Consider the following 72,089-nt stretch of genomic DNA (forward strand, 5'->3'; position numbering starts at 1 on the left):
GAGCCGATGTCCAGAACGTCTCTCGACGTCTCCATGCAGCTCGGTGTCTCCCGCGAAATTCTCCGTAGCCGCCGCTTCTTCGTCATTCAACGCCACGGGTGGCCATCCGCGCAGAATGCAGTAATGAGCCCTGGAGCCACGGAGGCTGACGGAAAGTCAGACCGGACCCGGCACAGGTGCTGCGGCAGGGTCACATTCCCCGAACCAACAAAAGGTGCTCTGCTGCTCCCCCATGCCACAAATCTGAAGGGTGCGCGCGGATTATTGCCACCGTACACTGTCACACTGTCGTTAGACAACAAGGCGCCGCACGGTCCTCGTGTTTGCGCGGGGGGGGGGGCGAGAACAGTAGAAATAATCCTTCCAGGTACTCCACTCCGGAATTCCCATTCGTTACACCGAAGGTTTTCTTTTCCTTTTTTTTAACGCGTGGGTTTAAGAAACGAGCGTAAACATCTTGAAAGGACCGGGGTACAGTCCGTGTTTGTGGGGACGTCACACAACAATGAAATAATCTGATAATCTATAGTTTAGTACCGTAATTATTCCTTAGTCTTGATCCTGTTAATGAAATAGGGCGATTGTCATACGCCACTTCTCTGTTTAGACATTTGTTTGAAAACATGGTACGATCATGTTTGAATTCGCGTAAAGTCATTGTTGCCAAAAAAAAGGGTATAATTTTGAGAATGGTGGCACGTTCAGAGTTTTATACAGAGAGTTGGTTGATGGGGGAGGATGGGATGAAATAATTTTTAAACTTCCTTTTCTTAAAGAGCAAACACGTTAGCATTAGTTTTGTTGCAAGTACTCCACAAAAGAGGACAATATGGTAGATGAACGTCTACAGTAGTATACTTAGGCTTATGTAGTTAATTATAGGTGTAGTTATCATGCAGTGCCTCTCGTGGTCAGTATGCGTCACCGCAGATGTGCATGTGGACGAACGTTCATGCTCAATTAGCGGGATTGTCTCCGTCAGCAGTACCTTGTTGTTTCGTTTTCCTTTTTAAATACACGAATAGGCGACATATCGAGACTGCCTTCTTCCCTGACAGTTGCTAATTCTGAAGTACGGATTGAAAGATTTAAAGTGCACCCTTTGGTGCAGCTTGAGTGAACATACCACAAAATCACCGCTGCTTGTGTACAGAGCATGACACAAGCCAGATTGAAAAAAGTTTTTACTAAATCTTTGACACATTCTAGGTAGTCGCCTAGGTAATCACCTAGGTGACTACCTAGGTGATTCTAGGTAGTCACCTCATTTTCACTACCATCGGTGGAAATGGCACCTCTAATAACAACCCAATCATGGGGTCATTGTAAACGGGCAGACAATTTTTGCATGCCCTTTGTCTACTGCCTATGAATTTTGAGCTCTTAGTTACCATATAATCACTCATGTATGACTACACGTGGTTACATTGCCAGAAAAAAAAGAAAAAAAAACTTGTGTAGACCCTTAACGTTCCCGTTTAGGAGTTGAACGAGATAGCAATATCCTGTCCCTAATCTTCTCCTCGGCCACTGAAACAAGCCACTTTCAACTTTTTCGATAATATTGCACTAATCCACTATACATACTTCTGAGTAACATAATCAGTATGAACTATCGCGTCCAACTTTAAAAGGCAAAGCTTAATGGTCTTCTCATAATCAATCCTACTTTAGTCATAATCAGTCACTGGCTGAGATTAAGCCAGGGAATTTTACACTCTAAGTTCGTCCTCTTCTTCTTGCCCTAATAGTGAATCTTTTGCCAAGAAATTGTCTGTCTAACACTGTGTGAACGGTCAGTTACCAAAAGATGAACTATAGGCATCATAGACACACGAAACGATTGTTCCAGGAGCAGTGAAATATCGTTTGTGATAATAAAGGCATGCAAATTGACCGTGGATAAAAAGCTAAGGCCGAGCATAAATGCTTATGCTTTTAAAAAGAAAACAAAACTATGTAAAAGCTCAGATGTGGCAAAAGTTATGGCGCTGCTCATGCGTAGTTAAAACAAAACCTCAAATTGTGCACTGTGCATTGAAAACACACAAATTCGCACAGCAAAGACGATAACTTGTAAGGGCACACAAGGAATTGTGAACCAAAATAGGATTGGCACGTAGGCACGGGGAGTACACACAAAGCTCAAGTAAGAGTGCTGAGGGATAAGAAAACTTTTAGTAGGGAAAATCTTACAATTCCTCAGCGTTAAGTGAAGACACATTTACAACAAAAGGCAGCGATACTATAAGTACGGGATTGTGGAGAGCCCCGGGGACTGCCAAGTAAATGATGCGAATGGAGGTGCCATCTTTTACGCTGGGGCGCAAATGTCTTTACGCCCGCTTCTCTGGGAGGGAAAACAACAACAGCTATAGACAAAACAGGATCACTTTAGGCGATGTGGTAAAAGCTTTGGCTGCCCAATAGATTGCAGGAGCGGCAGACGCGACGAACGCACTAGAACCCCGAACCATCGGTTTAAAATTCTTTCCTTCGCTCTTTATTCAGCCTTTTTATTTTTTGTTATTTTTGATTACCAAACTGTGCATATGAGCGCTTTTTATTCTTATTTCGTCAGGAAGCGGTTATCGGTGTAACGCTTTCACAGCTGTACTTGCCTCGTCTGTTTTTCTTTTGACTCGGTGGGCCTCCTCGGTGTAGACGGCTTATGCAGTCCATGGTTTGTTCGCACTTTCTTTCTTTCTTTCTTTCTTTCTTTCTTTCTTTCTTTCTTTCTTTCTTTCCTTATTTCTTTTATTCTTTCTTTCTTTGTTTCTTTCTTTCTTTGCTTGTTTCTTTCTTTCTCTCTTTGTTTTTTCTTTTTCCTTTATTTCTTTCATTCTTTCTTTCTTTCTTTCTTTGCTTGTTTCTTTCTTTCTCTTCCCTCCAGCTATTGGATGAAGCGTTTATTTTCCTCTCGCTTTTGCGCACGAATGCTCAAGTATAGAATGAAGGCTGCCGGGATTGTGTAGAAATTGTGTTCTCTCGCTAAAATGCTTTGTTGTTCTTTCTCCTTCCCACCTCTTTGTTTCGCTTCTATCGCACGCTGGTACCTATAAAATAATAGCGGGTATGGCAAAATATATTAAAGGGGAGAGAGAGAGAGAATTTATTAAAAGGCAGAGAGGTCGGCCTGAGCTAGTTCGCTCTAGCCTGCTACTCTACACAGGGGATAAGGGAAAAGGGGAGGAAAGAGGGATGTAGGGTGATGATGGGGACAAGAAGAGGTGGTGCGTATGTACAGTAGCCAATTAGCATAGTACCCTACAGTCTAGTTTCTAGTACAGTGATTTTTATAAAGTCTAGAACAGCCTTTGTTGCAGTTTATGACACTGTTTGGTCGTTCATTGCTGACAATAGCCCCGCCACGGTGATCTAGTGGCTAAGGTACTCGGCTGCTGACCCGCAGATCGCGGGATCAAATCCCGGCTGTGGCGGCTGCATTTCCGATGGAGGCGGAAATGTTGTAGGCCCGTGTACTCAGATTTGGGTGCACGTTAAAGAACCCCAGGTGGTCAAAATTTCCGAAGCCCTCCACTACGGCGTCTCTAATAATCAAACAGTGGTTTTGCGACGTTAAACCCCACAAATCAATCAATCAAATCATTGCTGACAATATGTGGCTTTCACTTAATGGTGTTCGTCCGATGCTTGCCAACGTCGCAGTTAGCATTTTTCTTTGCGCCACGTATAATGCACAGTCACAAAATATGTGAGCTATCGTTTCGTGCACTTGGCAGCGTTCACAATTCGGGCTGTCGGCACGGCTGATTAGGTGGGTGTAGTGGCGAGTGAACGCGACGCCCAGGCGAATTCGGTGCAGTATATTAGCATGTCTTCGGCTGATTTTATCTGGAAGACGAAAAGTCATACCAGGGTCTGTTTCCCGCAGGCGCTTGTTCCGGTGATCTGGTAGTGACCAGTAAGTGGCAGCTCATTCGCGCATGAGTGATCTCAACAATGTGTTGACGTCACTTCGCGAGTACGGTACTTTGACGTACATAGGAGCGTTGTATAATGCCGCTCTTGCTTCGCAATCGGCTGTTTCGTTGCCAACGAGGCCGCAGTGTCCAGGAATCCATTGGACTGTAATCAATTGACCACTCCTGTGTGTTAGGTCAAATTCTTGGACGATTCCTAACGCTAACTCGTAAAATTGGCCTCTTCTTGAGCAAGAGTGGATAGCTTGAAGCGCTGATTTTGAATCAGACAGAATCGTCCATTTACGCGGTGCTTGGTCGTTCACAAATTTTATGGCTTCTTGTGTAGCAACAAGTTCTGAAGCTGTCGAAGATGACCTATGATCTAATTTGTACTGTCGCGAAATACCGAGTTCAGGGATCACGAAGGCTGCAGCTGAGGTGGATGAAGTTACGGATCCATCGGTGTAAATGTGCACAGAGTCGCTGTATCGGTCATCTAAATGTGCCAAGGTGAGTTGCCTGAGGGCAATATAAGAAACACGCGACTTATACGAAATTCCACGCATGTGAAGGCACACCAGCAGTTTAGTCAATGTCCATGGAGGCACTGCAGTGATTACGGCAGGTGCAAAGCCTGAAGGGATCATGTGCCTTGCGTGTCGAGGCATCGCGAATAGGTACAGCCTGGTCGGTCCAGTTGTATCGAAGACAACGGGTGCTGTGCATGTCGGGTCCGCAGTAGAAGGTGCACTCGAAGAGGCTCACAGGACGAGTAAACCTGTATAGGGTAGGTGCGGGATTCCTCTATAGTGCCAGAGGTTGACGTGCACCATGGCAGGCCAAGGCATATTCTCAGTGCTGATGCCTGAAGGCTCTCTAAAGTACGAAGGCACGTTGCCCGCATGTTGGAAAGCACAGGTGAGCTGTACCTTATATAGCCCACAAACAATGCCTTGTATAACTGCAGAAGATTTTTCTCTGAAGGGCCCCATCTCAGTCCTGCTATAACACGAAGAACATACACAAAACTGATTAGTTTGTTTCGCAGCACAGTCACATGCTTTGACCTGGACAGGTTGCGTTCAATGACGATCCCTAAATAGCGGTGGTGCTTGACCGTGGGAATCACTGCTCCGTGAGCGCAGATTGAGTACCGCGACATTGATTTCTTCGTAAATGCCAATGCAGCACATTTTGCTATTGAAAGTTCCAGGCCCTGACGACGTAAGTACTTAGATGTTATTGATAAGCCTTGTTGTATCCTTGCTCGCAGTTGTGGCCGCGTTGCTCCAGATTCTCATATGCATATTTCGTCCGCATACGCACTGATTCTGACAACGTTGGGAAGCTCAGCTTCAAGGCCAATGAGTGCTATGTTAAAAAGCATAAGGCTCAGGGCGGCGCCTTGCGGAACTCCACGGCTTACGAGGTGCCTGGCCGTGTCACCGTCGGATGTCGACATAAAAATGGTACGTCCTCTGAGATAGCTCACTATCCATGCGTGTAGTCGACCACCTACGCCGATGTCCTCATGTGCGTCAAGAATGGCCTCATGGTATACACTATCGTACGCGCCCTTTATATCTAAGAAAATGGCCCCTACCAATCTCCGACGTTGTCTTTCCTTGTCAACAGAAGACACTAGATCTACAACACCGTCTATAGATGATCGACCTCTACGGAAGCCATTTATAAAATCTGGTAAGCCGACATTATTCTCCAGCAGCCATTCCAATCTTGCCAGCACCATGCGTTCCATCACCTTACCGATGCAACTGGCTAGGGCAATGGGCCTATAAGAAGACAACTCGTGTGAACACTTGCCTGGTTTCAGTAAGGCCACTATGCGGCTTCACTTCCAACTTTCTGGGACTGTCACTGTTTCCCACGTAGAGTTGTAGAACGACAAGAAAGCCTGCCTTGCTTCCTGGCTGAGGGGATATAGAGCCGAACAAGTAATTTCGTCAGGACTGGTGCGGACGACCATCGGGACGCAGAAATCGCAGCGTCGAGTTCGTGCATTGTGAATGGTAAGTCGAGGCGATCGTCGCTGGATGGCGGTGAGGCTAAGCATGAAGGTGATATCGATGAGGAGGACATACCTACGAGTAAGCGGCAGTAACCTTCTTCAACCTCTACTTCAGGTCGACCTTGCTTTGGAGCCAAAGATCGGAAAGGGAACAACTGTTGAGTGGACGTCTGAAGGCTTCGGACAGTTTGCCCCTTTTCTCCCCTTTTCGCAGAAAAAGGGAGAAGTAACACACTACGCAACCCGGTGCATAGACCTGGGGTTCGTCGTGTGTCCACCTTTCTTATTTGCCCTGTTCATGAGGTTGTTCGGTGCTGCTCCATAATTGCTGCTTCTCAGGGTCATTTCGCTGTATATGTTTATTTACGTGTTTATCCCAGTAGCCACAGCCCCCACGCGTATTGAAGTGGGTTTAAACAATACAGTATTTATATACTAAGTGCATATTCTAACATTTCAATGATACAGTAACCAGATAATTCACTATGCAGTTACGTAGTGGTGCATAGGAATGCACAACGTATAACGTACTTACGCAACTGCGCCAGTAAGCTCCAGCTGACCCAGCGTCTAGTGGCTAAGGTACTCGGCTGCTGACCCGCCGGTCGCGGGTTCAATTCCCGTCTGCGGCGGCTGCATTTCCGATGGAGGCGGAAATGTTGTAGGCCCGTGTGCTCAGATTTCGGTGCACGTTAAAGAACCCAAGGTGGTCAAAATTTCCGGAGCCCTCCACTACGGCGTCTCTCATAATCATATGGTGGTTTTGGGACGTTAAACCCCACAAATCAATCAATCAATCAACCAGCTGACCCAGCAGTAAACTTGGAAATAAATCATGTGAAGTAATTTCTGCTACATTAGCTACGTATTTCTACTAAGCATTTTCTCTTTTTTTCCAGTTCAAAAGTTATCATTCAACATTTTTGTGAAAATGCCACGTTATATGGCACTATTCAATGCGTTCCCTTTAACAGCTATGGCATTTCAGTTCGTCCTTGCTTGAGGCTTGAGCAAAATCAATTTGTGCAAAAAAATGCAGGCTACCACATAGAGTTTCATATAAATATACTAAAGGGAACCCTGGCGCTAGTTTTCATGGGAGCTGCTACGCATAGCGCCTCAGCGAGAATAAAATAATGGGTTGTACAAGAGTTTTGCCAATCTCTGTACTTTCACTTACAGTCTTCTTTGCGTGGCTTAGAGATGTTTTGTCACAAGATGACAATCAGCAAAGTTTTAGCAGTTTTGCTTCACCACGTTAACTTTTTAGGCTCACCAATTCAAATCAGGTCATAATCGTTCAAAACTGTTTGTTCTTTTATTCAAAACAAAACCAAATTACTAGTGCATCGGAAGCATGTAAGCATGAAGTCTTAACAGATCCGTTCACATCTCATCATTCCCATGGTCGCTGAACAATCGCAGCGCCAGAGGCCCCTATACATAAGTTTAGGAAACTCTATAGGCTACTTTACGCATTCAGATAAATAGACTGGTAAGTGAGAGCCCTATCATTTTTTTCAGCCGATGAACTGACCATCTTCGCGCACCCATGGTGGTTTTGCACGGCCTCCAAGATCGGAAGTGTATGAAACGTTTTTCACCACGGGTGGTTTTGCATTGCCTCCGTGATCGGCACCTCTTTGACCAAGCGACGATGTTTTGTCACGACGCCATCTTGTGACACCTTGTGATGGGAATTCAAAGGGACGTCGTGGTTACATCACAAATTTTGAAGACTTTTGACGTCGTGGTGACTTCAGTAGGTCCCGTTATCACTTGACGATTATTTTTTTCCGTAACTCCTGGTGGCGCATAAATCCCAGAACACTGATGCCGCTGACTAGGGATGCCATCAATTTTCAAGTTTGTCGAGGCATCCAATGCTTCCGCCCTAATGAAACAAAGAAAATTACAAGGTTGCGTTCCGTACATCATTGAAAAATTGAGACTTGAAGGCATAGCAAATGATAGATAACGGCAGAAGGGGAACGGTAGGAAGGTCAACCAGTCGAGAATAATCGGTTTGCTACCCTACATGTGAAGACGAGATTGGGGATATCGAAAGAAGTAGGAGAAAAAATACGAAAGACAGAAAGAAAGCACATCACACAGCACATGCACAAGCACCTGGCCAGTAAGGGTCCGTCAACCTGGTGTGCAAAGGAGACATCACTATCACAGCCGCATGTCCAGCCAGGCTCGTGTTTTAAAAACCTCAGCAGTTATTTGATCGCGTGCAGGTGCAATGTCATTTGTCGACGACAGGCTAGAAGAGATTCAACAGACATTTGTCTATTCCTAATGCTCGCCATCAAGGAAGCATGTGACTGTCTCTGCAGAATATAGACAGCACAGTCACACAGGATGTGGCGTAGCGTCTCCTCGCTACTACAGGCATCTCAGGGAGAATTGCCAGCCAATTAAAGTCGGGGGGACTACGATTTCGTAAATGCTTCTCCTAATCAAAAACGACAAAACAGTGTGGCCTGTCTTCGGTGCAGTCCACTTGGCATATATTCATCCATCAACAAGCGCAGGTGCTGTTGATGATTGATGAGGTGGGTCTGTCTGCTTCAAGGTAAGTTTTCTAAAAAAGTCACAGCATATCCACGGAGTGAATGATGATAAGTGGGGTGAAGCACTAGAAGGTTTCATCGCTAAACTGTGAACCATCGGCGAATATCGCCCACTACATCATCAAGGACGTGACAAGCACTGTACATAATGGGAAGTTTGCAAGGGGGCTACATACACCAACAGAGGAAGGACAACCACGCCCTAAGGAACTTCACCCCTAAAATTCATGATTCTTTAAAGCGCACCTGGACGCAAGTACGGGATCATCTTGTATTTCATGTAGGCTATTTTTCAACAGTATTGGCTTTATGGTCGCTGAAGGAGTAGATCGGCGATGGTGTGTAGTGGTATGTTTGCAAGGTGGCTACATACACCAACGGAAGAATGACAGACTCAAGGAGCTTCGCCCCTAAAATCTATGGTTCTTTAACGCGCACCTGGATACAAGTACATAACCATCTTGAATTTTATAATGGCTACTTCTCATCAGTATTCGCTTTATGGTCACTGAAGTGGTGGATCGTTGATGGGGTGTAGTGGGATGTTTGCAAGGTGGTGACATACACCAACGGAGGAAGGACAGACCCACATCCCAAGAAGCCTCGCCCCTAAAAGGCATAACGGGCTAAGATAACCAAGTGATGGTGGTCTGAGAGTTGATTTCACGAAGGAAATACAAGCAGTTCAGTTGTAGGGGTGAAAAATGAATCTGATAAGGTTAATATAAACAACTTAAAATCAACCAATAAAATTACCAGAGCTCGCACTCCATACAACCGAGATAATAAACGCAGATTTAGCGCAATTCATCTTTTGCAAAGGAGTTGTCTTAATAATGCGGGTGTAGAAGAAATGTTTTGTCATTGGTATCCGAGCATTTGGTTAGCGTTGTTCGTTTCATGGTTAATATTAAAGAACCAATTGCACCCAGACATTCAGCATGGCAGTTGGTATTCTATGACAGTGGTTTTGTACCACTAAAACGCAGTAAATTGCTTCAAAAACGGAGGAAAATTTATGCAGACGCTTCGTAGTGGGATGCGTCATATTAACACTTGTATATTTGCTTGCAAGAAGCGTAAAACTACACCGGGCATCACATAATTTGGATGGCAGCGCGAGTGAATGGTTCAGAGGAATTACAGATGGTTCCTTATAGTTTCTCATCATCTTTTCAACTGATAAAAGGAATGATTACCGGTTGTTTGCATTTGTTGAACTAACTCCACCTGAGCGTCCGGTGTTGCCTGATTCATCAGTATATCTGGTTTTCCGCTGCACGTACCAGTTATTCTGTGTTCAGATTGTGCTCGCGTCTCTGTAACGCACTCTTTCTCACCGATGGAAACTATATTTGGTTTATACGGGTGAAATCAAACCGACTGCACAAAAAACACGTAGTCTGTGTTCATGTACTGATCATTTACGTGATCACAGTAGTGGTGCCAACCCACTGGAGTTGGTGTTGTCGACGTTTTTTTTTGTTTTTTTTTTGCTATTCGTACCGTTATTAGCCAAGGCATATGTTCGCTATAGGAGCGTAACTTCTATAGAAGTCGATGTATCAAGCGTAGTTGGTTGCTCGTTGCTACCTTCACCATCAAATATTGCAGGGACCACATCAGGAAGCAAAAAAAATGTATATATACAACGCCGCAACCGACAGTGATAGCGACGTTGTGTATTATTTCTACATGAAGAGAAAATGATAAGCTTTCTAACTTGCTGACTTTTTATATGCTTCTGATAACTACGCAAATTTATTTGAGCGTTGAGACTCGCTAAATTCGTGTGCGAGAGAATGAGAAGACCAGCAAGAAAGGCCGGGGAAGCGAGGATGTCTTATTGGCCAAATAGTGTACTTGCACCATACTCCAAATACTTAGCAGATGAAGAAATTGTGATACAACTGTTCACCAGAACAATAGCAAATAGTTTGAAAACTCACGCTTCCCAATCCTGAAAAGCCCCTCCAGTGAAATAGAAAAACTGAGAATATCCTATAGCCAACCCTAGATCACCGCGCTTCTTTGCTTTCCGTCCTCACCTATCGCACTTCAATTGTAAAATGGCCGTTGAAGTCAGTGGCCATTACTTTTCGAACACTTTTCGTCTCAAGTTGCACGGCCGGCATGATTTGAACATGCATGAGCCGTGCACCACGTGTTCGCGAATGGTGCGAAAAAAGCTAATACTCTGCGTCAATCGAAAACACCGCACTGCTGTCATTTCATTTGTAGAATGAAACCGGAATGATTATTGCACGCTTCTGTTCTTTCATTCTGTCCTTCTGTGCCCGCGTCATCGCATCCACCCTATGTCGGGATTGACGCTTGAGAGCCAGATGAACTTATTTACGTGCCGTGAAATCCGGCAAATGTGAAGTCGTTTGCTCAGTACGCTTTGACCAGGAATTCCAATTACAGCCAACAACCCACTTTTGCCGGAAGCAAATAGCTCTCCGAAGGAACACGTCACATGACCGGTGATGATGATGTAATGGTGTTTTGTGGCGCAAGGGCCAAAGCTGGCCAAAGAGCGCCATTTTTTGGTGCCGTGAGCAGGAAGATGACCGGTCATTTTCAGCGCTAGTTCAAGAAACAGCCGGTGTTTTGTTGTGCGAGTTTACATCGTCGCAATTAATGCTATCAACCCCACATCCCACCTTTCTACGTAACTAATTTTGTATGTTAGTAGTTTTAGGAAGCGCCACTTCATTCCCAGTTAATGGAAATACTTTGGAACACTTCTGTTTGAAATATTTTTCTCGACACCCGATGTTCCAGAGATTTTTCTGCGCTTCTAGATTCCACCTTCCCTGGTACTGCTACCTTGACTGGGAGTCATTTTTGTTATTTTGTCTAGTTCGAACTCTGAACTGCTATATTTAGCAGCGGAAGGTCACTACATCAGTCAGTTTTGCGATACGCTGACCAATTCACATTGAATCCCACAGCGCTAAAAAATGCTTCAACGCTTACCATTTGCGGCTGGTCAACGATATGTGAAGGCAATATCAAGGTAAATTCCGCTAAACGTACTTTACAACAAGTGTAGCTGCTCGGAACAATATTTTATGAGAGCAGACAGTCACCTTCATGCTGCCGCCATACGCAATGAAGTGTGCGAGAATCGATTGGCTGCAATATTTTAGCGATTTATCGAACGCGCAGCCACGCAGTTCCCTTTACAGGAGATGTTAACGAGAGGTCAGTGGTGACGGTTTGGTACAACAAGAAAAGGAAAGTCATCTGCGCTTTGCCGGTTTTTTGGTGACACTTGCGTTAATTTTTTCTGTAATGACGAATTCGCCATATCTTTTAATTGGGGATGTGGTCAGCTCTGATATATAAGCGGTGATTTTTAGACAGATATGTAGTAATACGAAGAAGCTCCTACAAAAAAAAAATATCCCACCATTTCCACGAAGTGACTGCTGATGAGAGAAATGCTTATCGGTAAAACCGTGAAACTCTTATTGGAGCACGGCGGTAGCGTTGCCACAAGACTGGCCGCTGCGAGTGGAGACGATGGTGGTTATATTGTTGTAAAACCACAAGTGGTTGCTTTGCTAACAGCTGTGGCCGAACGAGCGATCGAGGAAGTCGCATAGAAGCGCGCGTCGGCACCGCAAGGCGCAGGTAGTGACCGCTTTTGGCGCTTGACCATTGCTTCACCCCACCGCTCTGATTCGAGCTTCTCTTGCCGCTGCTTGCATGCCGCCTCTGCTTCACAGGTTCTCACGTCGGGATCCGCTTGTGGAGGAGAGAGAGAGAGGGAAACATCTCTATTCACAAATGCATGGAGAAGGAGAGTGTGGGAGGAACCCCTAGTCCGGGGTCCCTAGGACGACTCCAGCGACGAGTCGGGCCCGCTGTATCAGAGCTCGGAGGATTTCGGGAGGGCCATCGCGGAAGGCACCATCCCACTGCTCCTCGTTATGTAGAGGGGGGGGGGGATAAACAACAAAGTGGAAGGCAGGGAGATTAACCAGGCACATGCCCGGTTTACTACCCTACGCTGAGGGAATAGGAAGGGGGCATAAAGATCAGAGAGAGAGAGGAAAGAGAAGAGAAAGAGAGAGAGAGAAAAAAAGGAGGATTATCAGTCAATCGGCTGGCGCGTATGCAGCGGTGGCACTACACAAAAGTTAAAGGTGGTCACATAGGCCTGTAGTCCTCAAAAAGCACAAGACAGCTTTGACTGCTTTTTGAGCTGACGAAAGGCGATGACGGTGTTCCAGTAGCATCTGCACAGAGAGTGGCCGATCGTCCAATTGTCGCAATGCGTCCGAAAGCTTCTGTCTTTCAGAGGCAAATCGAGGGCAATGGCATATCAGATGGTCGATGTCTTCTTTGGTGCAGCAGACGTCACATTCCGCATTGTCGGTCAATTCGATGAGGGTTCTATATGCGTTTGTGAAGGCAACCCCCAACCAAAGGCAAGAAAGAAGTGAAGCTTCACGTCGATGAAGTCCGGATGGATGTCGAAGTTCCAGTCGAAGGTTTATTTGGTATAGTCTCGTATGTCTTATGCTTGGAGTGTTCCGCTCCTGCAGACTCAGACTACGTGCTAGGTGACGAAGTTGCTTTGCAGCGTCTGTCCTTGACAAAGGAATTGGAAGGGTGTGTTCTTTTTGGTGCGATGTGCGAGTTCTTTTTGGTGCGATTCCGCGTTGTCTGCGGAATCATTGCCACTGATCCCACAATGGCCAGGAAGCCACTGAAACTTGATCTCGTGGCCTGTTTCTGTGACGTGGTGAACAAGCTTGACAACTTCGTAAGGTAATTGTTCATGGCAACGTCGTCGAAGGACTGACTGCATGCTCTGTAGGGCTGGTTTTTAGTCGGAAAACACAGCCCATTTACTCGGTCTTTGGGATTTGATGTACTCTAGAGCGCCACGCAAAGCCGCAAGTTCTGCCACTGTGGACGTAGTGACATGTGACAGTTTGATTCGCAGAGTGATTCCTCTAGCTGGAATCACCACCGCACCACCAGAACCAGACGCTGTGGTTGAACCATCGGTGTATATGTGCACGTGGTTGTTGTACATTTCGTGCAGATGGCTCAAGCTCATTTTTTTTAGGGCTGATGAAGGCAAATTTGATTTTTTCTGTATTCCTGGAATTGAAACACGTATTTGTGGAAGTGTCAGGCACCACGGAGGATATACCAGTTTCTCAGCAGGCGTAATACCTGACGTAAACGACGCACGATGAGCACAGACAATTGAACTAAATTTCGTGCGGGGTCTCTCAATAGCGAGGATTGCCAAGTGGTGGGAAGGATTCCTAGCATTTTGCCTGAGGTACGTACGCATCGTTTCAATGGTGATGTGCGTCATGATCGAGTAGTCCTGTGCAATGGCAATTCTTTCAGCTGTCGATGCGCAGTGGGGTAAACCAAGGCATATCCTTAGCGCTTGGGCTTGAATATTTTGGATTGTGCGCAGGTTCGTTTTGCACGTGTTAGATATAACAGGTAGGCTATACCGCAGGAATTCAGTAAATAATACCTTGTACAGCTGTAACATAGACTCGACAGACATTCCCTAACTTTTCCATGCAAGAAACCTGATTAAGTGACAAATGGCAGTCAGCCGCTTTTTCACGTAGTTTACGTGGGGTGTCCGAGACAGCTTTCAGTCGATTACGACTCCCAAGAACCTGTGATTCTGGCTGCATGACACCAACTGCCCGTTAATTGATATGCCGTAAGCGGACATTGGTTTTCTGGTGAAAGCTATGACTGCACACTTCTCACTTGCGATTTCAAGCCCTTGTTTGCGTAAGTGGTATGATGTCACTGATGATGCCTTCTGAAGTCGAGCGCGAAGTTGAAGTCGAGTCACACCTGATGTCCGCACACACATGTCATCAGCATAAATGGAAAGTCGTACACTGCTTGGTTGCTTGCCAACTAGTTCAATGAGTGTTAGGTTGAACAGCGTCGGGCTTAGCACTCCGCCTTGCGGGACTCCTCGGCTGCAGTAATACTCGGGTGTCGGGCCATTTTCTGTCTGCACGTGAAATGATCTATTCTGTAGGTAGCTCTGAACCCACGTATATATCCTGCCACCAAGTCCCACTCCTTCTAGTGCGCTGAGAATGGCTTCGTGGGTGACATTGTCGTATGCCCCTTTAACGTCAAGAAACAGAGCAGCAGATAACCGTTTGCAGGCCTTCTGGTATTCTACATATGTCACCAAGTCAACTACATTGTCAATTGACGAGCGGCCTCGTCGGAACCCGGACACGGCATCTGGATATATTTCGTAGAAATCTAAGTACCATTCCAGACGCGTGAAAATCATCCTTTCCATAACTTTTGCGACACAGCTCGCGAGGGCAATCGGGCGGTAAGAGGAAATGTTCAAGGGTGACTTGCCGGCTTTGAGAAGTGGAATCAGGCGACTTGACTTCCATTCCTGTGGAACCATGCCAGTTTGCCAGGAGTCGTTGTACAGCTGCAAGAGTGCCTGCCGAGCTTGATCTCCTGGTGAGACAGAGCGCGGTAAGTGATGCCGTCAGGTCCTGGCGCTGAATAACGTCTACACAAAGCAAGCGCAGCCTTTAGTTCGTCCATTGAAAACAAAATCTCCATTCGAGGATCACGTGAGGATACAGAAAAGTCGGGCGTCTTTGTCCCAGTTGAATTTGAGCCGCAGGCAATCCTTCGACAGAAAGAATCTGCGACATCAATCTCTTCGCAGCGTAAGGGAAGTGCCAGAGATTTCAATGGGTAGCGCTGAGTAATGGTTGTACGAAGACCCCGGACAGTTCTCCAGATTAGTGACAGAGGCTTTCTGGGATCCAAAGACTCGCAAAAAGATACCCATCGTTGCTTGTCTAACTTGTCGATGTGACGCTGTATTTTCTTTTGTGTGCGTCTGGCCACTCTCAGATCATCAAGTGACCTTGTGCGTCTATAACGTTGTTCTGCACGACGACGAATCGCTCGGAGTTTCTCGAGATCAATGTCCATATTAGTGCAAGATGAGCTCACCGGAAGCGAACGCGTCGTTGACTGTGGGGCACTCTTTATTGCGTCCTCTAGGTTAAAAGGTGAGGCGCCAACATAGTCTTCCTTGATTAACATGTATTTTCGCCAATTGGTGCACTGGACGGCTCTGGAGGACTTGAGACTTGGAAAGCCGTCAATCTTCAGGTATGTTGGGATGTGGTCACTACCCCTTGTTTCCAAATCCGAAAACTAGTGCACTCTGCGTGTAAACGAGCGTGAGACGAAAGTGAGGTCCAGGCAACTGCTATAGGCCGATCCGCGCAGATATGTAGGGCTGCCGTCATTCACGAGGATAAGTTCACATTCAGAAGCGAAAGACACTAACTGTCTACCTCTAGTGTTGACCCTGGAGCTTCCCCATAAGTAGTGGTGGGCATTGAAGTCACCAGTTATCACCCATCGCTGGAAAGTTGAATTCAAAATTCCGCGCAAGCGCTCACAGTCTAGACGACTTGATGGATGTAAGTAGGCTCCGATGATGGTGAATGTGGTCTTCTTGTTTTTACTGTTAGGCAAAAACTGGTTTTCTTCGTCAGGGGGTACAGGGTGATGAACATAAGTTAAGTCGCGCCGTATGAACACAACGACCTTGCTGCGCTCTCCGTGGGTAGAAGACATAAAGCACTCATATCCAGACAGTCTCATCTGAGCTGACAGGTTCGGTTCACAAATCACAATTATGGAGAACTGGTTCGTGAATACATATTGCCGGAACTCGGACATACGCGCCCTAAGTCCTCTGGCATTCCACTGAAAGACAGATGCATTCTTGACCTCCTCTCGAAAGGATAACATGTTGCGGGCCATCGTTTTACCTTAGAGCTGGAAGCACCGGACTCAAAGTGTACAGCACTTGGAGTGCGCTCTGCGCTGATGGGGTGTTCATGTTGCTTAGGAGCATGCGCATTGCGCTCATAATTGTCTGCAACATGTTGATGACCTGGCGATCCTCAGTTGTCTTTTCATCAGTGGTTCGTGATGACATCGAGGTTGGCGGGCATCGATGCACCTCTGAAACAGGATGTGTTCGTGGAAGTGATGGCCACTCTTCACGAGGTGGAAGTCTTGACCTTGATTCTGTTTTCGGTGTATCCGTCTTCACAGAGCTTGACGATTGGGGGCCAGTCCTTCTTGCTCGCGATGACGGGTCTCTATCGGCAGATGTCACGTTGCGTGATGATCTTCTGTGGTGACGCCGACGTCGCCTGACAGTAGCAGCGGCTTCCCTGTGCGTTGAATTGTCGCGCATCATGCGTTTCAGCACCGCGCGTTCATTTCTAACTCATGGGCAATCTTTAGACGACGCTTTATGAGCGCTGTGGCAATTGGAGCATTTGAACGCAGTTGCGTGGCAGGTGTCTTCTGAATGAGGTTCGGCACACCGCGGGCACACGACATTGCTGGTACATACTCCTTTGACATGTCCCATCTTGAAGCATCTGAAGCATTGTAGGGGCTTCGGTATCTATGGACGGACCTGATGGCGAACGTGGCCAACTTTGACGTGTGGGGGAAGACTGTCTCCCTCAAAAACAATCTTCAGGCATCGTGACTGGCCAAGCCTTGTGATGTGCTTGATGAGGATGTCGTCTGTAGTTGGCTTTATCAAGATTGAGAAATCGTCAGTGGGAATGGAAATGTCCACGTCATAAATGACACCAACACTGCCCTTACAGTCAGCGGGGATCACTGATTTAACTGTGACTCTGTCGATTTCCGAGATGTTCTGTAGGCTTTGCAGCGCACTACGGTGTAGAACATCAACTGCCAGAACTTTCTTCCATGAGTTGATCCTGACGTCTTAATTGCATTTGGAGTGAGTCCTTCGAGGTATGCAGAGAGGACTTGCCTGTTAAGTCGCCGTAGGTTGGCTGAAGGGTCCACAGCCATGAAGAGTATAGTGTGTGGCCAACGCTGCGCGGTAGCCTGCACGGTGGATATACTCGTCGTCGACGATGTTCGTAGCAGTCTTTTTTTTTCATTCCGGCTCATGACGACTGTGTAGTCGTCATCTGATGACTCGAAACCGTCGGAATAGAGCTCCGTTGCCTCGCTGTCTGTGCCACTTGAGGTGGTCCCACGTTTCCTAGCCGCTGCCAGACGTAGCGGTTGTCCACCTCGAAAATCCTGAGAGGCTTCTTCATCCATTCTCGCAAGGAGGGAGCGGCAGCTCCGAGAATTTGCGGTAAAACAAATAGAAAATTTGAGACAAGGGTACAAGCGTTCTATGAAATAGGCACTTCGTCCCTCGTTATGTAGAGGATGAAGGAAAGCAGGTAAAGGAGGAAAGATGTTCGCAGTGCAATCGATGGAGACATGGAAGGTCGTGGGCGTGTTTCCACAGCAGGGGCAACGGTCTGCATAGCACTGCGGGTAGGATTTATGAAGTGATATTAGATTGGGAAATGTATTAGTCTGTAGCTGGCATAACGCTACTGCCTCCTCTCACGAAAAAGATGGCGGTGGGGCGCTCTGAGTGCGACGGACGTTCGTGTAGTGACGTCCGTCTGAACAAAAGTGACGACTGGAACAAACTAACCAACGCCGAAGTTTTACAGTCACCCATAACATTGTTAGCCTCAATAACATTGTTTAAAATAGCATGCCAATTAAGCTCTGTCCCCATAAACGTTTGAATTTTTGTATATTTTGAGTTGCCTTGTGCGTACTTTTGTTTATTTGTGCTTTTATCTTCCTGTTTTGAAAATTTTTTCGTCTGCATATTGAGCATTCATGTAATTCATGTAACCCACTCTATGAAAATCTCTAGTAGGAATTGCAGTATTCATAAATAAATAAATAAATAAATAAATAAATAAATAAGAATGTCGTTGTAAGTTAGAAGAAAATCCCCCACTCGGAAATCGTCACCTTACCTTGCCGGGCCGCCTGGAGGGAAATTTCACGGGCAACAGCGTGTGCGTGTTCATTGCCTGGCAGAGAGAAATGATCAGCAGTGCAGAGTAAGTGGACGCGAAAAATACTGTTTCACTCAGTTAGCAGAATTCGCGCTCACCCGGATTCTGGCTGCTTGACTTCCGACGCTCCTCCACGCCTCACGGTTAACGTTTGTCGGGCTTCCATGACGTCCAGCATCAATAAACCGTGTCACACCACAAATAATGTTAAGAAGAAGTCTGCGTTGAAGAAATTTGAATATTAGGCAAAGAAGACAAAAGCATTGGTATACAAGGTGGGAGAAGAAATATTGAAAAACAAGACGGAAAGGTAACACCTATAAGCAAGCCAAGCCAGTGCACCGAGGACATCTCATCCTCGTCGATGCACGTCCTCCTGGATTTTTCTGGATCCTTGCTGAGAGTATTCGCGAGTCGATGGCAAGCCATGTCTCTTATACACCTACGGAAAGCTGTCAGGAGTCTTCTTCAACATCTTTAAGTATTTCATATTTGTTTACTGATCCGGTGAGAAAACAACTTGTCGCGGACCGGAAACTGTTGAACCTCGCAGAAGATAAGAAGGGTAAGACGAATACTGGGGACAACAAAGACGTGCGCTCTAGTAATAAGAAAACAAACAAGAAAAAAATTCTTGCTTTCAATCGCATCGAAAGCAGTCATTCTTGTTTTGTCTCGCTTCTGCGACATGAACTAGGACTGTTTGAACGTTCTACGTCTAACTCACTCCCCCAATTCATTACGGTGGCCGCTCATAATTCGCCAAACCATTCCCCGCTTTCGCAGTTGTAATTTATTTCTCCTCTTTTATTTAGATTGAAGGAAAGTGTACGAAGCGTATTGATACAAGCGCTAAGTAAACCAGTTGCTGCATTGAAAACGATAAGTCCGCTAATCCATACTTCAGCTCCATCACAGGCGTCCTGTTTACGGATTCCCCATCACAAACTTCGCTATTCCTTCTCTTTTTTTTTTTATCGGTAACTTAGTGGGGCAACAGCCTGCATATCCGGCAGCTTTTTCAAGCCCCTCTATTCGCAAGCACTCCCTGCCGATGAACTGATATCGCTGTTTCTTTCTTCCTAAGTAAATACTGAATGCCATAGAACTTTCCGAGAGAAAACATCCTAAAGAGGTAAGGTTATACGCAATGGCAGCGATAGACACAACAAGAATAGTTGATAGAAACCACACTAATGTTTTAGGGTACGTTACGAACGCCACGCCCTAAACACCATCACACATATTTCAACGATGAAACGGCACTTTCCACAGAAAAGGATAGAGTAGCGTTCTCTCTATAGTTGTGCATGGTGCACGCTGATATTGATGCCTCCGTAGAGGTTTGCCCGGATGCATTGCGTTACTGGCCGAAACGACACTGTGTGCCCCCCCCCCCCCCGAGAACACTCTTCATCTTTCAAGCACTTCTGCAGTGAAATATTGAGCCAGCACGTCGTGGCATATACATCCTAGAACCGCGATTGTCTGCCTAGTTTCTGTGGCTACTTTGTACGATAGCTCCCGTTTCTCTTTTAGAGATTTGCTGAGGAGCTCACACGCATATGTTGCACACAAATATTTAACAGAGCATACGCACATACATTGATTTGATAGACGTTCAGATGTAACAGCAATCACTCTGGAGTCCCCCGCATACAGATCACTGAGAGCTTGGCCAACCACTTGTAATGCCTGTCACGAGAAGGTAACGTCCCCTATGGAGTATAGTAATAAAATGCAGAGTAAACCGAGGCGAGAGAGAAAAAAATATTTCTTGATATTAAGGTTGCCTGTGGTTATAAAGAGCATCGTCTCTCTTCCATGGTCCCACTGGTGGTAGCGGCTCACCGGTTCTAGGCTAGGGTCACCAGTTTGGCTTTCCATTTCCAGTTCCGTGAGCCGCCCCTCTCATGACCAACTCAGCGGTGCGTTGTCTTGTAGGAGTGAGATGGCATCCACAGGACGTAGTTTTCACTGATATGCAATGTGTTCTAATGTCGGTGTTGCTTTACACCACGAACACCTTGTATATATAATAATAATAATGAGATCTAACAGACAATAATGCAAAGTAATGTATAGATGAAGTTATTACAACCAATGTATTGTACATGAGTAGAAAGAAAAGTAGGTGAAAACTAAACCTGCCATGTGCAGGAATCGAACCTACGACCTTCGAATAACGCATTCTATGCTCTAACCACTGAGTCATCACGGCGGTCATCCCCCCAAACACTTTTTTGGGGTTTCATTGGTCCTCCCTGCCTACTCGTTGTTCATCCCCCAGAAGGAATGACAGGCGGGCTAGTTGGTACAAATTCATAATGAAATAATTGGAAGCGCAAACCAACGGGACACAAGAGAGGAGACAAACAAGCGCAGACTGAAACTCAGTTTATTCAGAGAAGAAAATATATACCAGAAAGATGAGAAAGAGAAAAACAGGGGAGAAGGTTTCACCATGATCAAGTGTCGTCCAGAAACGAGATTTCACAATCTAACATTGATATAGACGGTGAACCATCGATATTCTTTTAATTAAAAAGGCTTCCGCAAACTCTCTAGTTTTCCTGTCATGATGGCTATATAAGACAAATGTGCGCGAAAATTTAGGTACGCAGACACACTTTTTGCAATGGGCAGACAAATGTAAACCCGGGGCCGATCTCAGTGCATTGTAGTGTTCTCGCAGGCGAACATTCAAGCAGCGTCCGGTCTGCCCAATGTATAACTAGCCGCAAGACAGTGGAATACAATAAACGACATTAGATCGAAAATTGGTGACAGAATTGATATGCTTGACACCACAACATTTCTTTACAAGACCTGCTTTCATTCTGCTTTGTAAGTCAATTCTAGAACACAATTTCTGCAGTTTTACACTTGCGGAAAACACAAAGTTTTGGGTTTATATGCGAATTTAAACGCGGGAGTGTCAGTCAGTGCCATCTGTAGCGAAGCGGCGCCATCTGTAACCAAGCGGCGACACACTTTTATGAGCCTGGCGTCACGTAGCACGTGAACTTATTCCGAACGGGCCGCTGAACAATAGTCTCTCGTACCGACTTGGCCTGTTTGCACCATTGCCGTGCTAAGATGCTGTTTTGGGGCTTCCGTGCGTAATTCTGCCAAAAGCTTAGGCAATAAACAACTTGCATCTATAGAAGTAAAGTGAGTGGTCATACAGATAAGAGCTCGTTTTGTGGGCGCTGTGCTGCCTTTTGCGCAATACATCGGTAAGGATATCAGCCCCTAAAAGCATGCCTCACTGAGCAAAGTCTGACAGGGTTTGCAAACAAAGCTTGTCTATGAAAGGACCACTTCAAAGCCACTTTTATTTGGTGACGCTGCGACATGCGCTCATTACGAGAATGAAACATTGTTTTAGTTTACTAACGTTGATTCCTTGAAATTTACCAATGAAACTGTACCACTTAAAAAATAAAATATTCTTGTGGCAGTATAATTTATTTACGCACATTTAAGGGATAGCGGCAAAAAGTAAAAAAAAAGCTTTCCTTCCCTACGCATTCAGAAAAAAAAATCAACTCAAGTTAGACCACCTACCTTGATTTTCATATTGAAAAGCTCTTAACGTACACCCACGATCTATGAATGACAGGTTGTTCGCAATGCGCATCTATAATATAGCATCAGATCTCTTCGAAACTCCCAACGCGAAGCAAGTGATTTGGCTCGCACCTACCAAAGCAGGTCACCCTGCGCTAGACGCCCTCGACATCAATTCGCCAATGCAGGTCACTAGTAAGCTGTCGCTACCACCGGAATGGCAGAATAAAGTAGTTATTCGCCCTTTGCTACGTAACCTACGACCCATCCACCACTAAAACAGGTGAACTGCCAGAGACAAAGCATGTTAATATTATTCTGATTGTGAAGGCGCCTTCTTGCCGCTGAACCCCTGCCCAACCACGCCACGACGGCAGTGGTAAACAGGGGACAGACAGGTCATGGACTGCATTTTAGCTACCACAATAGACATTACAGCCGTGGAAGAGGCCGGTATAGCCCTAGCCATGCTTGGAGAAGGAGAGGAAATAAAGGAATAGAGGAAAGACAGGAAGATCAACCAGACGCGCGTCTGATTTGCTACCCTACACTGGTAAATTAATCAAGGGGTTAAAAGAAAGAGAGAAAAAAAATTGCCCGCAGCTTCCCTCGGGGGAACACTGAGGAGGATGCGGACCATATAATTGGTTAACGGGGTGTTAAAGTGCGACTTACTTGGGTCGATGGCTAAATTGGTTAACGTGGTTGTGAAATGGGGTGTTAAATTGCGACTTACTTGGGTCGATGGCTAAATTGGTTAACGTGGTTGTAGGAGGGGGTGTTAAATGAGTGAACACGTACACACGTATGCGAAAGGGCGGCGCTGGTCTAAGGGACGTCGATCATTGTGTTTGTGGATTCGTTGTAATTCATTTCACCGCGACCTTGGACGTGGACGCGCCGTACAAACCAACCGACGAGCGGCAACTGAGCGAGCGAGCGCCGACCTTGAGTATATATACAGCACGACGGCGCATGCACTGTCAGCTGTTGAATGTTCTCGAAGCGCGACGCCACATGCGCGTCCACTGGAGAATCAGGAGAATTGTAGATGTCGAACGCGGTGTGTAGAGGAGGAAGGGTGCACAGATGGTGGAGGAGTGAAGCGCGCGCGGTGTGTAGAGGAGGAAGGGATGCGCAGATGGTGGAAGAGTGGGCGACGGCGCGACGGCGCATGCGCGCGCGTCAGCTGTCGAATGTTCGAGAAGCGGTGCGGACTGCGCGGACGGCGCACTACAAGGCGCGAGTATAAGATGCTCCGCATCTAAAAGCACCCCTGTGAACATGTGCGCCATTATATTACACGCCTAAAAGCGATCACTGAAGCCAGTACATTTTCAAAACATTAATTTAAAATCCACCTTTGTTTTTATGTATTTGCAGGCAGCGAGGTGTCGCAATTTGGCCCATTGAAGTAAGCAGCTCAATGCATCGAATACTAGAACAGGCTGTAGCCACTGCTCAAGAGGGTCCATGAACACAACTGCATGAACACAACTACCAGCCCACGCAAGAATTCAACAGAATGAGCTTGCTCACGCCTCCACCTGTGAAACTTTCCACCGGGCCTCTACTGCTTCACGGAGAGCGCAACGTGTCGCTGATGATGATGACCCCAAGACTCTAGTTTCCTTTACCGCTATCCTGCAATTTATGAAGCTGAATATATGCAATATTTCCCCCCCCCCTCTTCAAGGTCTATAGTTACACGAGACAATATAGGCTGCGAGGCGACGATTACGATACTTATACTTTCAAGATTATTTCCTTGCCAGAAATAGATTCCTCGGTTTGCCATCCGCAATGTAAATTTTGTCCCCAGACGGCCGACGTATTTAATTTGCTCTTTAGGTGCGAAAACAATCCCAAAATGCTGTCAAAAGCTAATACTACGATATTCAAGTGGCAGGTCACCCTGTGCATCAAAAGCGTTAATCGACGGAGCCCGGGTGGAGGCAAGATTCAATAATCTTTCGGACTTCTAGGAAGTCCACCCCATAGGGGCTGAACATTTTATACTTGTACCGTTATTTTTATGTACTTTCGCTGCTTATTCCTTTCTTTCGTGCTTTCCTTCGTTCTTTCTTTCTCACATCCTTACTAATCCTGCTTGTAAACTTTAAATGCTGGGGAGATGAAAGTAGCGAACAGCTAAAAACTTTCGTTCAAAATGAAAGTAATCATCCTCAACGGTAAGCCTGGAAGAAAGAGGAGGCACTTGAAAAAAGCCAAGGGGTTATGGGAGCCTTATGCAGAAAAAATAAATAAAAAGGACACCACACCGCTGAATAAAAACAGTAGTGTATATTACGCTAGACGAAAGCGGTGACAAAAAGAAACGCTGCTGACAAGCGCATATATGAACTTAGAACGGCAGAAAGCTGATGACTTCTGCTATTAGACGCATCCTCTAATTGCTTACCTAGTCCCCAAAGCGGAGGAAAGTATACGTCGTGACTGCTCAGCGTCCCTCGTTTGTTCCGGGAACCCGCGCAACAGCCACTGCCTGGCTGCGTCTTCGACTTGCTGCGCAGCGAGGTCCAATTTAGGAACGACGGCTTGAAAGCATACGAAAGGGAGTTCACTACTCAAAGAGAAAACATCGGTGTGACATATCCCTCCCTTCCTATCTCTGCTTCCCCGCTTGTTTTGCTGTAATGTCTGTCTATATGCTGATGCACGATAACATGCTTTGACATCTCCGTTGAGAGTGTTTTTCTTAATCCTGAACGAAAAATACAGTAACCCACGCTCCGCAAGCACACACAAGCCGTTTAAGAAAGCGCATCAAGTGGTTAAACAAAAACTCCAACGTGTCATTTCTGCTTTTAAGAAACGCAACGCATCGGACACTTTCTGGGGAGCTTTATGGAACTGCTGCGACTCCACGAGCTGTCAAACTTGCGTTCACGAAGAGTTCTGCAACTTGTTTACAATGTTTCATGTATATTAATAAATATAATTTCGAAAGCGGTAAGTTGATGTTGCAATATGGCCACTTTTGCTTCTCTAAATGGTCGTTAGCTGTAAACAAGTGCAAATTGTTAATTTCACCATGATAAAGTGGACAGCCATTGACGAGCCCGAATACCCTCAAAAGAGACGCTAAAACTGTAATTGTGCATGACAGTGGTAAAATGACAGGCTTACGTGATCCAAGCCTACCAAGGTAGCTGGCAAAAATGCGCAAAAAGGACGAGGACGCATAAACACAGTACACACACACCGTATAGTTCCTGCGTTTATGTTTCGTCCTCTTTTTTGCGCTGCTTTTGAAATCTAAATTTGTACCAACTCGCCCAAATCAAAGTGCCACCAAGGCATTCACACACATATTCAGGCTTCAAATGTTAAGATGAATAAAGGTAGTAAAATAGTCTCCTTCGTCTTTGTCCACATTAGCGCCAAGGAGAAATTAATTACATCGGCCCAAGTTGCGAAAGTCGTTCGAAAGCCACGCAGATTCTTCAGTTCGCTTGCTCGTCTGTGCTACACCCCCTCAACGGCTGCTGTTGCTTTACGTGGATACGCAGGCCTCTCGCGCGAAGGTTCCCGCACACTTTTCGCGCATCACACGCGAAAGCACACTAATTAGACGGAGAAGAAATTCTCTGATAACATCTGTTGCCGAGAGGAGGTCAATGCTGAGCAGAGGTATAGGTCTTACAAGGCCGGAGGTAAGTTAACAACAACTGCGAATGCAGCTATGTGGTTTATTGATTAGCTGGAGACAGTGACAACCTAGAGGGGTTTATCTTTTCCGCAAAGCAAGTTTGTTCTCTGTCTTACTTAGTGTTCTTACCAGCCATGGTGGTGTGGTGGTTATAATGCTCAGCTGCTCAACCCAGAGGTCACGGCGGTCGCATTTAGGAGCAAGCGAAACGCAAGAGACCTGTGTTGTGTGGTGTGAATGCACGTTAGCGAACCCCAGGTGGCCCCAATTTCAGGATTACTACACCACTGCGTGCCTCATAATCACGCAGTCATTCTGGAATGTAGAGCCTCATTTGTTATTATCATACATCGATAAAATATTATTATGAAGTAGCGAAGCGATAACTGTTTTCCGATAAGGTGAGTTGAAAAGAGCGTGTATTTCGGTTGCTGCATAGCTATACGGAAGTGCCCAAACGGTGGTGGTAGGGCTGAAAAGGTTTATTACAAACGTGAAAGTCGTGAGGCTCACAGTGGGGCTCTACGTGCAGGGTGATGTCCCTATTCAGGGACCCCATTGAAGCGATGTTTGCAGTAAGCTAAGACAATTTAAAATATGCCTGTGGTCAAATTATACTTGTTGATGTAACATTAATTATGCAAACACAAGCCGAGACATTGCAGTACCCAGACTCAGGCCTAAGGATCTATAGAATGCTGTGACCTCTCTGTACTCCAACCACTCTAGAATACGTGAATACCGGGGACTCTTGTAGGACGGGAAGTCCCTTTAACGTTGGCAATTTCCTACTAATTATCACACGTGCATTGAGCAAACGCGAGGCTAAACTCGCTAACGAGCCTCTAAGCTTACTAATATGACCGTCACCCTGACTTTCTATTTATGAAGCACGTGGCTTCTAGACTGAATGTAGCGTCTCAAATTTACGCCACCCAAATTGAAGGTTCAATGAGGAACGCACAAGCGGCACAAAACACAAGCCCTCGCACTCGTTCTACGTCTGCGTGCTGCTTGGCAACCACTTCCTCAAAGTCGTCGAACCCGGCAACCTTGAGCAACACTGAAAATGAAAAGGGGCGTTCGAAAGGAAGCACGGGTTGTTGCCCACCACCGAGTTGGTTTGCTGACGTTACTCGTATGTCTAGAGTGGACAAAGCGGCAGCGTTAGACTGCTCGATCGTCACAACAAAAGTTCGTAAGGTCGTTATTTCATTTATATATTCCAGCAATATCCGGGAAGACTTTCCTACTCGTTAGCATGGATTATGTATAGCTGAATGCATTTTGTATACTAGTGTTTTCTTCTTTTTTTCTTGCGAAAGTTTCCGGATTTTATTGCGATAGCAATTATATGGACATTCTCGGCTGAATTTTGTCGCCGACGTCGATGTCATGCACCGTATATGTATACATATTTATATATAGAAAAACGCAAGAAGAAAATACAGCAAAAGATTCCGGTGTGCGGAATTGAACGCGGGACCTCCACGTCGTGAATGCGAGGCGTTAACCACTGAGCCGCCGAGGTGTACCTCCTTGAACGTTGAAACGGCAACCTATTTATACCTACCACTTACCGCTGTTGGCGGGAATCTTGGGGAGGGGGGCTATTCTGTTTTCAGCAGTATCAGCAAGATGGCGCAATGAGCGCGTGGCAGCTCTCATCTCTCACGGGTACTTTGGCCCGCGGAGAGGAGTTGAGTGGACAATCTCTCACGCGCCCTTATCTCACGGTGGGGAGTTAATACGCCTTGGATGAAGTTAGGCTCGGAACAACTCTGCTGTAGTGACGGGGCGCTGCAATCGACAAATGTCACTGCAATCGTTGCACAGCCTTCGTTTGCAAAAGGGGAGCGCTTTTCAGACACAGTGAAGTAACAACTGAGACGCTTATTCGCGTTCATCTGTACTTTTGAGTACGTTTCGTGCGTCATTTGGGCATGAGAAACGCGGAGCACTTTTCGATCTGCTTGCTATTTTGCGCATGACCTTCCAATTTGTTGCTAACACGTTCATTGCTTCACCTTTGCAGCAAAGCTGTGACTATTTTTCCCTTATCCCTCTCCAGAGTTAAGAGAGCAAATGTGAAAGCGTCATTGATACCCACGTCTGGTAATCTAAGCACCACGCAGTACCGCTGGCACCAATATCGCTGGTGCTACCACAGAGCAGTACACACACACACACACTATGGTAACGTTGATAATAACACCGGCAGCACCAGCACCAAAGAACGCACAAAGAATATGAAAAGTTAACTGAAGTAGGCTTCTTCTTACTCGAACATGTAATGCAGGCAAAGCACGCTTTACAGTAGAGAAAGGTACCCAATGCAAATGTGGAATAGTGAGGCAGCAACAAAGTTGTGAAGAAGAAAACCATTGCACCGCAGTTTAAAAAATATCGGATTCTGCATAGTACATACTTGCACCCCGCTACTCACATAAAATGGCGTAATAACTGTGATAGCTGGACCGTCGAGCTTCAACTGTGTATATGTGCGCAGTCTTTTCAAGCACACTCGAGTCTCGAGCTGCTTCTCGTTCTTCGTAAGACATTCCAACTTTTTGCTATCGCATTCATTTGGCCACCCTTGCGGTGAAACTGACTTTTTTTAACGGCTAACTTAATTCATCCTCTATCAGTTCCCCTCATTGTCAGAAAAACATGACGTGTGAAGTTCACTATATAGTCTGTGATTATTTTCACCTGCTTTTTATTCTTGTTTGCTTCCGCGTAGTGTACGTTCATCATAAATCGCGGCTGACCCGATTATGCACTATGATTATCTGGAATGAACGCCTACCTGTACCAACGTGAGACCCGGCACATCCGCAATTCATTTTGTGGCAAACTGTCGTGCGCATCATGCCATGGGCCAGCGCTTTCGACAAAGGTGCGCTCAGATGACGCGGCGCGTGTGAAGATTAAATAGTGTGGCAGCTAAAGCACTGCGTATTCGCCCATCCTGGTGTTTGTTTTGGTTGGCGACACTGATATAAGATTGCGGATCTATCGCATACCCGTGCTCCATATGAACGTGCTCACGGCTTTACGTGCTCTGAAACTCAAACGAAAAATGTAGCACTCGGATCGCCTCTGTATAGATTCACGGAAAGGTAAGCTTACTATTTTTCTATTATGAACTTTATACTACACCCGGTAAATGTTTTAGACGCTGTACAACAGCTGTATACTGGAAAGCGTATGTTACTGTCATTACTGTAATCGTCGTACCATTTGCGTGCCCTTTTCTTGTGGGGCGTGTCCAGTTCTTGTGGAAGTTTAACAGAAGAGGCGTTGTTTCGTGTAACGGGCAGCGTGTATGTTATCAGTGCTTCAATACATTTTTCTTTTTTACACTTGGTGACAAGTGTTCAGTTTTTACCACAGCAAACGTACGCGAGGGCTTCCTTTGGTGAAAACGCGATAGTCTAGAACCAGCAAAGATGTAAGCCGTTTTCAGAGTGGGAGGGGAAAGTGCATAAATGAATAAAGAAATAAACAAATATATATATATATATATATATATATATATATATTTATATAGTTATAAACTTCGAGAATAGTGAAGTATAGGAAACAAAACAATAAATATATATATTTTATTGTTTTGTTTCCTATACTGCACTATTCTCGAAGTTTATAGCTTTTATTACGGTAGCCGGAAGAAACTCTGATCATCTATTTCATATATATATATATATATATATTTACATTCCATTGGTTTTAATAACTTCCCCTGTACATTCCTTGGCATTACTGTCTGTTATATCTCATTAATATTGTGTTAAACCACGGAAATACGAGCCCTTAGGTATACACTTCTCTCCCTTATATATATATATATATATATATATATATATATATATATATATATATATATATATATATATATATATATATATATATATATATATATATGATGTATAAGGAGTGGTAGTGGTAAAATTTGCCATACTTGTTTTCTACAGCCAACAACATATTTAGGAGGACTTCACATCACATTTGTTTAACCGACACAAGGAACCACAGTGAACCACTGCACTTCTCTACTGACGTCACTGTTTCGAGTCTTTCGTCGTGTCATAATACGTGCGATCGCAGCGGAGTGCACGTGTTGTTTCGTACACAGTTCTCTTGTGAGCTTTCGAGAGTCTAGGATACCTCTTTAAAATTCACTTCATTATTTCCGTTTGCTAGACGGTTCAAAAAAAGTGGCTCCCTAGCCCCACAGTTTATGCAAAGGCATTCTAGACTTCGCATACCAAACTGAACGACAGATTTTCGGGAACTCAATGTTTACCGTGCAAATGGAACGTAGTGCTAGCTAGTATGGAGATTTCCGGCATAGCAACACGCATCGCTAGTGTTAGCTGCAATAGGCGCACGGCAAGTCATAAGAACGTGCCTGGAAAGTTCATGCGGGTTAAGTTTTTGTTAGTCCCATGCTCTAGTTCTATGCGCCTTTCAATGTAAAAGCAATCATACCAGTCGAATTCCGTGTCGGCCAGTGTCGACAACTCAGAATTCGTGAAACGCGTAAACTATACACTGAAAATACACACCCACATAGACGCGTACACGCGTGTGCCCTCCTTCTATAAGTAACCTGCGTAGTACGCATATGTACTTGCACCTCACCACATACTGTACATATTGGCACAAGCAACCGCTTTTCAATTGCAGTCTGAGAGGGCGTGCATAAGGGGCACGGTGTTTACTTCCGAACTTAGCATCGTTGGTATGTAGTGCTACCTTTCTTACACAGTATTAAAGGCATATTTCTCTGCGCGTATTCCACTTTCTTATCCATATTCTTCAATGTACGCCCACAGGAGCTCTTCTTCTGTACTATTATGTTCCGAAAAATAAGATGGTAAAACTTGGAGTGCCTGTGAAGGTTCTGATCCCCGTCGTTTGCCTCTAGTTGTTTTTTTTAATCGGCATTTCGTGCTGTCTCAGGATGTAACCACTGCCTTTCAATCGAGACCCACAGTGAACGCAAGACAATATAAAAATGAAACGTTAGGCAAGTTTATACTGGTTGGTGAAGTTTAATAGCGCCACTGGCATGTATTATTATTATATTACGTTCTGATTATTATTATTATTATTATTATTATTATTATTATTATTATTATTATTATTATTATTATTATTATTATTATTATTATTATTTGATTCGCATACACAGATACACAAGGACACAAAGGAAAGAGGGAGAGTGCAAGCTGGCAACTGCCACCTGGAGGAGAACAACGCTTGCTCACTCCTCCGGGGGGAGGGAAGAAAACAGGAAACAAAGATTAGAGGTAGGACAGAGAATGTGCGTGATTTGGCACAGGAAATAAATAAAAGGAAAAAGAGTTGAGACAATCAAGAAAATGGACCATGCTGAAATCATATATTTTTCAATTTACTAGAATGTACGCGGCATACATTTGTATTGTTTTCAGTACTTGAATCAAGCTTATAGGTGTGACCGGAAACATTTTGTCTTTTTTTTAAAGTCAGCATAAGGGGAAAATTTGAAAGGGGAGTATTGTTTAAATCATAAGCCCCGCGAGGCTTTTTCCCACACGCGGCGAAAAACTGTTAGCACTATCTTGGTTTAGGTCGCAATTCTTCCATGCCACTGACACGAATCGGTCCTTCCAGTGATAGTGCAAGTATCAGGTACAGCTGCTGTTTGGCGTACAGGTCATTTGTGTTATACTTCGCACTTTCTTTTTCGTCTACTAGGATTTGCTGAAGTACGAAGCCGGTCTTCAACCGGTATGTTCGCTCTAAAAAAGTCATTTAACTTCACATCATTCTAGCGTTATATTACTCGTTCTGCAGATACTCTGGCGTCGGTGTCAGCGGCATTGGTTTTCAGCAAAAAATCGTCTTGTCGATGACCGAAAATTTGAGAAAATGCAAAGAACTGTTGAAAATTTGCGCACATCCGCGTGGTGAGCAGGTGTCCTACTACAGAACCTTAATATTTGTTGAAGCCACTTTGCAAAAAAAGAACGCTATATTGTCACAATGCAGAAACAGCAGCAGTTAAATACAGGAAACTCACTTTAATTGTACCAGAACACTGGCAAACTGATCGGAAAGAAACCTCTCTTTTTTTCTCCCGCTACGCGTGTTCTTCGTTGTTCTCTTGGTGCTGCATATTCAATGCGGCAATATTACTGTCACGTAGTGAAAAGAGCCTTCTTGACGCATGTATTAATGCGTGAGCGTAGAAGCTCCCCAGCTGTCAAAACGTCTTAACTACGCAACGAGTGGGTGTTCTAAAGGCCCATATATTACATAACACCCATACATATTTAATCACCATCATTTGCCAAAATATCGTAGGTCCTAAAAGAAAGTTAACGTCTCTCTATAAAGAAAGTCGTATACGTTGCGCCTAAACGCCTCTTCCTCCCCCCTCCCCCACAAAAAAGTAGTATGCACTGTATCTTTTTTGTTCTTAGAGTACCATCTTGCACAATTTTAAGCTTGCATCTTTGAGCGTTGAGTTCTCACCACACAGCTTTTGAGTAGATTATTTTGTTGTGCTCAGGATAATCAACACAGATGGATTTTTGTTAGCTAGAGGATTCTGCGTGCCTGTTTGAAATAACAATAAAAATAGACACAGTAAATAAGCGGAGTGCTGTTTGCTTATTGTTTCACAATGAATCCGTAGGCTCAGAATGCTTCTCTCACACCGGGACAAAAAGAATTGAAACATGTTACACAAGGTGCACGAATTATGACACATTCCTACGGAATATGGCATGTGTCATTCTTACGGAATGCTGTTGCAAGTGTGACTGACAAATTTGTGCTAATAATAAAACTTAGGCATTGCAGTGACTTTTAATCATGGCTATTCAAAGTCAGAGCTGTGTTGTTTGTAGACGGACCCTGCCTGCTGCGCTGTCATTATATTCAATAAATCGAATTCTGGCTGGAAAGACAGTTCACGCTGCTCCATTGAAATCCTTCACCATTACATGAACGGCTAAAAGTTGTATTGATGCATGCAGCCCTTATGGCACTACAACTCTGAACTGCGGTCACAGTGTGATTCTCATTGTGTGACAAAATTTTAAACTAAATTATCTGAATTCATCATCTGAAGCACTGTTATACATAAGGATGAGTTCTTTATAAGTATACTACCGTTGAAGAAGAAAAAAAATAGAGAGAGAGAGAAGAATTGAGAACCTATCCTTTCCACAGCACCCCACAAACTGTCGCGGAGGCAGTGCGCAACAAGCAGCAAACGACAAGATCACTGTTAAATTCTCCACGAGTTGAGGCCTAGTGTGTATGCTGCAGTGAATAGAAGGCTGATTCACCTACCTCCTCACTGTTGCTGGCGCCTACTCTCTTTGGTGCAATCACTGTGAGGCGGTTGCAGCAGGTCGTCGCCGTGGCGCTCTCTTCCCGATTATGGAGCGACTGTACAAGGAAATAAAATCTGTTTTGTCACAGGAGCTCTTCTGGGTGAGGAGGAATTCCTTCGATACTGGTCCTGCCCTGTTGCGATGGTCTGCGAGAGACATGTAAAGCTTGTTTTCAAGTTTTGGTAGGTTATTGTTTGTTTAGTACTCACACAAATGCTTTGTAAATTGTATGTTAATACCTCACACTTAGAAGTCTACGTTTCATTTGTGCGTTCTTCATTTACCATGTATTGTACATATGTAAACAGAACTTTTTGTAACAGTTTTTGGTGTGTCTGTGTATGTTGTGTTTCGTGTACACATGTAAATATATCTTTTTATAATAATTTTTTGTGTGTATGCGGATGTTGTGTTCGGTTACGATGTTCTGTTGAATTGTAATTGATGATCACTGTTCGTGAGAATAAATTTCTCTAAACACAAATCAAAACGCAAGGCGGCAGTCATCGCGAGAAGAAAAACTGGCTTAGAGTCAGAAACAGGTTTTCAACAGTTCAAAAAGTACGCATTCTACTCTGCAACGTCTTTACGCCAGTTAATCGGTGGGAGAGAGGGGGTCAAACGTATTTAGCCCTTCCCTGCTTTTCCATTGCACTCTGTTTCCCTCTCTCTTTCGTGGGCCTGTGTTATCATTACCTTACTTCCGAGATATCCAGCGGTGTACGGTAGTATATACCAATAAACAAAACAAGCTGCGCATGCGAGAATCTCATCTCCGAGGCACGCAAACACGATCGCGTGAGCGTGGTGGTTCCGACATCAGCATTTTTCATCGGACCATGAACGTCGGCCACGGTCCAGTAGCAAGTCTCGTACGTCAAAGGGATGCAAGGCCAAGTTGTTGTGCGAGTGCTGACAGCGTAAAAGCTCGAAGAAAATAACAAGTGAATAGAGAAGCCCCGAAAGAACTAGGCACCTTTGTGCACTGAAAGAACTGCAAGAGGAAAGGAATTCGAGATGTGGTTGTTGGGGAGTGGGAAGGTTGTTCGCAGTGCAGACCATTACGTCAGCAGCAGCTTTGCGAAATGGAACAGGGGGTGCCAAGTGGCTTAACGCAAGAATATGCTGCAGATAAAACACAAATGAAATGTACTTTGCAGAAACAAATGGCGGCCAAAAGTTACACGCAAAAATAGGTGCATATGCGAGTTGATTTCTACTAATGGAAGCCGAAGCAGCACGAAAAATAGAAAATAGAAAAAGATGCATAGATACAGCGCTGGTGAAGCGGAAGACAAGTCAAGTAGAGAGCGTTCAAGATGGCAAGGAAAGATTGCAGCGTCCACGAGCTTTCGCAAGTGTACGAGTCATGAAGTGCAATCAAGCAAAGATCAGCAGCTAACATCTATGTGCGCGTAAACTTTTAGATCATTCGCTCACCGACTTAATTACAAGCTGCACCTCACTGAAAAAAAAAATGCAGCACTGCCTTTACCTACAGCATGTTCTAACTAGCCACCTTCCACAAGCTTTTCAGAAAAAAGAAAAAAGTACAGTTTATTTCTACGTGTGCTCTGGCCAGGGAGTGATGTCGTGACTGCGAAGGCGGTGATTATTCCAAGTAGGTGGAGGTCAGTGATGAAAAAGTGTACACACCAAGAAGCACGGCGCACCACTTTTTTAACCATTCTTGATAACATTTTTTTTCTTCAATTGTGTTACAGTGGTACATAGTACATTTTTCTTGACGCGTTATCAAGGAAAAAAATCATAACTTCACGCGTACTGAATAACTAAATAATAAAAAAAATCAAGTAAATCATTGAATACAATAAATATACCGCCTTGCTGTTTTGGAAACCTGGCTGCTTTCAAAAAAGAAATTGTAACTTGCTTCAGAGAAATGCGGCACTGAAGTTTACAGAACAAATTATAAAAAGGAAATGTTCTAACAAAAAAACAAAAAAACAAGGTAGTTCTAAGAATGTATACGCTGTTTGCGCAGAATGTCGGCGTATGCCATTTTGTTGCGTGATTGGCAACTTCCACTACACCTTCGGAGAAAAGCAGACCCATAAAAAGCGCAGGTTTTAGCCGTACTGCACGCACAAAAAAAAACTGTTCTCAAAGACGTCTGTAATTTCTGCTTTATATATATCTGGCGGAAAATAGGTGGTATAGTATTGTTGATCGCGAAGTAGCCGGTAGCTACAGAACTTGAGCTCGATTTATTTTCTCTTTAATCGTAGGCACAAACTCCAATTCATATCACAACAGATATTTTACACTGGTATAAAAAGATGTGCTAGTATGGTCGATGTGTTCACAGGCTTTCAATGGCCGCGAGAATTATGCGCCGTCGAGCACAGTGTGGAGCCAAGTGAGGCAAGAACGTTGGTGTAGGTACTTTTGACCGGTAGAATAAAGAGCGAAGCTCCGATCCTATGTTCCTCCAGACACAGCTGAAGGAAGCCAGTGTGCAGTTAAAGACCAGGTTCAGTTGGTTTGATGATTAGTGTTGAAATGCGCTAATTGTAGCGTAGAAAAAAAAGCCGTACGTGATGCATCACTACGAGTAAAGCACGGTATTATACATTTAGCTGATGCTCTCACTTAAAGGTGCGCCCCATGGCTTTCGACAGACATCCGAATCTGCGACTCATCATATTACAAGACCGCACTGCTAAGTGACCACCACCCAACAAATATTGCGTTGGTTTGACCTCTAATCATTGGTAATAATAATAATAATAATAATAATAATAATAATAATAATATTAATAATAATAATAATAATAATAATATAACTATTATTATTATTATTATTATTATTATTATTATTATTATTATTATTATTATTATTATTATTATTATTATTATTATTATTATTATTATTATTATTATTATTATTATTATTATATTAATATAATAATAATGCCGTTGTTGTTGCTGGTGTTTTTATCATCAAGTTACTCATTACGTATTTACTACGCGATCGGGATTGGATTAGATTGGATAAACTTTTATTTGGTCCTCCAAAACACAGATCACTGTGTTGCGGGCAGCTCCCACGTGGGGACTGAGATGCCAAGCTCTTCAGCCGCCTCGCGGGCTTGGTGGACAGCCCAGAGCTGATCTGCCAAGGATGAGCTGCGGATTGCCGCTTCCCATCTGGCAGAGGTGATGTTCGATATATGAGCGAATTTGGTGCACTGCCAGAGCATGTGTTCTAATGAAGCTATTTCTCCACAATGTGGACAAAGATTACTTGGGTATAGGTCAGGGTACATGATGTGTAACATTTTCAAAGTAGGGTTCATCCGCGTTTGCAAAAGGCTTAATGTAAGTGCTTGGGGCCGGGTTAGACTTTTGTGAGTTGGACGGAAAATCCTTCTAGACAGGTAGAAATGTTTAGTGAGCTCGTTATATGTTTTAAGAATTTCCCGGTTATCCCCTTCACCGTTAGAACGCATCCCCGAGGAGGCGCGAGTGGAGAGTTCTCGCGCCGCCTCGTGTGCTGCTTCATTGATATTGGGAGGGGAATCGTTGATTTGCCCAAGGTGAGCTGGAAACCAACTCAGAAGATGATGCGTTATGTTCTTGCCTTGCAGTATTCTCAGAGTTTGTTCAGAGACCGTCCCCTTGGCGAACGCCCGTAGTCTTGCCATGGAATCACTGTAGACGACTTCAATGTTATCCATCTTGAGTGCTAAGGCGATGGCCACCTGTTCCGCAATGATTGGGTCTTTCGTCTTGACCGTCGCTGAGTTGACGACATGGCCAGCCCCATCGACCACCACTGCCACAAACGCTTTCCCATTGGCGTAGGAAGCCGCGTCAACAAATACGACCCCTCGTTCCTCGTTTAAGACTTGACGAAGTATAGTCCTGGCCCTCGCTACTCTCCTTCCGACGTTGTGCTCTGGATGCATGTTTCTTGGTATAAGAGACACCGTGATATTCTCCCTGATGTTGTCGGGGATATCATTGTAATTGTGCCTGATTGCCATTGGGTGTTGGCCCAGCTCCTGCAGGATCATTCTCCCCGACCTTGTTGTAGATAACCTTGCAAACTGTGCTCTCTCTTGGGCTTCTGCTATTTCTTCGAGCATGTTGTGAATGCCAAGCTTAAGCAGACGCTCGGTGCTGGTATGCATGGGTAGGCCCAGGACCTTCTTTATAACTTTCCTGAGAAGCACATTCAGTGTCTCGGACTCTGCTCTTGACCAGTTGTGCATTGCTGCCTCGTACGTGAAGTGGCTTAGAACAAACGCATGCATCAACCTGATGAGGTTGTCTTCCTTGATCCCATTTCTTTTGTTGGCCACTCTGCGTATGAGGTGCACCGCACTGTCTGTTTTCCAAGTTAACTTGGCTATAGATTTGCTGTTGGCGCCGGTAGACTCTATCAGCATGCCCAGGACTTTGATGGAGTCGACCCTCTGGATGGAATCCCCTTGATTTGTGCGGAGGTGGATGTCTATCTGGTTTAACGGCTTCCATCCCCTGGGTTTCGGTCCCCGGCGTGCAGTCCTATACAGTAAAAGTTCTGACTTACTCGAGGAGCACTTGAGCCCAGAAAGACGAAGGTACTCTTCTACGGTGTCAATCGCCTCTTGCAGGGCGCTCATAATCTGCCCCTCGCTTCCACCTGTGCACCAGATGGTAATGTCATCTGCGTAGATGCTGTGCTTCAATCCTTCAATGCTCGATAATTTCTTTGACAGTCCAATCATGGCAATGTTGAACAGCATTGGTTAAATCACTGCCCCTTGTGGCGTGCCCCTTGCTTCTAGTTCGATTGCTGCGGTGTTGATATCTGCAATCTTCATCATGGCTTTCCCATCTGCAAGAAAGGACCATACGTAGTCATAGAAGGCTTTCCCCAGACCAAGCTTGGAAATTGCTTCGAATATGAATGAGTGGTGGATGTTGTCAAACGTTTTTTCTAAATCTAGGCACAGTATGGCTCTCACGTCTCTCGTTTCGTTGCCGATGACCTGGTGTTTGATAAGCTTCAATGCATCTTGTGTGGATAGCCCTGCCCTGAATCCAACCATATTGTTTGTATATATGTCGTTATCTTCCAAGTACTTGTTTATCCTGTGCAGTATGGCATGTTCTGCCACCTTGCCGATACATGATGTCAAGGATATTGGCCTCATGTTGTCCAAGTTAGGGGGCTTTCCTGGCTTAATAATAAGGATCGTCCTGGCCAGCTTCCACTGCTCTGGCACCCTGCCTTCTTTCCATGCTGCATTGATCAAATCCTTCAGGGTTTCAATTGAATCATCATCAAGGTTACGAAGGGCCTTGTTTGATATACCGTTCGGGCCAGGGGCCGACCTGCTGTTGAGATCATGCAAGGCTCTTCTGATCTCCTCGATGTTAAAGTCGCCCTCAAGACCTGGATTGGGCCTGCCCTGGTACTGTCTACTTGGTGGTGCCAATCCTCTTTTGATTGGGAGGTACTCATGCACGAGCCGCTGCACAACTTGCTGTTCTGTAGTGCGCCCTATCTCTTTGTGCAAAATTTGAGCGATAACATGCTTTTGATTTGTTGTGGTGGTGTTTTCGTTGAGGAGATGCTTTAACATATTCCATGTCTTGCCATTGCGCATCTGATCATCGACAGTGTTGCAGATTTCGTCCCATTGCTGCCTGGATAGTTCGCGACAATGTTCCTCGACTGATCTGTTTACCTCAGCTATCTTCTTCCTCAGTTTTCGGTTCAGGCGCTGACCCTTCCAACGGTTCAGTAGTGCTTGCTTTGCCTCAGGAAGATGAGCGAGCCGGCTATCCATTCTTTCAACCGGAAAATCTGTGGTAATGGTGGAGGAGACGGATTTGATGTCATCTTTAATCTGTTTGACCCACTGCTCCAAGCCTTGTTTGTGGCCATCTTGTTCCCTTTCCATCCTTATCTTCGTGAACTTATCCCAGTCTGTGAAGTGGAATTCTCTCTGCTTTTTACGCTCCACGGAGAAGGTAGTGGCAAGAATGCAGTGGTCACTCCGTAGGTCTACAGCAAGGTTCATCCACTGGGCCTTCTTGATGTTCCTTACAAATGTAAGGTCCGGGGTGGAATCCCTGCAGCAAGATGTATCAAGCCTTGTTGGTAGGCTGGGGTCTGTGATTAGGGTGAGATCAAGCTCACTGGAACTTTGCCAAAGTCGATTTCCTTTCCCAGTGTTGTACTTGTAGCCCCATGTATGATGAGGGGCGTTGAAATCACCTGCTATGACGAGTGGACATTCCCCAGCGATATTAACAGCTTTCTTTAGAACCATCTTGAACCCTTGCTTTTGTTCCTTTGGACTGCAGTATATATTAAGAATGAAAATGCTCTGACGGTTGCTAGTACCTGGCACGATCTCTACCATGACGTGTTCCAACCGGCCTGCTTCTATCTTGAGGTCGTGGATTACGTGCGTTAGTTCACGTGCGTTAGATACGAAATGCTTCACGTAGCGCTGCCATCATGGTTATTACATGGGCGGCCAGAGCCTGATGCTGCACCTGTCGACAGGTTTGGTACCACTAGTATTGGTGGCCGAAGGGGTGAGTTTGGTGCATGAGGAGGCCTTGCTGTATTGTGCAGATATGCTTCGACCTTTGTAATGCGCAAAGTCATATGCTCTTCCAGTGCCGCCACGCTTGACTGTAGCCTACCCATCTGCTCGCTAAGATTGGCTACTACTTTGCTGAGCGTGTCAAGGACCTCTTTCATATCTGACATGCTCGTTTGGCTGGCTTCCACGTGTTCTGCCATGATTGCCCTCTTTTTTGTGGTTCTCGAGTCCCCCACGTTTTCAGCCACAGGGACATCGACTGGCTGAGGCATTGGCTGTGAAGACTGCGCGCTGGTTAGCTTAGTGAGAAGAATTTTTATTTCGTTTAACTCAGCTGATAGCCTCTCATTCGATTTTGTAAGTATCGCGTTTTCTTGCTCTAGCTGTGCAATTCTATCATGCTCTGGCAGCTTACCTGTCATCACCTCTGCCGCGCCGTTGCGAACTCGCTCAGCCCAGCTGCCTTTCGATGCAACTGCAGGCGTCCTCCCGGGGTGTGAAGCCGTGATCTCGAACTGAACGCCAGGCAGCTGGCCATTCAAGTGCCGCCGAGGCTGATCCCAACCCTGATGGTGACCTTGAGAACTCGAGCGCCCCCGTGATTGGGAGCGGGCCTTGGGTCGAGAACTTCTGGAACGCGACCTCCCCCTGGAGTGGGGCCGCCTTTGCTGTTCTTGAGTAGTCTGGATGCTTGGGTCCCGTAGGCTGGAATAAGCTGCTTGTCGTGGATGTCTGGACTCAATGTGATTGATGCGTCCCGGGCTTCTGCGGCTGCTCGCGATCTTTCCCAACGTCTGCGTCTGACGACGTATGGCACTAAGAACCTGTTCTTGCACTCTTTGTCTGCCGTGGAATGGTGACCGTCACACAGCCTGCATCTTGGATTGCACTGGTGCAGGCTATCTGGGTTCTTGATCTCGCAGCCTCTGCAGATGGTTTAGGCTGGGTTCGGACAGACGTCAGACCGATGTCCCAGCTTTCCACAGACATAACAAATATCGATGTTCTTGCGGTAAAGGGAGCACTGCAAAAGTGAAGGTCCATATCTCACGAATCTGGGCACCTTGTGTCCTTCGAACGCTATGATGATTGTCCCGGTGTCCTTGATTCTCTTGACCTGCAGCGCGAGCGGGTTGTTCGCGTTCACAATTTTTTGGGTCAAAATGTCCTGAGTATCGCTTACGGGGATCCCGCGAATCACTCCTTTACAAGTATCGTGGGGTGCCGTGGCGTACGCGCTAACCTCGAAAACTTTGCCTCCAATGTCAATTTGCTTGACCTTGAGGTATCTTGAAGCTCTCTCTTCATCCGGAGTGCTCGCCACCATAATTTTCTGCTGCAAGTTGGAACAGATGATGTCCTGCATGGCCTCCTCCTCTTTGATGCCGGCCGCCAGTACTATCGCATCTGCCACGGCTCCAGTGCCAATTCTCGAGATATTTAATCCTCCACGTGGTCGTAGCACAATTTTGCTGAAGTCCTTGGGTAGTGGCGGCACGCGTCCAGCTCGCACGATTGTATGCTTGGTATCATACCTACTACGACTGGTTCGAGCGTCTTCCGAAACGCCAGCTTTGGTCGAACCCTTGGCAGCAGGAACGCTAACCGTGGCTTGCTTATTCCTTGAGCGTCTCGTTTCGGCTTCCTTCCAACCCATGTCTTCCGTGCAATCCTCTGGAGAGATGTCCTCTTCATCAACTTGGTATTCCATTCTCGGTTGCAGGTTCTGGAGCGCGCAGAGCGTTGCGTCACGTTGGCGCCTGGTCGGTGCATCGGCGACAATCGCCTCCTTGGTTGTTAGGCTTAAATCCCCCGGTGGCGTTGCCGTGTAAAAATGCCCCAAAAACGGTTTAAAAGTCCACTCACCAGCACAAAGGTGGTATCTGCTGAGTTCTTGAGAACTTAGGCACACGATGCGACTGAAAACTCGGCGACAAATTTGTGAATACCACAGGAAAGCATTCTTGAAAGCAGGAGCCGATCATCACGCGTCCGCACTGGTCGGCGCATAGAGCGTCTCTCGAGTAATCTTGCGTGGTGTGCAATTAATGCGGAGAATGCATGGACCTAAGAAGTTCACTATCTTTTTTACGCTACCTACGCGATCGGGAGGGGTGTGACATATGCATTTGCCAATGCTAAAGCACGGCACATCTAATGAAATGGCTCAATGATGCAGAGTTAAACGTACACAATGCACAAATCGAATTTATATGCAGAAATTAGAGAAAATTGGTAGACCATACTAAAAGCCCAAGTGACACCACGAAAACTTGAAAAACAGCATCCAAAATTGCCAGATAATCACTGAAAAGTTTTAAGATAACATTACTAATAAAATACCTCCTAACTCGCTCGAGTGACGCTTATACAGTATAAAATGATTTATATAGATTATTGAGGACTTCCATTACCGACATTGACACCGTGTAGCTTGCCACGTTTGCGGCATTTAGTTCTAGCGTGATGAACGTGTACCTAAAGTTGAGGACACTGAAGGATTATGTGGAAAGCCACATCATATAGGGTATTTTTATGCCTGTCTGAAACGTCAGACAGAACTGCAGTCGCAATAATGAGTGTTAGGCTAATTTTGCGTACCTATACAAAGGGTTGATTGATTTATGTTTGGGGTTTAGCGTCCTAAAACCACCATATATATATGAGAGACGCCGTATTGGAGGACTGTTAAAATTTTGACCATCTGGGGTTTTTTAATGTGCACACAAATATAAGCACACGGGTCTACAGCACTTTCACCTCCATCAAAAATGCAGCTGCCGCAGTCGGGTTTCAATTCTGCGACCTGCGGGTCAGCAGCCGAGTGTGTACCTTAGCCCCAAGAACACCGAGCGCGGGGGGGGGGGGGGGTAATGTAAAAGTAATTATCGTTTGAAGTTAACCACTACACTGCGCATTTGTGAAGCACCTCGGGTCTTCATTCCGATGAGGCGACCAGCGACTGACAATCACTTTCGCGAGCCACCACTAGAGGCTAGCTTATTAGGTACGTGTTATCGAAGTCAAGATTCCATATCACAGGAATTTACTCCTGAAATTAATAATTTATCTTAGTACTTATCCTCGACAAGATTTACATTATTGGTGCTTGGTGTGGCGTACGACAAGGGCAATGTTGACCATTACAATGGTACGATGCGTGTGGGTCTAAGTAGGCAATCAAGTTTATTAATGCAACGACAAATGACCGGACTGGTCAAGGCCTCTAGGAGTCGTCGTCCGCGGAACATCAAGTAATGTCTTCCACGATGGTCATAGCCCAGTGAGCAGAGGCTATAGAGTGGTACCTAAAATCAGAACCACTTTGACGTTGAAGCGGCTTTCGTTTCAAGCTAAAAAGACTGCCCGACGGAAATCTCAACATCGTCAGAGCCATCGCTTACTTACGTTCTGGTCTCCATATCTTCGCTAAAAGGAAGGGGACACTGCAAGTGAGACGCTCTTCGAAGTTTGATGCTCACTAATTGAACACCAGTCCATAAATATGCCAGAACCCAGTTAGGAAAACAATGATAAGAGATCATGCCCGTTTAGCCATGTGAGAAGCTTTATGCTCTATTGATATCTCGGTAACTTCTGTCCTCTGACTGTCGTTAACTTCTGTCCTCTGACTCTCATTTTAAATGTTGGTGCAATTTTCCTGTATAATCCTATAGTATCTGATGACATACTTGCATTGTGGAAAAAGACAAGACAGATGAGTGAAATTACTGAATAGTTGGGGGCGATCTGACTCGATTTCAGATGTTTTATGACAAGATTTTTTTTAATTTTAGGGTGTTCCTTCTCTTCCTATAAATAAACATCCGTTCACATCTGTTAAATAAATCAACAAAGCGAGCAACCTTCGTTATTTTTTTTCTGTAGCATTGGTAGATATGGCGCAGCCGAGGTAATATTAGGCTTAACCTCCCCAAAACAAGACAGATACAAAAGAACAGAACAGAACAAGGTGTGTAGATCGGCTATTGGTGGGTTCTTTGTTTCGTTTGAAACATATTTCTTGTCTACTTTATTCTACAAGTTTGATATCTTACTTGCAAAGGTAAAGAAAATTGATTTTACGCTTTGCTTCTAAGTGGTTTGCAGTTCAGCACACATCATATCTCCTTCCTATTTTTTTCATGCAAAGACACCTAAACCCTCTCCTGCCAATAGGTTATCTTTTCCGCAATATAAATTTAGTCAATTACTGTAACGCAGTCTAAACGAAGAGCGTCTAATCAAAGAAAGTTGATCTCAAACAATTGAAAAGGAAAACTCGGCCATGAATGATGAGAGACTTTTTTTTCCCTGACGAAATCGACAAATGAACGAAGATTTTCTGAGGCACCGCAAGAAGTAACCCAGGGTCGAGAGGACTCACCACAACCGCGATACGGCCACAGCGTGGCCTCGCAAGAAAGGGCTCCATAGAAAATAAGGACACCAGACAGACACCGTAGACGCGACGGCATTCCTCAGCTTCACGGAGCCCTCCGAAAGACGGAACGGAGACATTCAATAGCTGCCCGTTCCACATGATTCATGGGCAAGCCACCGAACAAATGAGGCTTATTCTTTATACGGGACATCTGGTATGCTTTCTGGGGATGTTTTAGTTGCTACTAATATTTTGCTCGGGCAGATATATGACCCCTATTCCCGTTCGCTATATCTTTCCTTTTGAAGACATTCTTCACCCACACATTCGTATCCTACCGTGGTGTCCCCTCGATTCTTTGGACCATTATCTTCTCTCCTCAGCGTACTCTTTGAAACTCCGTGATTCTTCAAAGGCACAACAGTAGCCTTCTCCTTCTACGGTTCCTCATATCGCATAAACACAAGAGCATTTGTTTTGCCATTTAGTTGTGTTCGTTTTGGCATTCTAAATATTTATAGCATTTCTTATCGCGGTGCCGCTTGTTCATTTTACATGAGTAGAAATTAAAAATTTTTTCCCTCACCCTTATTGTTTCTTTTTGCTTAACATCAGGTTAATTGTTCTTCTCGCTACTGCACAAAAATCAACCATTACCACATCCATTTTGTCGCAATTACCTATTTTTTCTTTCTTTCTAGCACTCACATTGATTTGAGAGATAATGAAAATAGCCCACAAAAAAGACGACGGCCTAAGTGAAGGAAACAGGATGTGCGTTCTTCCTGTTTTTGTCTTTTACTCGGACCATCGTCTTCTTGTGTGCGCTATTTCGTAATATGTTCCAAGTCATTCATTACAATGTAGCCAACTCTCTATCCCTTTAGCTCACACCAATTTTCATTATTTGCCGTGTTTGTCCCCCTCTCTATTTCCTTTCTCGCACTTCCTTTTTGCTCATGATGCTTAGTGGGGACCGCGACCACTGCATTCCCCTTCCTAGCCCGCATAGCCAACTGCCATTATCGCTCGTCGGAGACGCAGTTCCTCTTTTAGTCCCGGAGGTGCCGTCGTATGTGTTGAAACCAGAATAAAGTAATATCAGTCGGCAGTGCCTCTACACTTCAGAAAGCGAAGTACTTTCCTAGCAAGTGGGACAACCGTCAGTGGCTCCACGATGAAGCATAATGCACAATGAGGCAGAACACACACTGCCCATGCTGTTGGCTGCCACTTCCAACTTTATTTGCTGTATTGCTGTGGTTCATGTCGCACTAACGGCTTTATACTTGCCCCCAACCTGCTCATGATCCTCTCACACCAGGTTTTCTTGTGAAGCTTATATGGACTGACCCATGCAGTTGCCCATGGTGTGCTAAAAAATGCAGCAGTCTTTTCCAATCGGAGAAATGGGGTCAAATGATGTTTGAAGGGCGCGTACTGGGCGTACTGTTTTTCTTTATTTTAACAAAGAAGTTGTTTAGAAACTGTTTCTTGCCCGGCGAACCAAAAAGTTATCATCATAAACTGGCATGTGCGATAAAAACTCGGTAAGTCCCACTGTTCACCGCTGGTTCACTAAAAAATGAAGAAAACAAAACTTAGCCCAGCGAATGGCGGCAAAGCGACAGCGGCGAGCCGAAGAGCACGTAACACTAGAACATTCAAGGGAACAGGAAGGGCGACGACGCCTGCGAGAAAGCAGCGAAGTGGTAGAAAACCTACGTCAACGACGGCGTCCCCGTTGATATGTGAGAGGTGCGAGCTGTTTAGTTCTAGCGTGAGATTCTGCCTGTGCAGTTTCGACATCCGCTTCGTGTGTGTGTGTGACTGTCTGGGGTCTAATCCGAATCTCTTAGCGCTGGTGATCAATGTGGAGACAACCCTTTGAGCTAAGGCCTGGCAACGGCCGAGAGGCTACTTAGGAACAACCTGCATTAGTTTAATAGCACAGAAGAAGCCCAGACGAAACCAGATGAGTATTCAGAATCATCCAGTTTCGCTGTTTGAAGCGCTGCATGGCTTAGTGCATACTTCGCCATTTCTTTCATTCTTTTTTTTCTTTCTTTCCTTCTTTCTTTCTTTCTTTCTTTCTTTCTTTTCTTTAATTTTATTCTTTTTTTCATGTTTGTTTCATTGTTTTCTTCTTTCTTGCTTTTTTCTTTATTCGTCTTATTTATTTATTTATTTATTTATTTATTTATTACTCTTTCTTTCATTCTCTTTTCGTTTCTTTCTTTCTTTTCTTGCTTTCTATTTCGGTGAGACACACGTACACACCAACACACAAACACAACACACCCACAAAGAAATAGGGAGGGAGACATGCATTCTTCCATTAACTGTAAGTTCGAGAGCAAGTAGACGAAAGGAGTATCTCAGATAGGAAGACCATGACAGCAGTCGTTACAGTACGGGATGAATAAATTAATAGCCCAATTTAGTGGTCCGTAGCCGTCCGGGCAAAGTTTCCTTCGTGTATTGGTGCGAAGACAAGTGTGTAAGTAGAAGACTCCAAGGAAGCCCAAAATTTTCAGGAATTCGATAATGCTTCACTAGGCAAGCATTTTGAACATACGAAGCCAGTAGAGCAATCGAACCCGCAGACCTCGCAATTCATAGCAAAGTGCCCTCACTTTCTCCTTTCATTGCAACTGCACAATCATTTCTTATTTTTCTGCATTGAAGTGGATGAGCAGCAATTTAATTCGACTTACCAAGGGTGAAAAGGAGGAAACACAAAAGAGGCATTGTTCTGTTTTTGCATGCTTATTGTGGTCGTTTTTGTTTCAATTACACAACCGAATTCTCGAGGTCATTTTTTTCCTGCAAGTATCTGAGATACAAAGTGAGCAGGAATATGAAGGAACATTATTAGAACATGAAGACTCACTTTATAATGTCTCTCTAAATGAACCAGAAAAGAGCTGTTCACTGAAAATCTTGAATATTTCACGAGTACATTAAAAAAAGCGTTGGCTATTAACCAGCTAAAATGGTAGGATATTATAAAAGAGTTGATCCATAACTGTGATTGCTCTAAATCACAGTTATGGATCAACTGTGGTGCACCTCGTTACGTGGGATTAAGGACAGTTATGAATCAACTGCGGTGCACCTTGTTACGTGAGATTAAGGACCTCACATAGCAGAAATGGAGATCGGCTCTCAAGAGCTCGGAATATCCGCATCAACGTTTGGCTAAGCAAAGAACATGCGATGCGGGGTTAGGCTAGGTACAATTGTCCCCATGTGACAACGGCCCTCGGTGTCGCCCTATAGTTGGCACTTCTTCAGATCATTAAGCAAACTTCTCCGTACTGTACCGTAGATCTATAAATGCAAAACGTGAACTCGTCTTCTTCACTGCTTCCGAAGAATTCACTTTGACTCACTTGTCCTGGCACTCTATTATGGTAAAATGTGTCCATACTTTATCATGGTCTTAACTAGACACTAAAGAAGTGTGCCATGCTTCAAATGGAGCACAGTTATTTCGACGAGTTAAATTCGTTTGAAGAACTCTGTCCCTGTAAGTGTCATTGTTTGGTCAGATTTCAAGTGCTTAGACAAGAAAGTCTTGCTTTTCGTCTTCATTTTTCCTTATTATGGATCATCTCCTTGCTTCATGATAATAAGGCTTCTACAGCGCTAGTTCACCATCCTATGCTCAGGGAAAAGAAATCATTAAAACTTTCGATGTTGATTGCTTTGCACCACAGATAAAAATTTGAATGCTCTCGGGTGACAAATAAGTGATGGGTAATGACAAGTGAACATATTCTTCAAGTACAGAATAGTTGGTTACTTCCTTCTCTTGCAGTGAGTATAGTAAACGTACTGTTTATGTGAGAATATGTTTCTGTGAGGTAAAGAAAGTGTCAATATATTGAGTGAAATAAATTTCATTATATGTGCACAGCGTACGTGTCTATATGCGGTACGAGGTGGAGTTGAAAAGGAGCTTACCTCGCTTCTGATTTAGGCATGGTACGTGCTTAGTCATTACGCTCTTTTATTCTTGTCACTGTGGTATTTGAGGCAAATACCCAAAACGAACGGAACATCTCTTGCAAAGTGGCGAAAGTTTCCTGACGTTTTGCGAGTTTTTCTCGTTTTCTAATCCGCTTCCATGTTTGTCTGCTACCGTTTGTGCTTTTGTGAGCTCACTTAATTTTTTCTAAAGTAAGGCAACCAGAATATTGAGCCCCAAGATGCAATGTCCGAGGATTTTGCCAAGAACAGCATTTTCTTGTGCTTTTAACTTCCTGTTTTAGCGCAGAAATGAGACTCTAGTGACAAAACAATGTTCTTATTGGGGCAACATTACCAAGTATTGAACGACTGGCACTTCATTGCAAGTGAGAAAGCTTAACAAAATTTTTTATCAAGGATAGAATTCTAGTGGCAGTTCCGGAATGTTTTCTTCAAGCAGAAATTCAATCGGCAGCCTATTCGGTAGCCAAGAAGATTTTATTGTACTGTAAGCGCCTCGTAAGCCATGCGTAAGCCGAATTCAGACTTAACTTGCCTAAATTCTCGACAAAGGGCTAGTGCTTTCTGCTTATTTTTTAGTTATTTAGACGGCTTCTTCCCCGAAGCATTTGCTGGCTATATAATGCTGCTTGCCTACTATAAATAGAAAGAAAGCGGATTTGCGTTCAAATCGATAAAATGAAGTCAATTTTAGTATTTGTATCTGTGCAAGAACCGGGAAACAGTTCTTTAATGAAGCGACGAACGTGTTGTTCTCCCTCTGTTTAGTTGCTCTTTACCATTCACATTGCTTTAATTTTACTTCAGATAGAAATCTGCTTTCGATTGCCACTTGAGTTTAGATGTACGGTTTTATGCTGCATACAGTTTTTGTAGAAAAGCACAAACATCACTCAGCTAAAGCGTCATCGGTATGTGTTGCAAGTGACTTAGCAGGCCTGCCAGCTGCATTGTCAAACGTGTAATTATAAGATGCCTTTTGTGAATAATATATATATATATATATATATATATATATATATATATATATATATATATTGTGAGCGCTGATTGTGTTGCTTATCATTTTCACTTTCACCTGCGCATACAAAGCACCGTGATCATCATCATCGTAGCGGCTCGCTGCTTGTTCGGTTGCTGGCTCGCGCGTCTGGGTTGACAATAAAACGGTCGCTCCTTCGTACCTGACGTCGTCTCACAAGTGGTGGAGCGTGCTGTGATTCCCAAGTCCTCGTGCACTACCGGTCACCCCTGGAGCTCCGATCAGGTCGACGGCTGTGCTTGCCAACAGTGATGGCGCAAAACGACCCACCCCCTACCGCCTTCTTCGCACCACCCGCTCAGCCTGCTGGGCCTCACCACACCGTGAGTACCTCGCAACGAGACCCTCCAGTGTTTTCTGGCCTTCGCGGTGAGGACGTAGAAGAATGGCTGGACAGTTACGACCGTACCAGTGCTTGCAATTACTGGGATGAGGCACATACGCTGCGCTATGTACCCTTTTATCTGAAGGAGGTTGCTAAGACGTGGTATCATAACCACGAACGCGACTTTCCTGATTGGTCAGCATTCACGGTGCAGCTGCGTCAAATATTCGGCACTTCTACAGGACGCTCTGAGGTAGCTAAACAGAAGCTCGCTACCCGCATCCAGGGGCCTGACGAATCGTACACATCGTACATTGAAGACGTTCTGGCCCTCTGCCGCCGCGCCCAAAAGGACATGCCGGAGGCCGATCGTATTCGGCAAGTAATGAAAGGCATCAACTCCGTCGCCTTTAATGCTCTTGTCATGCAGAGCCCGACAACAGTTCAGGACATTATTACCACCTGCCAGCGCCTGGACGCACTTTACTCAATGCGCCTTCCACACGCCTCCTATGACACTCGTCTTACTGGCGAGCATGAGCTGCGAGCTCTAATTCGCACCATAGTGAGAGAGGAACTTCACAGCCTTGTTCCTGCCAGCGCACCGACTTCACCTGCCCGCTCACCCCCTCCTAACCTGCGGGAAATTATAAAGGACGAATTGGCGTCGATGACGAGCGTCGCACGTGCCCCGCCGCCTGTGCCCTTACATGTGCCTACGTATGCCGAAGTCGTGTCACGGCCTCCTCCACCTACTCCACCTGTAACTACGGACGTCGTATACGACCATTTGGCTGCGATGGCAGCCAAGGCACCACCACAACCACACTTCCCTGCCTGGCGCCCTACGCGCCCCGTCTGTTACTACTGTGGCATAAGAGGACATATCTCCCGCTTTTGCCGTCGGCGCCAGCAAGATGAACGACGAGGTTATTCTTCGTACGAGAGTGACCGGGCTGCGCGGTCTGACCCCTACGTTCCAGGAACCTACATTCCCTCGTCACGACGTTCGCCTTCGCCTCCTTTGTCCCACGGTGAACCTCGTTCTTCCCGCTCACCCCGCCGTCGTTCACCATCGCCCTTCCGCCGTACTACTTCGCCTTTACGTTCTGCCCTGATGCCCCTCGACAGCCACTCGGAAAACTAGCAACTGCAGTTTTTGGAGGAGAAACTGCCTGTCGTCGAATTGTCCCAATTCCTCCTGCGCGCCCTGCAAATTTACTAACTGTTTGTGTAGAAGGCATTTCGGTTGACGCACTCGTGGACACTGGAGCAGCCATTTCGGTCATTGATCGCGAACTATGTCATCGTCTACGAAAAGTGCAAACTCCATATGTTGGTCCGGTGTTATGTGGTGCTAATGAAAATAGAATTTACCCTATTGGACAATGCACTGTTCGTGTTCTGATCGACGGAATTCGTCACCATATACAATTGGCTGTGCTTTCTTCATGTGCTCATCCGATTATATTGGGCTGGGACTTCCTGTCAGCCGCTTCCGCTGTCATTTCGTGTGGTCCGCCCGTTATTCGCATTACGGACACTGAAAATTCTAGTGCTTACGATTTTTCGTCGCCTCACCTTGTTGCAGCTGCAGACTTTGTACTGCCCCCGGCCCAAGAACGTATCCTCACCATTAGATCCAGCGATACCATTGACGGTGACGCAGTGGTTGTCCCCGATCAGCGCTGCATTTTCCGAGGAATCGCCATCGCATGTTGTCTAGTGCGGTTTTCGCGTGGTCATGCCAGTCTCACCGCCTACAACACGACAACAGAGCCACAACTACTGCCAGAGGGGTCCACTGTTGCCAGCCTTATCGACATAGCACCGGTATGTGTCGTCACTGTATCGTCTCCGCCGTCAGTCGCTAAGTGTACGCCACCAGGAGGCTCATCTAATGCGCTTAAAGCCACTTTGAGTCCATATCTCACTCCAACGCAAACTAATGACTTAATGGCCCTTTTAACAAAACACAAGACTTGTTTTGACGTTTGTTCGGATGGCTTAGGTCAAACTACGGTGACCTCTCATCACATCGCCACAGACGGTTCTCGTATTATCCGCCGTCGCCCTTACCGCGTGTCGTCTTCAGAACGCAAGGTCATCGAGGAACAAGTCAATGACATGCTCGCACGCAACGTTATCAGACCTTCCACAAGCCCTTGGTCTTCTCCTGTTGTCCTAGTTAAGAAAAGGGACGGATCAGTGCGATTTTGCGTTGATTACAGGGCACTAAACAAAATTACGCGCAAGGATGTATATCCTATGCCTCGAATTGACGATGCACTTGACACCTTACAGGGTGCAGAATATTTCTCAAGTCTCGACCTACGATCTGGGTATTGGCAGATCCCGATGCATGAGTCTGATAAAGAGAAGACAGCGTTTGCTACTCCTGATGGTCTCTTCGAATTCAATGTGATGCCTTTTGGGCTCTGCAATGCCCCAGCCACATTTGAGCGGATGATCGATACGGTGCTGCGTGGCCTAAAATGGAAGACCTGTCTTTGTTACCTGGATGACATCGTCATCTTTTCATCCAGCTTCTCGCAACACCTAGAACGTCTAGACGAGGTGCTCACATGTCTAGCCAAAGCCGGTCTCCAGCTAAATACCAAGAAGTGTCGGTTTGCGAGCCGCAGCATCAAAGTGTTAGGCCACGTTGTCAGCAAGCTTGGCATCGAACCTGATCCCGACAAAGTGGCCGCTGTGCTGCACTTTCCTAAGCCCACCACGCTCAAAGACCTTCGCAGCTTCCTCGGCTTAGCCTCTTACTTCCGCCGTTTTGTCCGTGATTTTGCCACTATCGCGGCTCCTCTTCACAAACTCCTGACCACAAGTGCATCATTTCTTTGGACAGATGACTGTGAAGCTGCTTTCCAGACCCTGAAGCGATGCCTCACGTCAGGGCCAGTTCTTCGCCATTTTGATCCCACAGCCCCTACTATATTACACACTGACGCAAGTGGGCACGGAATCGGCGCTGTTCTGCTGCAGCGTGACCAGGCTTCACAAGAGCAAGTCGTGGCTTACGCGAGCCGTACTCTCTCCCCAGCGGAACGCAATTACAGCATCACTGAACAGGAATGTCTCGCTATCGTATGGTCCGTGCAAAAATTTCGCCCCTATTTGTATGGCCGCCGCTTCACGATCGTCACGGATCATCATGCGCTCTGTTGGTTGTCATCATTAAAAAACTTGTCAGGACGCCTCGGTCGTTGGGTGCTCCGACTGCAGGAGTATGACTACAGTGTCACATACCGGTCGGGCCGCAAACACCAAGATGCCGACGCTTTGTCACGCTGTCCGCTGTTGCAAAATCATGACGCATCTACCTGCTGCGCAGCACCTCCCAGCCAAGAGACCACGCAGATGACCAGTCTTAGTCCCATCGAGCCCACTGCACCGGATGACTTCCTTCAATCCGCAGACCTCACCTCGCTCCAACGTGCAGACACATACTGCCGTACAATCATCGATCGGCTCACCGGCTCATCTCGTGCTCCCAACAGCCGCTTGCGACGACAACTCACGCGTTTCAAACTTCATGACGGAACGCTACTTCGACAAACTTACCATCCTCTCGGTAGCCGATGGGTCCCGGTCATACCTCGCTCACTTCGACTCCAAGTCTTAGAAGCCTTTCATGACGACCCGACGGCTGGCCACTTGGGTTTTCATAAAACCTACGATCGCATTAAGACTCGCTGCTTCTGGCCTGGCCTCTCCACTAGTGTTTCCAGGTACGTCACTTCCTGTTCATCATGTCAGCACCGAAAACGTTCGACATCTCTTCCAGCCGGCCCTCTACAGCCTCTCCCGTGCCCATCCGCTCCCTTCGAGTTCGTCGGCATAGACTTATACGGACCCCTTCCGCTTACCGCCGCCGGTCACCGCTGGATTGTTACTGCCGTAGACCATCTTACTCGCTACGCTGAGACGGCAGCTCTTCCTACTGGAGCTGCCAGCGAAGTAGCCGACTTTGTTCTGCGTGCCATTATCCTGCGCCACGGCGCCCCTCGTGTTCTCCTGAGTGACCGAGGCAAGACATTTCTTTCTCGTGTGCTCGCTGAAGTTTTACAGGCCTCTGACACAATCCATAAGACCACCTCGGCATATCATCCGCAAACCAATGGTCTTACTGAGCGTTTTCATAGAACCTTGTCAGACATGATCTCTATGTATGTCCAACCCGATCACAAGAACTGGGACACAATACTACCTTTCGTCACGTTTGCCTATAACACTGCCATACAACGCACTACAAGTTACAGCCCGTTTTTTCTTGTGTATGGCCGTGCACCATCTTTTGTTCTAGACACCAGCTTTTTGTCCACGCCTTCTGTCCCATCTGCGTCCCTTCCGGAAGAATTCGCTGCCCGTGTCAACCACTGCCGCACAATCGCCCGCGCCAACACCTCTACCATTCAGGCCCAGCGAAAAGTTCGTTGTGATGCGACACGTCGAGTTGTGTCATTCTACCCAGGCGACGAAGTGCTCCTCTGGACACCTGTTCGCACACCCGGCCTCTGTGAAAAATTCATTCACAGATACCTGGGTCCTTACACCGTGCTTGAACGAACATCGGCCGTAAATTATCGCGTCGCGCCGGTTACTTCGGCTTCTGATCGCCGTCGTCGCGGGACCGAGATCGTCCATGTGTCTCGCCTGAAACCTTATATCCAGCGCTCATACACTTACTAAATGAACGTCTTGCAGACCGCTTTCGTGTAGGGGGGAAATAGTGTGAGCGCTGATTGTGTTGCTTATCATTTTCACTTTCACCTGCGCATACAAAGCACCGTGATCATCATCATCGTAGCGGCTCGCTGCTTGTTCGGTTGCTGGCTCGCGCGTCTGGGTTGACAATAAAACGGTCGCTCCTTCGTACCTGACGTCGTCTCACAATATATATATATATATATGTATATATATATATATATATATATATATATTGATGTCTTGATCACTTTGCTGACCTCTGACACGCCGGGCCACGATTGGCGAATCTTTATTTCCTGAGATGGTCGGTCTTTCAGTTTGTTCATGGCAGTGTGACAAATTGTAGCGACGGATTTCTGTTCTCTTTTAGAACAGTAGCAGGTACTCTAAATTGTTTAACATTTTATTTTGAGCAGCGAATGTTGGTTTCAATTGCAAAGCTATCACAAAAACAAAACATATGTCATAGCATTTCGTCCTTTTTGTACGAGTCCCCCCTGAACGTGTCTGCCATTTCGATGTGAAAAGAGTATGCTTTTGTAAAAGCCACTCATAACCAAAAAACGATACCGTAAAGTGGTGTAATGACAAGATTCAATCGGTGTAATCAGGAGCGCAAAAATTTCGGAGAAGGGGGTAGGGGCAGGATGCACAGGCCAGGTGTGTCCCCCTCTGGCTACTCCTCTGGAGGATAGAATTCGATCGGAGTTCCGTCGGAAAACTTCTGGAGGACTTCGCAAACTTTTCTCTTTCTCTTGCGCACAGAGAGTACTCGTATAGATAGGTGCTACAATTATTTGGTGTACGGGACACACAATATAGTGCAGAAACGCCGCTGTCGCGACGGCATTGTTGCTCCGGCGTAGTGTCGATTTAATTATGCACCAGAGCAGGAGGGCGTGTTCATGCACGAAGCGCTAAGCAGCAGTTCTAGCTGACGCTCGCTTCGCTCTCGCGAAGCGTTAGACACGCTCCTTCATCGATCTATGAAGTCGTGTCGGAAGCTGGCACGGTACCTGTGGTTTATACCCGTTAATAAAAAAAACGTGCCCTTCAGAATCATCGTGAAAACCTTCCTTTGGTTACATATATCCGTCCGCCCCATGGATGCACTTGAAGAGATCAAACCTTGCTGGTGGCGTAGCTAAGATTTTATTTCGCTGGCGAGCAAGGAACGGTGGGGAAGCGAGACATAGCTTATTGCTGAAAGGGGTTGCTGAGGCGTTCAAAACATGTTCATGTATGGTGTGATTGTGTCTGTACAGAACTTCCTTTCTTTGAGTGAAGTTTAAAAAAAAACAAATAATAAAAACAACAAGCCAATGAGATTAGAACAGCTTGCAGGGGAACAAATATCTATGCAGATGCATCAAATTTTGAATGCAAGTTCCACAAAGCACACATATGAGGTAATCAAAAATCAAGATGGGAATTGGCAGAAGGAAACACGTAGTGGGCTGTAGCTAGGATGAACAGTAAAAGTGCCTCAGACAGGCTTCCCACGTTTCGACCGGAAGACCTATTTTTGTCAAAGGCGCCATGTCATTCTTGGCCTGTTAGTTTTAAAGGGCTTAGTGGTGACGTCATTTACTAGTGGTGACATGTGTCACTACTGGTAATCGCCACCTGAAAAGTAAAAAAAAAATCTATAAAGCATAATGGTGCAGCCCTCACTTAATTCCAAGTTAGGTTGCAATGTTACAAAGTGTTCTCTTCTCGGAGGTCGGGGAAACGCGAAGCTGAACCTTTGTGTAAACGAACTCCAGGTTTCTGCTCCGTAGGTACATACCGGCATGATGCAGCTGTTATATACCTTCCTCTTGAGGGTTTGCGGTAGACTACCATTCATGATAATAAATTGCTTGCCGAATGTGGTCCACCTCAACCTTATTCTTCTAGCTATTTCTCTCTCATGGCTCCGCTCCGTGGTTACTAGTTGCCCTAAGTAAATATATTTCTTAACAAGTTTCAGTGTATGTCCACCTATCGCACAGCTCTGTTTTCTGCTGAGGCTGTTGAAAATTACTTTAGCTTTATCCATAATAATTTTCAGACGTACTCTCTTGCTTTCTGTGTCCAGTTCAGTAATCATTAGCTGTAATTTATCCCCTGAGTTATTCATCTAGGCAATGTCATCAGCTTAGCGGAGGTTACGAAGGAACTCTTCATTACCTCTTATCTCAAATTCTTCTCAATATAGGGCCGTGAAACCTCCTGTAAACACGTGGTGAATATCATTGGAGAGATCGTTCCTCTCTGCCTCACACGCTTTTTTATTGGTATATTGTAGCGTTGTTTATGGAGAGCTATGGTGACTCTGGATCCGCTGCAAATTTTTTCCAGTATATTTATGCAAGGGATCGTCGATGCCCTGATTTCATAGTGCTTGCATCACTGCTGATGTCTCGACTGAGTCAAACGCCTTCTCATAATCTATGAAGGCTATGCATAAGGGTTGGTTGTATTCCACACATTTATCTATTACCTGATTGATAGCAAGAATATAGTGTTTTGGGGAGAAGCCTGCATGAAATCCTGCTTGGGTCTTTGTAAAGCTCAATCTCACTCATGAAATATAAAGGTCTCTCAACAACAAAAAAGTAAATAAACAAATGTTTATGGAAACTCTCGTTTCTAAAGTGTTATGAAAATAAACCCTCACTCGTCACTCAATGTGTGCCTCATGACTTCAGTCATTACAAATGCGAAATGCAGTGTGGTTAACACGGATATGCATTGAAAATTGGTGATCCTATGCCTTCTCCAGAGCACCTCTCGAGCACAATGGAATAAGTCCACCACCGATCAGATATAGTGCACTCAATGCGAACGTGTTTCGAAAACACTGCGCATAAATAGCGTGCCTGCGCGCACAGTTTGGCATTCGTAGCACGCACTGTTGGCCCCGAAGAGAGGCGCACGCATGCAGTCTCAAGGGACGCAACCGAGCTCGAAGCAGGACTGTCGTCATCGCTGGCGCGATATATTTGTGGCGTGTTTTCTTCAACTTGATTGTGTCCCTCCCTAAACGACGCGGTACTTGCGAGCTCATTTTGCAACAGCACTACGAGTGCCATGCATGTATGCGCCCGGGTAGAGAGGCTGCAAGGCTTCCACAGCCTCTATAGCGTGGGCAACGAGGGATGCCTGAGTGCCGAGTCGGTGCCTTGAGGCGGCGGCCGTGCGAAACGCAAATTTCAAGCGCTCCTGTATAGGCGCACAAGGCCGCCTCGGTGGATCACCGGCTAAGGTGCTCATCTGCATACCCGATGATTGTGAGTTCGATCGAGACCACAGTCGTTGCATTTCGATGGAGGTGAAATGGTAGAGGCCTTCGTACTGTGCGATGACAGTGCACGTTAAAGAACAGCAGGTGCTCATAATTTCCGGACTGCTCCACTAAGGCATCACTCATCATTGTATTGCGGTTTAGGGAAACTCCACATATCATAAACATTCACGCACATATTTGTGATAAAGTGTACCAGATTGCTTTTCAAATGTTAAAATACTTCTCATTGTCAAGCGTATATGAAACTTCACGGGGTTCCTTACAAATTCACCTAGCACAACCCGAAGTTTATAGCCGATGAATGGTTCCTACCCCTGCTCTCTGCAACATTTCGGCACCTACCGCGGTTTTGCGTACAGTTTCCTTGACTGGCCCACATTTGACCAAGCGAGGACGACACATCATGGCGTCATCATGCGGCGTCAAGATATACGTGACGTGATAGAAACGACATTCTGACGTCATATGACGTCAAAAGTATTTGGCAGTCGCGCACGTCAAGCGGTTACGTCAATACTTGTTGATAGACAATTTAAACAGCACACTGATTACGATTAAGAGCAAATAAAATCACGATGTTTTGGCCGCTGCACTTGAGCCTCTTTCACAAGTGAAAAATGACTGTGGTACCAGTCCGATTATGTAATTTATAAAATGTGGCGCGAGAAATGTGTGGAGGCGTGGTCAGTGTATTGTTTAAAATGTTTGTCATGTCTGTTCCTGATCAAGAGGATTTCCTTCAAATGATGGATTTCACCATGACGTGGTGTTCGCACACACAAGCACGCACCAACGCCGACGGTAAATTTTTGCGTTTTATGAGGGTTTTAAGGCTTCTGCTTTTAGTTATGGCACTCAAGCCCTGCTTGGCCACTAAAGGGAAGTTCCTGCCCAGCCTGTAACTTCGCAGAATTGCACAAATGAAGCAAAACGTAAAGTAGAAACAAGTGGAAACATCAAAAGTCTCGTGCCACTACTTTCTAAAGACTGGAGACGTATTCTGGAAGCTTGCATAAAGAAGAGTGCCACATCGCAACGTTGGCGAAAATAAAACGTTGCGAGATGCGACTGAACTTTGTACACTGATTGAAAGAATCCCGCGCGGAAGCGCTACAGGAGCCGTTGTTCTGGCCACAGCAGTGGTATGCTCTCGCAGAGTCGACTCCTGACGACAATCAATACAATCAGAAGTTCTAGTTCCAGCGTTTCTTGCTTGGCTCGTTTGCAAGCAAGCAAGCAAAGCAAAGCAAAGTAAGGAAGCAAAGTAAGCAAAAACGTAAGCAAGTATTTATGTACATGTGTATGTATGTATGTATGTATGTATGTATGTATGTATGTATGTATGTATGTATGTATGTATGTATGTATGTATGTATGTATGTATGTATGTATGTATGTATGTATGTATGTATGTATGTATGTATGTATGTATGTATGTATGTATGTATGTATGTATGTATGTAAAATAAGGATGGACGGATGGATGGATGGAAAGAACGGCCTCGAAACTGTGGTACACACCCACGCTGAGGTATTGGCCAAGAACCGGGCAGTTCTGACGAAATACTGTTAAATTGATAGCTCGCGTTTTTAAACTAATGGGGAGAAGGGCAAAAATAAATTAGAAATGGACATTTAGAAATATCGGGTATATAAAATGAAGCATATGGTTTCAGCAACAACAATAAATAAATAAAATGAATAGAACAATTTGGAAAAAAATTATTTTGTGTGTAAAACGATGTTCTACAGTCTGAATCTCTTTGAAGCACTAATAAACTCCTGCAAGGCATCGGCAACTTTCCCGTCACTGAACCCTAAGGACAAAGCTCCCAAAGAAAGTACTTTTGTAGCGTTTAACTTGAATTTTACGAGATGGAAGACGCCAGAGAACCTGAGCGTCTAGTGCAGGAATTGGCATTTACTGACATACACTAAAGTGTACATAGAAGATTATGCCTACACTTGGCAGCAAGCAGCGTCAAGAAGCAGAATTAATCGCGTATACGCAACCACAGGTGTCACTGCCTACGTTCGTGGCAGTAGGGTAATGTCATTGCCACCGACACCAGTGTACATTAGTGACCAGCGCCCGTTTATGCTTTCTCTCCGGATGCTGACGATTCACACACACAGGCTTCACTCTTCACCCTGTATATTCCTTGGGGCACGGGAGTTCTAACCACTCTCAATTATGTACATAATAAAGTTTTCTACTACTACTACTACTACTACTACTACTACTCAGACAGACCAAGGCGTCTCGATTGGTGCGTCCTCCACGACTTTTAATTCACGAAAAAAATTGTCCAGAGCGTTACGTGCATCCCTCATTGGTGCGAATACAGCTGATTGGGATCACCTCAAGGAACAGTGGCGCCACTATTTCAGGGCGTCGGGCAGGGGATTTCGCGCCCGTATGTCCAAAGATGCTTCATTGCTATTCCAAAAAACAAAATGGCAGCATATCCACGGAGGGAATGATGGAGAGTGCACTCTAAAAAAAAAAGGGAGAGAGAATGGAGAAACGGCCTCCGTTCCTCCTTCGGCGCAGTGACTTCCTCCCTTTCGGGCGCTTTACCCGTCGCGTCCTCTCACGGCAAGGACCAAAGGAGCAACGTTCCTCCTTCAGCGTTCAAGTTTCTCCTCAATCACGGGGGTCTTGCTCGCGCGAATGCGCACGCCAAGCCTATAGCAGGCCACGGCCAGTCGCGAGCGATTGCTTTTACCTAAGATTGTTGTAAGCAATGCAGGAGTGACGTTTTCTTTTGTTTTATTAGTGTAGAGTAAAAGCCTCTCTTTTTTTATCGTCAGGCACTCGCACGATGCTTCGCACACTTCCATGTGTGTCTCGTGTTGTTTCATACTACCAATTTGTCACGAATACAAGGAGCTCTGCTTCCCAAGCAGTCTTGCTTTATCGATTACCTTAGAGTGTAAAAAAATAATGATTTTTTTTTTGGTGTCGACATACTTGGTAAGCCCACGCATTTTTAGTTTCGCACGGCACCAACAGCACTCGTGAATCCAACGGGGCGCATAAAAAAGCATCACACTTAATTTTTCATCATTCTAGGAAACCTGATACCACTGTACACTCCATGCGTGAAAGTACGATCATATACAATTGATAGAGTTATACGTGCCACTACCGCCATATGGATGTTCTTTGCAGTTTACCCCCATTCGAATACGGCCGCCGTGGCCGGAAGTCGAACCTGCGTCCTCCAGCATGGTCACACGACACCCAATAAGGCTACGCTACCACGGCAGGTGAAAGCACAAAGGGAAACAGGCTGCGAAGTTTCACCGAGTGTTTATTCGCCAGGCTAGGTTACAACCATCAGAAACTTTTTAAACATCATCATAACTAAACTTTTGTGAAAAGTGAACCAATGACTTCTGTAGGTTAAACCAAATTCTGAATCACATTCGTTTTGAATTGCCCATGCCAGCACTGAGAAGTAGGAAGGAATTATGCACGCGTGCAGTATGCCTTTCTCGTCCATGATTCTCCTTTGTCGTGAGAAACTCAACACAAAATGCACTTCTAGTAACAGCTGAGCACAGCAAGTAAGTACTAACGCTCACTCACCTTTGTGAAAAGAGTATTCCGAATCCAGAGTAATAACCACCACAGCCGCAGCACTAACAACAAAATTGTGGCACGCACTATGATTGCCAGTTCATTCGCGAGGCGAATCGCGAGAGACATCTGAAGCAGAAATGTATGCAGACACAACATTATATATAGTTATAGTAAGCTTGCGCACTGCAGCGATAGTTCCTCCACTCAAGTATTAGAGCTGCCGCGACGCCAACAGCCACTGTCATAGCTCACGAAAAAATACCGTCGGATGCGAGGTCATCGCTTATTTCTCTCGCAAGACCCGCGTTGTAACGTACGTATACACTGCTAGGACGGTCGTTACCGCATCAAAAACCTTGTCATTGAAGGGCTAGTGGTGTACTGTATCCATGGCTAACGGTCACACTTGTGGTACGCACGTAAAAAGAATATAAGCAAACGTTAAGACGAAGCAACTAAACGAGGTCGACGTGACCACAGAACACCTACCACGACGGAGACAGTTTGGTCTACATGCTGCGCCCTCTCCAAGTAACAAGAAGAAAAAGAAACGTGACCTCCGAAATGGCTAACGCGCGTCAAGTGTTTGCACTCTCGAAGGCTTCAAGAAAAAAAAAGTAACTGTTGCAGTTGTCAACAGATGGCGCAGGGTTCGGAATGCCGTGGGCAACTATGCAAGGCTTGGGGGTATCCGCCTTCGTAAAAACCTGATAAGCTCTAGTAATTATTCCGTTCATTATTGTGCAACCATTGATAAACTAGCGTTTGTCTTAGCATCAGATACAACACATTTACGTGTGCGCATGTTGTGGTATTGATACTAAACGTGAAAAAAGTGTAAGAAAACCTACTTGTAACCTGTGCCACTTTGGTCAGTCGAACTTCATCGCTATATAGGCTGGCGCGCTTTATGGTGTGAGTAAACACGTCGTAGTGGGATTCGTTCTGTGAGTGGTTGATTGTGCTCTTGTTGCGTACTAGTTAGCGTATATGATAGCGTATATTTGTTGCGTACTATATGTGCAGTATGTGTCCATGTGTGCATGTTTAGATAATTATATGCATTGCACCAGCGCATATTTGGGCTTCCGGTGTCGGTGACAGTAATCCTTAATGGGCTGTGCCGTAAGTAATCCTGAATGGGCAGAGGCGTAAACAATCCGCAAGGGAGCCGTGAAAGTGGGTATGACAACGTACGTCGCGGCAGGCAACTTTTTTTTAGATTTGTTCAGTCCCTTCAGATAGCACCAGCTACTACCTACTTCACGGTTATGACGCTCTCACACCTCCAGCTACTTATATAACGTTGAACATCTGTCTATCAAAGCTGCAATACTGAGTCGGAATGGTTTCGCTGCGATCGAGTATACGGTTTGGAGGCACATCTCGTGACCTGTGGACCCGTAAACGCATGGATAACCTCGCTGCACTATGTGAATTTGCGAGAAATAAATACAGCAAGCCTAGCATGCACTCTTCAGGTGAGGGCTCTGCAGTATATATCCGTGTCTATCGGAGTGAACGTGGCTTCGCTGACCGAACGAAACGTACTTGCTCCGTCGTTCTCTTTCGCGATGTGTTCACCGCCACAGGTTCGTCTGCTTGTTTTTATAATCATTTCGTGCAATATCAAGCTCATCGGGACCATTTTTTGTAACTTTCAGTGCCGTGTACTCATCAGTCGAAAATCGTTGCATTTGCTAAGCCTACTTGCTTCGCCGGGGGGCAGCCATGCTGATTTTCATAAGGAGGAACGTGTTTCTCCGTGGATAAGGGAACAACGTTTCTCTATTTAAAGACGAACATTGGGGACATCACCGTTTCTCCCTAAATGGAGAGAACGTCACTCCATTTTTTAAGAGTGTGGGGCGAAGCATTCGTCCGTTCATTCGTTCTTGTTTCCGTCCATCCATGCGTCCGTCTGTGTGACCGTCAATGTGTCCATCCGTCCATGCGTGCGTGCGTCTGTTCGTGCATCCGTCCCTGCGTTCGTCCATGCATCCGTCCCTGCGTCCGTTCATGCGTCCATCCATGCTGTCTGTGTGTCCGTTCGTCCATCTATTCTCCACTCCAAGTACTACCATCTCGCACCTTTTCATCATATATTCCCCATATAGAAGCACCGCCATCCAGTGGACATTCCAAGGACTAAATGAGAGGTGGCACACGCACACTCTCTTACGGCTTGCGCTTCTGGTTTACCTCCCACCTTTAACCACCTCGACTTCATGGTATATACTAGTTCACTGTATTCATGGCACTGCAGCCCAACGCTCGCTAATCCTTTCTAAAACCAAGGAGGTTACGCCCAGCGAGTATAACGTAGCAACCATTTCCTGTCAGGTAGTGCTCAATGTACATGCCAATGGCTGTTAATGGGTATCGCCGCGTGCGCGTTAGCCGAATGCTCCTGTTTTTCATTCCCTATAAGCAGCCATTGGCATTTACAGTGAGCAGTATTTTTTATTGTTCAAAAACGCACAGAAGAAATCTCTCACCGGCACCACCTTGGTGGTCAAAATGTTATACTTGTGGCACACTACAACGGCTACGAGGGAAGAACGGGTGCCGCTATCAGGACCTTCGCCCCAAATACGCATTGCCCACCGTGATCCCAGCCCTTCCTTCCCCCGTTATGCGGGCCTGGCAAGAGGAGCTCGTTGAACGATACCAACGTACTATGCGCGCTTCGTTCTCTGCTGCAGCTTGGCGCTGTAGACGGGCACTTTGTGCACACCCTGAGGTGCTGAGGTATGCACGCCGAGCTCTGCTTCGTCCACCAGGCTAGCATGCCCACTCGCTAAACCCTACATCACCAGCTACCGCGGGTACACGTGACTTCCAGGTATTCACTCAACACTTTCAGACAATAGCTGAGTCTGTTGCTGGTGTAAGTTACCCAGGATCCCTTTCTTCGCATCCGGAAGACTTACCACATGATTGGAATATGTTATACGAGGTCCTGCTATCAGCAACATCTGACGACGAAATAAAGGGTGCATTGGACGCAATGAAGAAGTGTCTGGCCCCCGGACATGACGGACTCCCTGCAGAGTTTTATGTGAAGTTATGGCCTACCATTGCTCCAATTATGTCAGGTGTCATTCGCAAGTGTTTCCAAGATATTACCCTTCCAACCTTTTTCCACAGAGGCCGTATAACATTAGTCCCCAAGAAAGACCAATTGTCCACGCTACCAGAAGATTGGCACCCTATTACCCTGCCTAGTGTAGATTACAAACTTTTGGCGAACGTTCTGGTTCGCCGAATCAGACCATCTCTTGCAACATTAATCACTCCCCACCAAGTATGTTCCGTTCCGGGCCGAGAAACACACTCATACGGGGTTAACGCGAGACACCACTAGCCGAGGAAACCAGCAGCACAAGGACTGTTGGTTTCCTTAGATCACGAGAAGGTTTTCGAATTCATAAATCATGGCTACTTACTAAAGTTTTTACATGCATTCGGATTCCCGGATAAGTTCATTGACCTAATTCAGGTGATGCACACTAAGTTAGAAAGTACCCTATACATAGATTTCCATGAGAGTCACCCCTTTCAAATAACGCGTGTGGTTCGTCAAGGGTGTCCCCTCTCCCCAGTTTTATTCATCTTGGCATTAAAGCCCTTCTTTAAGGCCGTTGAACGTGAGCCGCAGATTCGAGGCTTACACCTACCTAGTAACACTCAAGTAAAGGTCACAGCATATGCAGATGATATTACTCTATATGTTCATAATGAAGTCGCTGCAACATGCTCTTGATTTCTTCCATCATTTCATCATTACCTCCGGTGCAAGGTTAAACTTTTCTAAAAGCCAGTATTTCTTTATTGCCAACCCCAATGGTCGTATCAGCATCACGTCACCCTTACAGTAGTCTCCTAGCATTACAATACTAGGCGATTCTTTCACTGCATTTGGTATACAGGTCAGCATCCAGTCATCCATTGTACGAATTCTTCAAAGTGACGTAAAAGAAGCTATACACTTGGACTTCCTCCTCTTTGAGCGCCGATAATTAGCTCCAGCAGGTTACCACGGAAAATTATCGTACGTTTGTCATTCTGTAAAACCACCGCTCCACGTCTACAAGAAAGTGCAAATTGGTCTGATGACGCAGAATTACTATCTCGTCTGGCGTTAGCTCAACCACGAGATCGAGGTGGTTTTGCATTCCCCGACGTTTCCGTCATGGCTTCTACATAGTGCCTCCACACTTCACTGCGAATACTGAGCAACGACAGTACGCCCCCTCAGACGCTGGCTCGCTACCATCTGGGGCCATCACTACGCGTCTTCCTGCCGGCTAGCCAAATTAACCAAGGACCCCAATCTACTGAACTGCCATTTTTGTATTGAGCCCTTCTGGCATTTCACCGACGGTTGGAGGCTATGTTCCCAGAAATATAGGTGGCCGAATCTAAAGTGGTGGTCACAATGGCCATCCTGCTACGGCCCTTAGTGCCCCAGCATCGTCGATCTACAATGAACCGCTCTTGCAAACCAATAACTGCAGCACTGTTGCCAGGACATCTCCGGGACTATCCGGCGTTTGGGCTGAGCCTTGCTTTCCACTCGAGATCGGTTGCAGCAATGGCAGGTGGTTTGCCCTTCAACTTGCCCTCATTGCGTCATAGTTGAGACCAATCGACATGCGACAATTAAATTTGCGGTCTCCCGCAATTTTTGTTGTGCGGTCCATGCAGGTTTTGGGGGGCAGGGCGTGCTAACATTCGTGTCCCCGGTAGTATGTAACAAGTATAACATTTTGACCTCCAAGGTGGTGCCGGTGAGAGACTTCTTCTGTGCGTTGTTGAACAATGAAAAATAGTGCTCAATGTACATGTCAATGGCTGCTAATGGGGAATGAGAGACGGGAGCATTCGGCTTTTAGTTAAGGCGCAGGCTGCGATCAGTATTAGCAGCCATTGGCATGTACATTGAGCACTATCTGACAAGAAAGGGTTGCTACGTTATACTCGCTGGGTGTAATCTCCTTAGCTTTAGAAAGGTTTAGCGAGCGTTGAGCCGCAGTGCCATGAATACAATGAACTTGTATATACCATGAATGAACTCGAGGTGGTTAAAAATGGGAAGTAGATAAGAAGCGCAAGCCGTAAAAAAGTAAAAGCCGAATTCTCCGCCTCTCATTTCCCATTAGCAGCCATTGCCATGTACATTGAGCACTATCTGACTGAAAAAGTTTGCTACGTCATACTCGCTGGGCGTAACCTCCTTGGTTTTCGAAAGGTTTAGCGAGCGTTCGGCCGCAGTGCCATGTATACAGTGAACTAGTATATACCATGAACTCGAGGTGGTTAAAGGTGGGAAGTGGACCCGAAGCGCAAGCCGTAAGAAAGTGTGCGTGTGCCACCTCTCGTTTAGTTTTTGGAATGTCCGCTGGATGGCGGGGCTTGTATATGAGGAATATATGATGAAAAGATGCGATATGGTGGTACTTGGAGTGTTGAATAGATGGACGAACGGACACATAGACAGATGCATGGATGGACGCATGAACGGACGCAGGGGCGGCTGCATTGACGAACGCAGGGACGGACGCATGAACAGACGCACGCACGGACGGGCTGATGGACGCATGGACGGTCACAGTGATGAACGCATGGACGGACGGAAGCAAGAATGAATGGACGGACGAATACTTCGCCCCACTCTCTATCATTCACTCCGTGGATATGCTGCCATTTTTTTTTTTTGGGGGGGGGGGGGGTAGCCACCCCCTATAATTGGTCATTTTTTTCTCTCTATGCCATGGCGAGAAAGTTCAGGTGTTGGGGGGCGCGTGCTCGGTGGGCACGTGCCCTCAGCACAGTGCTAAGGTATCGGCCCAATAGTTGAAGACTTCTTGCAACTGAACATCGATTAAAAAGTGACCAGTCTCACAATGCAGTCACTCGTCACACAAAGTACTATTTCGGTCAATAGTCACAACGAGGAGAACAGTGTTTCATTGATTTCCGTATGTTCTTGACGCTAGAAGCCCGTCATTAGTTGTATTATAGTCATTTCTCTACATACCCGATCCGGAAGGGCACTGTGTGCGTGAAATACACAAAACTTATTTGTTTCGTACAGCAGCCACGCACTTACTTTTCGCCACTTCACCCCCCCCCCCGCTCCCTTTCTTCCATTCCTCACCGGCCAAGCCTCCATAATTCCACATTTCAGTGTGCCACTCCTTGTTAACCCCAAAACCAACAATGGATTCCACTTCGGGGTGCATTGAGTCTACTAAGGGCACAGCACCTCATTTTTTAGCTGCATTTGTTTCACGCCTTCGCAATCCAGTATGGCACATACAAGTTTTTCAAGCACCGCAGAGCTAGGTGACGTAAATTAACCTGCAGAAACTCGATCCGAAAGTAAAACTCACTCACGCTTGTTACAAGAAGCAAACTCAACATAATACGTACAGCTCACCGCTGCTCAACTTTGTAAATTATGGTCGCTTTTGCACCTGAATTTAAACGTCTTGATGAGTGGCAGAGCAACATTCAGTATAATCCCCTCGGCAATTTATGTCCATCTCGTTCACACGTGTAGGGTAGCAAAGTGGTTATCTTGGACTGAATAACGTTCCTACTTTTTCTTCCATACAATTTCTTCTATTCTTAAATGACTGAAAGGCGAAAGCAAAAAAAAAACTGTCTCCTTTTTCATATGAGGCAATTTATTTGCCCCCATCCCCACCCCATCTTCTGAGAGCTAGTATCTAAAGCGCTATTTCCACTGCTCCCGGAAGGCGCCGCCAACTTTCTGTAGCTCACATCTACTCTGTTAGTTTTTATGAAATTATGAAAGCGAACACGGGGGTACGTGGCCTGTCACGCTCCGACTGCTGCTGGCAGCGCGTTCAAGTGAGATCGAGAGTAAGTAACCACAGCCTCTTTTCGCGTCATCTCTTGGCGAGCAAAACAAACACTCATTGGTGATATAAAACCGGAGGCAAAATTCTAACACCCCCCTCCCCTTCTAGGGCGATTACAGGCCTCTTGCGTAATTGTATTGAAGTGGGAGAATTACAGTCTTGCCGCTGGTTTTCTGTCAATACCATCAGTGACTGCTTGTTTTACTCGCCTCGAGAGGACGCAAAAAGAGGCTGTAGGTGCTCTCGATCCCATTTAAACGCGCTGCCAGCAGCCGTCGGAGCGCGACAGGCCACGTGCTCCCATGCTCCCTTCCATATAAATTGACACTGTACAGGTGTCACCGCAGCCTTAGCCTAGTGGTAGAGTGTCCGCTTCGGCTGCGGGAGGTCGTGGGTTCAAATCCACGTGCCGCCGGATACCCACCGGTATTTCAAAATGGGAACATGCGTCCCCTGGCCCGACACTCGGCTACCTACAGGGGTGAAACGTCTGGGAAAGGCAGCCTGCGCCATTCAAATTCCGTCGAAACATGTGAGCACGATGAGTTGAGGTAAAACTCGCTCGGTAAATCGAGAAAATGTGCCGCGCCAAGTCGCCGCTATTTCAGAAAACCAGGAGACCGGTGTTTACACCGCGTACAAACAAGTTCACTACCGTTCACTGTAGAGGTGCAGCTTTCTTTAACCTGAACGCGCGAGCATAGACCACCCACTCGATAACTGCCGTATAACTGAGAGCAGGGGTGAAATGAACGAGAACACGTGCATGCGCGTGATTACTTATCCTTTGCTGCACTATTCTGCTAGGCTATTCCGGTAACTGCCACTTAACGACTCGGCTGATAGATGTCCCACGTTCCAATTAAAAACAAAAAAAGGTGGTACCTCTCTTCACATATGCCTCACATGTACATCACATGGTTCCACATCAGCCTCCGTGGTCGCCCAGTCTTTGATGAAGTGACCGTGTCGTGCAACGACAAGTCACGTGACGTCATGCTACGACGTTTTCATGTGTCGTCACAAACTTTGGCCATCTGTGACCTCCTTTATGGCGCCCCGTAGCTTTAAGGTCATGATACTTTAGGTACGCTGACTGCACTCTAGTGTCGCGCAACGTTTGACCGAATTTCAATATACGTTTGCCTTGCATCATTTCTGTAGACATCAACGCCATTGACAAGGCCTGATGATGCATATAACAGTCTCGCCAAACCTTGTGAACATGTTGACTTATGCCACCTTTGTGGGGCTTTCGCTGTATTATTCAACGCGCAGCTGTTGCTATAGTACGGAGTTTTATTGAGAACACCACGAATATCGCTGTGTACCGAGAAAAAAAAAAGTGGCGAATCTCCACTATGCCCCGCAAGGTACGAGATAGCGAAACTAGACAATAATGAATCTGGTTGCTCTTTTCGAGGCTATAGGTGATGCGGGGTTTCTCTGTAGGTTGCTTGCAGTGCCTAGATTTTATTCAGGTGATGCCAGGTTGTTTCCACGTTTATTCTCAGAACTAACACATTCCAGTTAAGCCACAGATGGGCAGACACAACGCGGATATCCATACTCTATAAAAACAGAAACTCGCACAAAAGCCCCTTCATCGTTGGCGTGTACGCCTTCCACCAAAGCGGGGGTCCTCTGGCGGCCACCGTTCACAGTGCCGTTACCTGCAGTATTTGGTGTCCTAGACCTACCACTGTCACTTCGCCGCGATATTTGCTAACCTATGTTACGGCACGAGGTGCTTCAACATTATATATATATATATATATATATATATATATATATATATATATATATATATATATATATATATAGAGAGAGAGAGAGAGAGAGACGGGAGAATTCGGAATTCGGCTTTTACTTTCTTACGGCTTGCGCTTCGTATCTACTTCCCACCTTTAGCCACCTCGAGTTCCTCGAGTTCATGGTATATACCAGTTCATTGTATTCAGGCACTGCGGCTCAACGCTCGCTAAACCTTTCTAAAGCTAAGAAGGTTACACCCAGCGAGTATAACGTAGCAACCCTTTCTTGTCAGATAGTGCTTAATGTACATACCAATGGCTGCTAATGGGGATTGCAGCGTGTGCTTTAACTAAAAGCCAAATGCTCCTGTCTCTCTTATTCCATTAGCGGGCATTGGCATGTACATTGAGTGCTACTTTCTATGGTTCAACAACGCACAGAAGAAATATCTCACCGGCACCACCTTGGGGGTCAAAATGCTATACTTGTTACGCACTATAACGGCTACAAGGGACGAATGGGTGCCGTTATAAGAAGCTTCGCCCCTAAAAACAAAAACGAGCGAACGCATTCTCATGGAGACGTCAGACTTTCGCGTATAGAAAAAGAGGTGTGATGGTGAAAAGAAACATGCACCTGTGAACGACACAATGCGCAGGGCTTTTCTAACACACATTACGGGAAAGAAAGATTGCAAATTTGAAGAGGAAAAGAGCGATAAAAACAAACACAGTCTCTAATCCCCTCACCTAACACGGCTAGAAGTCGTAAGCCGTTATCTTCTTACTCGCTGTATTGTTCCGGCCCTACCGCCCTCGAAAAGCTTTATGCACCTACGTAGTTTTGCATGACATCAAAAATTGGGAGGAACCTCATCTGGTTTTGCATTGCCTCAGTGATAAACCTACCGTCTACTGAGCTAAGGTGCCATGTGATCTCGTCATTGTGTAATTAATTAATGCGAAGCATTTCTCAGTGAACTTCCGCAACTTTGAGCGTATCTATCTAACTAGCCGCCTACGTTTTGGTGCTCTCGTGCTTACTTCATCAAGTTGGCGTGATCCAAAATTAGCATAAGAGGGTGAAATGCTTTGACGATTACGACGCGCTGGTCAAGTCATCAATAATGTCACAATCCCTTTGGGTACGCCGTCAAACACTTCCCGCCAGACAGTGGCACATACAGACGGGCGGGTATGTGCCGCTTGTACTCGGGTATGTTCCACAGGTGATTGACACTTAGTATCTACCCAGGTACGACGAGAACACACATGGGCATTTTGAACGAGTGAGCGGTAAGCAATACCCGCCATCAGTAACGTCGACCCGGACAATTGCAAGACTAAATGTCAGGGTTACAGCTGGAATCGAACCCAAGCATTCTGCGTGGCAATGGAGTATTATACCACGGAGCTACGCCTGGTCTCGGAACTGCTCCTCAAATAGACGCTGATCTTCGTGATGCGTCAATAGTGGTTGCAGCGCTGCCTACCCAATTTTCTAAACGTTACATATATACTCCTTTGATACAGACGTCACGTCGGGTTAACGTAAATTGTGGTTATGTGTCATGCGCTGAAGTAGATTTATGTAGTGGTGTCCAGGGCCAGCATCAGCGCTTCATATCAGCTTCTGGTGTTGCTAATACGCATGTTACAGTTAGCATCGTTAGCGCAAGCGCAAGCAACTGATTACATAAACATCTGCAACTCTTCAAAATATGTCTGTGCGTGCAACATTTGTACATATACGTAGCGTGATTTCATGGCGTGTCGATCAATTATAAAAAAGTTGCAACGCGCTAGTTGCAACGCGTCGATAGCCAGGCATGTGGTATCTGCCAAATTTAGTTTTTAGCCTTACGCGTTTTGACGCCGATGGAGGCATTAAAATTACCCATGAGTGTTCTCGCCATTTTGGGGCAGATGTAAACTTTCAAACACCACATACCAGTGGCACATGCCCAACCCCTGGTACGTGTACTGATTTTGGAAGTGTTTGACGACGTACGCGACGTGATTGTGACATTATTTATGTCATCACCAGCGAGTTGCATCCGTCAAATCAATCTACCATCCCATACTAATTTCGCCTTACCGCAAGCTATGTGGGTGATCAGGAGAGCACTCAGACATAGGCGGATAGATAGATAGATAGATAGATAGATAGATAGATAGATAGATAGATAGATAGATAGATAGATAGATAGATAGATAGATAGACGGACAGACGGATCGATGGATGGATGGATGGATGGATGGATGGATGGATGGATGGATGGATGGATGGATGGATGGATGAATGGATGGATGGATGGATGGACGGACGGACCGACGGATGGTGGATGGATGGATGGATGGATGGATGGATGGATGGATGGATGGATGGATGGATG

Source organism: Rhipicephalus microplus, unplaced genomic scaffold (assembly GCF_043290135.1).
Source record: "Rhipicephalus microplus isolate Deutch F79 unplaced genomic scaffold, USDA_Rmic scaffold_27, whole genome shotgun sequence".
Taxonomy (NCBI): Eukaryota; Metazoa; Arthropoda; class Arachnida; order Ixodida; family Ixodidae; genus Rhipicephalus; species Rhipicephalus microplus.